Genomic DNA, 71,304 nt, shown 5'->3' with positions numbered 1-71,304 from the left:
ACGACTTCTTCCAGGAGAATAGCATCACTCTGTTGGACCATCCTGCGTGCTCCCCTGATCCAACTGAGAACCTTCGGGGACGGATGGCGAGGGAAGTTTACAGAAATGGACGACAGCTCCAGACAGTAGACGCCCTTCATGCAGCCCTTTTCACCATTTGGAGAAATGTTCCCATCACCTCATGGAAACGCTCGCATCGAGCATACCGCCACGCAGTGGTCAACAATAACGTGGAGCTCCTCGTTGCTGAGTTCATGTTTGGAGCTTTGATTTCTGTTTTGGTTTATTTGGAGGTGTGGTCCTAAACGTCTGATCAGCTGTAAAACAGCCTGCTTCAGTTTCTGTCTCACTCTCGTTTCTTCATGTTGCAGCTCGAGTTGGAAACTTGTTAAAATCCAAACATGCAAAACAGGATTTGTTGACATTTTTCAGATGGTCTTAAATCAGGACTGATTTTCATATAAATGAGCAAAAACTACATGAATAGATGAGACGATGTCAATGAGCAGGTGAGACGAGGAGAAAGAAAGTGTTTCTGCCGTCACTGTGAATGATCCACAGACTCACTCTGTGACCTCTGACCTCAGCGGATCCCCCCATCCTCACAAACTGTAACTTCCCTGTTAAAGTCTCACTTCCTCCTTAAATTTTTGTGTTTCTGAAAGCAAATTCATTTAAAATGAAACATAAAGCAGCGCGAGGCCCGCTGACGAGTTCTGAACATCTTATTGACATAATGCTTCCTAACCATGACCCAACTGTGACCCCGACACTAAAACCACATTGTGAGTCTCAAACATGTCTTCATACTCATGGGGACGGGCTGTTGGTCCCCACGAGTATATTAAACCTACAATTTTTGGTCCCCACAAAGACGTCTAAACAGGTCCACACACACACTGATTGTGGGCGTGGACCTTTAGCTGCAGTTTGCGGTCTTTGCCGATGAAGAGTGAACCCACAGAACCTGATTCTTAGTGTTTAAATCACATCAGTAACACAAACGATTTTCTCTTTTTTCACACAGTTTAAAGTTCTTCACTTCTTACAGTGGAGGATGTGCTGTGGTTTCATCACAGCGCTGTTAATGTGGAAAAACTGACACGTGGTTAAAATTTCCCTTTTTTGCGAAGACGCCTCAGAGATGAACGTTTCACATCAGGGCGGGTCACAGGGTGGAGGCGTGTCTGCGCTCACCTGCTCAGGTGAAGCAGCAGCAGAGCAGAGGAACAGTGGATACGAGATGTGAGAAAACATCTGAAGCAGGAAAATGATAAAGAACTGAGAGAATGTGAAACATGCGGAGCAACAGGAAGCTTCCTCCAGCGTTGCCACAATAAAAGCTCTGCAGTTTAACCTCACAGAGGATTCATCTGCACACAGACGTGTCAGGATCAGCTGACTCTGAGCGGTCCACAGGCCACGCCCCCAAAATAAGAATCATTTTTTATTCACTAACAAAAACCAAATATATAAAATAAATGTAAATATTTGATCCTTTACATCAATGTTGTGTTAGATTTTCACCCTCAGCACTTCCTGTTTCCTGTTTGAAAAATGTGTCTGGACTCGGGGTGATGTCATCACTGAGAGGACGTGGACCTCAGCTCAGTGAGAGACACCTGGACCGCGCACCATGACCCATGGGCGGGGCTTCAGATACCACACGTGGCCTTGTCCCTTACAGGTGACCAGAGATGGGCAGTAACGCGTTACGCGTTACTGTAATCCGATTACTTTTTTCAAGTAATGAGTAAAGTAAGAGATTACTATTGCACAAAAAGGTAATTAGATTACTGTTACTTTCCCATGAGCACGCTGCGTTACTGCGTTACTAAACCGTGATATCGTTTGAGAGAGTGTCTCATGACGTGAGCGAGTGCGACGTTTGTGACAACAGCTGTGTGCAGATCAACAATGGATAATATATCGAGTGTGGGAGAGAGTATGAGCATGCAGCATTTAAAGCGTGGAAGTAATCACATTACTTTGAGTTTGATTCTGTAAAAAGTGACAAAAACAGTAGCGTCCTTCTGCGTGGGAAGAAAACTTGTTTTTACAGCGAAAAACCCCGAAACCTCCGAGCGAGCACCGAGTGCGCTGCCACGGGAATGTGACAGTCACAGAGAAACTCCCGGACCCTCCCACTGACGGCTGCGGCTCACCTGCACCAGGGCACACCTCCACCTGTCCAGTCAGAGAATGTTGCATATAGTTTAACTTTTGCTTGATGCAGAAAGTTAAAAGATTCAAACTAATAAAACTGGTTTTAAAAAGAGACTTTTTCATTTGATTACATTTATATGATGGATTATGCAGAAAAAGTAGAATTGGGCTGAAAGATCTATTTCTTTATCACCTGTTCAGGTTGTAAATCATGTTTTAAAAAAGTAACTAAGTAACTAAATAACTAACTGATTACTTTTGAATATAAGTAATTAGTTACTGATTACTTTTTTCAAGTAACTTGACCAACACTGCAGGTGACCTCCATCAGTGGCTGTCTGAGACTCGGGTGGTGTTCAGGTGTGTCGGTCTACCTGCTCTTCCTGGTCCGCCTCCCTCTGATGGGCCTCGGCGCTCATATGAAACGCATCGATTGATTGGATGTCTGAGTGTGTCTTTGTTGCCTGGCAACATCGTGACGTTCCACACTTCCCTTGTTAATCTGTGTGTTTCCATCCAATCACAGCCTGAGTTAAAGCGTTCTAACCTCGTGTCGTGGCCGATAAACAAACTGAGCCCGTCTGTCAGGCGGAGCTTGTCAACATCAGAGTTTGGCTGAGAAACATCGACGTCACTCTGAGGACGGAGCTCACAGCTGTTTCCAATCAGAGCTCCTCTGAGGTCGGAGCCCGCCGCCGCCGCCGCCGCTCTCCGTCTCTGGGTTTGCTGGTCAGCACTTTGTTTCTGGCTGGAGACCAAGTGAAACCCACAGAGACGCTGTTTCATTCTCTGCATTCACTTTCCTTTGAAGGACAAACTGCTGAGACGTGCAGCCAGGCAGCGGGGTCCTCAGAGACCTCCACTCAGTCATTCCTGAAACCACAGTCGGCCCGAACGCTCACAGCTTTGATTCGATGCAAGTTTGAAGAACAACAAACACAAGTTTCTGTCTGAGGCTCACTTCCTTCCACTTCCCAGCATTCATCCCGGTCCTGGTGCGACGTTCACAGTCGGACTCTGTCGGCACGGTCGGCTTTTTCATTTGTTTTACCTTAAACAATAAAACCTCATTTCAACACTGCTGACATTCCTGACATCAGTTTTGTCCCATTTACAGTTTTTCATTCAGTTCCCAGACTTCCATGGAAGCAGACGAAGGACCACGGGTGGTGTAAGACACGGGCGTAGTTACTATGTGACCTGTTTTAAAGCCTCAAGATGATGTTTTTTGGTGTTTTCAAACTAATTGTGACGAGTGACAAAGTGCATGTTTATTGGCTGTCAGCCATATGTCGAGAGCCAATGAGTGACAGAGGTCGAAGTGGGCGGAGGTCTCAGCTGTCAGCCTGCAGGGCGGCTCATAACCATGCAGCCCCCCCCCCACGATGTCACTTCCAGGTTAATGTAACTTTGGAAAATTTGCACAACTAAACTGACTGATGCTCACGACCAACAGGAGGCGCTAAGCGTCTCTGACACGCTGAACAAACTGTGGGCTCATTTTTTAAAGAACAGGAGATAATTCGGTGATGTCACGTTTAAAGGCAGCGGGGGCGGGGCTTGTTTTTAAGAAGGAGCGGTTTGAGATGATTTACAGAGCAGTGATAAGGAGGGCACGCTGCTGTAAAGTTCTCAAACGTCTCAGCAGGGATTAAAAATAGTCTGCAGAGGCCATAAACACAGAGTGTGTGTGTGCGCTCGCATGACTGTCTTTATGAGGACCTGGTACACTGTCAGACGTTGTGAGGACAAAGAGCGGACAGCGATGACGCTTCACTGGGTCCTGACTGTGAGATAAACCCTCAGCGACCTGTTTGATGGCTCAGGGCTTCTGTAAGACCCAGCTCCAGGTTTGGGTCTGGGAATGCTGGGAATGCTGGGAATGCCATGATGGTCCTCACAGACAGAAAGGCAGAAATCTGTGTCTGCAAAGAATCAAGAGAAAAAAGAGAGATTGCTGTCAGACTCCAGCTGCACCTCATCTTCATCATCACCATGCTCACCCTCCGCCTCTTCATCTGAACTCCACCTGCTGCTCACCACCATCTTCATCTTCCTCACTAAATCTGTTCTCTGTTTCTCTGCTGAATCACCCGGTTATGTAACGACAGTCTGCTCAACTTTGAGAGGAACAAAACTCAGAACAAAACTCTCACATACACCCATCCCTCCATCCATAGCTGAAAAAGGAAGAACATGTGCAAGAAGGGTGTAGCTGTTGCAGTAAACAGCGTGTTAGGTGGATGAGTTGTACAGGGAGCCACAGGCAGGAATGATTTCCTGTGTCGTTCAGTGGTGCTTTTCGGTACTCTCAGTCTTTCACTAAACGTGCTCCTGTGACTGACCAGCATGTCATGGAGAGGGTGGGAGGTGTTATCCAACATTGTCTTTATTCTGGACAACATCCGCCTCTCCGACACCACCTTGAGGGAGTCCAGCTCCATCCCCACAACATTACTGGCCTTACGAATCAGTTTACCGAGTCTGTTGGCATCTGCGACCCTCAGCCTGCTCCCCCAGCATGCAACAGCATAGAGGATCGCACTGGCCACAACAGACTCGTAGAAAATCCTCAGCATTTTCTGGCAGATGTTGAAGGACCTCAGTCGCCTCAAAGAATAGAGACGACTCTGGCCCTTCCTGTAAAGTGCTGTGGTGTTTGTAGCCCAGTCCAGTTTATTGTCAATGTATTTATAGTCCTCCACAATGTCAGCACTGCCCCCATGGATTGAAACAGGGGTCAAGTGTTTCCTGGTCTTCCTGAAGTCCACTATCAATTCCTTGGTCTTTGCCAAGGAATTGATCCATCCCTCTATCCCTCCATCCACCCATCCATCCATCCATCCATCCATCCATCCATCAGTTCTTCGCTCCATCCATCCATCCATCCATCCACCCATCCATCCATCAGTTCTTCGCTCCATCCATCCATCCATTAATCCATCCATCCACCCATCCCTTCATCCACCCATCCATCCATCCATCGCTCCATCCATCCAACCATCCATCCATCCATCAGTTCTTCGCTCCATCCATCCATCCATCCCTCCATCCACCCATCCATCCATCCATCCCTCCATCCCTGCATCCATCCATCCATCCATCAGTTCTTCGCTCCATCCATCCATCCATTAATCCATCCACCCATCCCTCCATCCATCCATCGCTCCATCCATCCAACCATCCATCTATCCATCCATCCATCGCTCCATCCATCCATTAATCCCTCCATCAGTTCATCGCTCCATCCATCCATCCACCCATCCCTCCATCCACCCATCCATCCATCCATCGCTCCATCCATCCAACCATCCATCTATCCATCCATCCATCGCTCCATCCATCCATTAATCCCTCCATCAGTTCATCGCTCCATCCATCCATCCACCCATCCCTCCATCCACCCATCCATCCATCGCTCCATCCATCCATGGATGAATGGAGCGATGGATGGATGGTCCTTCTAAAAGCTGAGCCTTTAGAAGGACGGACAACTTTTACTTTGAAGGCGAAAGGTCTTGTTTCCAGTTTGTGACGCACTTTTTCAACTTTAGCGTTACTCACTGGTTATTTATTTCTGTTTGCAGAAAAGTTGGCATCTCGTGTGCAAACTACAGACGACTGAAACAGACCAATGAAATCACAGCAAGGTTTCAGACGCCTCGTTTCAACCGACTTCACCGCGAGACAGCCAGCGACCTCCAACAACCTGCGGTCGTCTCGTGTCCACTGTGTCCGAAAACTCTGACAGGAAGCTGTCAGAGTTCTGTGAGCATGTTAACGATGAGTTTATGGCCTCAGTCATCATTTCATATCGAATAAGGAATGGCGTCTGTTTTCTAAACGTTGGATTAGCCGTGTTATATGTTGCTAACGACTTTCACTTTAACAAGGTGTCATTGAGCTTTGATTAGCATACAATAGCCACTGTATAATTATTATAACACTATAATAACAGCTGTGATCAAGCTGCTTGTGTGTGTTACTGTGAGTAAATGAAAGCTGTGCCCTGCTGATGTTACTGTTTGCAGTAACACTGTGTGTGTGACAGGAGGGGTGATGTTTGCAGGCCTCCTTCAGCCTGTTGGCTCCTCTCAGACAGAAACAGGGCTGATGGGTTTAAATCTCAGACTTCATGTTCCTGCTGCTGATGAGTGTAATGGTTGTTTTGCTGCTGTTCGCATGAGCAGAATTTCAATCAGAGCGTCTGGAACAACATAATTACCGTCTGTGTTCATGTCATCATCAAACCGCTGCTCCGAGTCTCTGCAGGACTCACAGCGTGAAACACAGACTGTATATAAGTGATGGGTGCTGTGATGTCACCACAGATCACACTCCTTCCTTTTACAGTCACAGTGACAGTTAGGACAGATGAAATGCATCATGGGTAAAAACACCACAGATGTTATTTTGATAAAATATGAATATTTGTCAATTATAGGAATGATTATTTATGTTTTTATCGAGAGGAAACGCGGCTAAAGAACTTCCTGCGGGTGTAGTCGGGTCAGGATGGTCACATGGGATTAACAGCACCACTCTCAATCTGACTGAGCTCCACGCCGTGACACTTCCTCGGTCTGTGTCAGTCGCGCTGTAGGAAACATGAACGCTGTTTGTAGATTGTGCTCATGCTGCAGCGGCGTCCAAACAGGAAGTGACAACGACGACCAGCGACCGCAGAAAGTTAATGACGTGCTCTGAGCTCAGTTTGTGGTGAACAACTGAAGCGACCGTCAATAAGGGAAGCACGCCTCTGATTCATTAGAGGGTTGCCGAGGCAACAAAATGTCAACACAGTGTGCAATGAGTGAATCACTTCCTGTGTGGACACGAAGGACAGGGCTGGTTTCCTCCCGTGATGACGGTGACATGCTCATGTTCATGGTTGTGGTGTCACACTATTGTCATGACAACGCGTGAAACACAGCTGCCTGTGTCGGGGGCTGGGGCGTGTCACCTTCATGCACAGGTGTTCTGATCAGCTGTTTGTCCTTCCAAACCAAACTTCCTGCTTCCTGTTTGATTTAACATGCAGCAGCACTCCGGGTCTCTGCTGATGTCACCTGTGATGTCACCTGTGATGTGAAGGTCAGGGTCCCATCAGGTTAAGTCGGCTGACTGAGCTCTGCGAGTAAACTCAGAGCGTTGGTCAGGGTTCCTCTCGGGAGCGATTTGTCCTCCTCCGCTCCAGCTGGAGCTGAGTTATGGCGGTGAGCGGCGTCCGCTTGTACAGCTGGTGCGAGTTTCAGCTGATGGATAGAGCAGAGGGAGGAGGAGGAGGAGGAAGGAGTCTTCCATCTAGAGGCCTGACTGCTGTGCAGCTCAGCGTTTAACCCCGTGCTAACCTGTGTTTCCGCTCAGGCAGAGGTGATCACGCCGTTACCCAGCATGCCTCTGACCCTGACTGCATCAGGAGTGAGTGCGAGGTCGTCTGCAGCTGCTGACGGTTCTCGCTGTAATCTCAGGAATGTGAAACTTAAAGGGACGCGCTGCCATTTTTAGCCGGGCAGTTAATAACTCGGGGTCACGGCGTGGACGGGGGGCGTGGCGCTGACATGCTAACGTTCACATGCTTTACTCTCAGAGCAGCTCAGAGACAGCTCCTGAGTCAGCAGGAGGTCAAAGGTCACAGGATTCTCCTGGAGAGACATCCACACAGCTGCATTAAAGCAGGGAGCCCGAGTTTCACATCGACCATCATGTGGGCGATCGTGGCTCAAGAGTTGGGAGTTCGCCTTGTAATCGGAAGGTTGCCGGTTCGAGCCCCGGCTTGGACAGTCTCGGTCGTTGTGTCCTTGGGCAAGACACTTCACCCGTTGCCTACTGGTGGTGGTCAGAGGGCCCGGTGGCGCCAGTGTCAGGCAGCCTCGCCTCTGTCAGTGCGCCCCAGGGTGGCTGTGGCTACAATGTAGCTTGCCATCACCAGTGTGTGAATGTGTGTGTGAATGGGTGGATGACTGGATATGTAAAGCGCTTTGGGGTCCTTAGGGACTAGTAAAGCGCTATATAAAATACAGGCCATTTACCATTTACCATTATCATTCAGTCACGCCGGGGGCGGGGTGATGATGTCATTTCCACATAGATCAGAGCTCCTGGGGAATTACGGCTGTTCAGACGATCACATGACATCCGCAGACACATATAGTCTGCCGTGGTGACGCTGTGAGACCGGCTGAAGCTTCCTGATCTGAACGATGAAGACAAACAGGCTGAAAACACAACGCAGCACGACTCAGTGGCGGCTGTCCAACACTTTAATCTGTCCTTGAACTTATTTCTAAAAGTCTGACAGATGTGAACATCACACCTGGGAGAGAGAGCGCTGATGACCTCAGAGCGTCTCTTTGAACCTGCTCGGATGAAACGCTCGCTGCCTCTGAGAGGAAGCGTGTCCGTGTTCCTCACACGGAAACAGACAGTCGGAGTGAAGACGTCTCACGAAATAAACCTAAAGAATGAACTAATCACACTCGACTGAAACGCCGGAGTAAAATAAAATAAATGAGCTAAAAATACTGTGTTATGCTAATGCTATGCTAATGCTATGCTAATGCTAATTGTTATAAAGCGTGCTGGTTAAATATAAAAAGCAGACGAAAATGAGCAATTTGAAAAATAAAGTGACGGAGCTCCTAACAGGAAACACTCGGCAGCAGCTTCCTGTTTGAGGGCCTCAGGCTGTTTCTTGGTTCAGAAACAGCAGTTATTTATTTTGGAGTACCTGCTGTGTATAAAGGCTTTAAAGAGGCAGCTCATCACTGAAACCACTGCTTTAATGACTCTGTGTGACCATGACAGCTGTGATTATTGATTCATTGAATGTTAGATGATGACAATAATCCATCACAGAGGGAACAAACATGTGAATGTGACTGTGACTGTTGTATTCATCAGACACTCTCATTGAAAACAGAAAAACAGGAAGTCCAGTTTCTCCGGTTTTATGTCTGATGACACAAAAAGTCTTAAAAACGGGTTTTGTTTGTTTTATTTTAGTGACTGAGATGATGACGATCGATCGGAGCTCCAGCCGCCATGATCTTCCTGCGGAAGTCAAACTTCATCCTTCAGACTCCCAAAAACCGCCACGGAGAGAAGAACGCGCCCTCGCTCAGTCAGTGGAAACGCTGCTCTGTGATTGGACATGAGAGACGGCGCCGTCTGAACAGTTTCACATTCACGATGAGATTTTATCTAAAGACTGACGGACGTACAGAAGTTTGTTCATGCCAGGAAAGAAAAACGCAGATTTTATTTTCTCTGATTTATTTTTCATCACAAACAAAAATCTGTTTTTTTATATTTGTAATTTCTACATTCTTATATTTACAAGCAGCCACAGAGCTGCATCACACACACACACACACACACACACACACACACACACACACACACACACACGCACGCAGACACACACAGACAGACACACACACGCACAGACACACACACACACACACACACAGACACACACACAGACACACACACACACACACACACACACGCAGACACACACACACACACACACACGCACACACACACAGACAGACACACACACACACAGACACACACACAGACACACACACACACACACACACGCAGACACACACACACAGACAGACACAGACACACACACGCACGTAGACACACACAGACAGTATCGTCATTGGTCAGATAAAATCAGTAACAGCAATCCTCAGTGGGCGGAGTCAGGAAAACTCCTGAAGCTGAAACGAGCGTCCTCACTGTGGCGCCGCTGCGCTGTGATTGGCTGCAGGGACGATAACAGCTGACTGAAGCTTCCTGCAGACATGAAGCAAACTGCACAGAGCTGCACTGATGGTCATCATGTCCTCTGGGACGAGTCTGTGGAGCTGCTTCAAAAAAAGAAAAGAGGAGAAATCTGATGCAGAAAAATGCAAACGAAGCATTTCTGTAACAAACAGTTTGTTTATGGAAGTTCATCTGTGCCCAGAAAACAGATGAAACCATCATCCAGAGGACGCCGGCCACAGAGCCCAGATTTGAACCCACCCTTCACACGTGAAGCTTCTGAAACTGGAGGTTTAATTGTTTTATTACTTCCTGTAAGGGTCATGTGACTAGCTTGTTCCAGTCACATGATCGTCCTCTGGTCCCCAGACCACACGTTTCACACCCTCGCCCTGTTTCGCTGTGTTTCAGCACGCCATGGCGTCTGAGGACGGACTCGGTGGGGTCACAAACGTCCTGACGCGCGGCACATTCGGGTCATGTGGGGAACCCTCCGCCCCCGCCTCCTGCCCCGGTGCATCGTGGGTGTTTCATTTCTCTGCAACAACAAACGAGCGTTTGAAGCTGCTGCGAGCTCACGTGTTTACTTCGTGCTTCGCTAATGTAAGCGGCAAAGCAGCCAAATAAACTCTCAGGGTCAAAGGTCACGGGAGGAGGCGAGGAGCCTAAGGAGCCATGTTTTATTACCACAGAGAAAAAAAGCAAACTGTTTACTGTCCCCAGTATGGCGGCCCAGTTTAACATGCTGGTGATGGAGTTCATACAGTCAGAACCACAGCTGAGCTTTTATTATATATGATATTAAATAAATAAACAACTTATGTACGGACGAGCAGCTGGTCAAACAAACAAGTCAATAATTACATAAATAAATAAATAAAAAGAACAAAACAAATATGTCAGGTATGGAAGTTCAGGTGTGGGAAAAAAAACCCTTTTTATGTATTCATATTTTAAACACACGAGCCACGTAAGCTACAAATAAAAGAAAAACAGACTTTAAATCATTTTATTAATTCCTGTTTGTTTTATGGTAAATTAACAAAACTAAAAACCTGTTGATGTTCGTTTACTGAGATTATTCGTCAGTTATTGTTTCATATGATAAACAGTAAAACCTGGGTCACGCGACTCTGTAAACCTGGGTCACGCGACTCTGTAAACCTGGGTCACGCGACTCTGTAAACCTGGGTCACGCGACTCTGTAAACCTGGGTCACGCGACTCTGTAAACCTGGGTCACGCGACTCTGTAAGGCTGACAGTCAGAGAAAATCAGACTCGGGGAAGATGAAGATGAGGCCGTGGTTTTTCTTTGCTGGTTTTGGCCGAGCCGAGCTGGAGGGTCTTCCTCCCTCGCTGATGATGATGATGATGATCTTCAGCGTTTCGGATCCAGGAAATAACGTGAAACCTTAAACCACATAAACACAGTGAGGTTTAAGCTGCAGCAGCTCAAACATCCTCAAACACCAACACTGAAATGAGTTTCTGAGTCCCTAATCCTCCACCCCCCCCCCCCCCCCCCCCATGTCAGCACCATTAGAGGCAGTTTTCCTCTCTGTGAAGATCAGTTTATCATCAGCTCAGAGCTTTCAGTATCGTTGTTTGTCCGGCGCTGCTGCTCAGCTGCTCGTCTGAAACGAGCTGTTTTAGCTCCGCCCTCTTTCACCTCCTGACACCTGAGCACATCTCATTTCTCCAAACTGCTTGTGATTGGGTGGCTTCATCCCCGACCACCTGAACTCTGGGAGGAAGCGGCGTTCACCTCGTCAGCCCTCAGAGTCTACGCTGTGCCCGAGCGTGACGCTTTCCTCCACGCCGCCCTCCACCTCCATCACTCACACAGCTCCTGACCTCACTGCTCAGACCAGCTGCAAAGCTTCAGCGTCGCGTCCTCGGGCCGAGGATGGAGGCTCCTCCAGCTGGCTGAGCCGCAGATCCGGGGCTGTTTGTTTGGGCCGGCAGCCGTGGAGCCGTTAGCGGGCTCGGATATTTTTAGAGGTGAAATCTCAACAAATAGCTGGAAGCTTAAAGGGTTAAAGCACGAGAACACGAGCCTTATTTTAACAGACGTTCCTGTTTTATGAGCCGGCTTCACTCAGCTGAGCGCCGTCCACAGTTTCTGACTCCTTTTATTTCACTTTGGTTTCAGAGCGGCGGTAACACGAGCCGAGCACGTTTACTTTAGCCGCAGATCTTTGAATCTAAAGCAAACGCAGCTTCAGGAGGGTCCAGCTGTTCATCCAGCTGTTCACACAGCAGCTCACAGACGCTCTGTTTCCTGCAGCACTTTAATAATCACAGTTATTCTTTATAATGTCGCTGTGATCTGACTTCAGATCGTCCGATCAGTCCTCACTGATCGTCGATGTTACGACTAAAGCTTTGTCCCGAAGTATTCCATGTGAAAAACACGCTATGAACATACATCTTAATGAATGCTCATGCATGCACATACAAACATGTATGTATGTGCACATACATACATGTTTGTAGTTTTAAGGATGCTTTCATGTATCAACACAGAAAGTGTCCTAAAAATGAAATATAAATAATTTATTTCAGTTAAAGCAGAACTGCAACAAAAGCACAGAAGGCTGAGCTGAAGATGGTCAGGAGTCCATCAGACGGTCTGAGCATGTGCAGAGGAGGGAGGGTGGAGGATGAAGATGGAGCTGCCAGGAAGGAGGAGAAGAGGAGGATGCTGGGATACGGCCCCTTCTGATGACCTCTAAGGCCAAAGAAGACGAATTATAACAGACACATGAGATAACAGCAGATACACGTGTAATAAACGTGTAATAAATGTGTGTGCATGCACGGAGCAAGTGGAGATCAGATTGTGTAATCCTGCTTTAATGAACGATGGAGCCGTGTGTGCTAACTGTTCAACAGCAGCAGGATCCATACGAGCGTCTGCAGACCAACACGATCAGTGAGTCCTCACGGAGACCACAGCAGGTCTGCTTCACCCACAGCAGGTCTGCTTCACCCACAGCAGGTCTGCTTCACCCACAGCAGGTCTGCTTCACCCACGCCTCACAGTCACAGCTCGAACTTTAAAGGTTGGAGGCTGTGCTGGAGTCACAGCAGTGCTGAGCATGAACTCATGCTAAGCTGCTGTAGCAGAGAAATAAGCAGAGCTGGAGCGCTGATGAAATTTTCGGGTATTTTTAATCTGACGTGACCTTCATTCACTCAGAGCCTCCTCTTCTCATTTTAGGAGCTATTTAAAGGGACATCTCACTCGTGTTTCTCACGGACGCTGCGGCGGTTGGGGGGGGGGGGGGGGGGGGGGGGGTCTGTGTCATTGAATAGACACAGAGTTTCTCGAGCTCTGACACTGATGTTAGTGTGTCGTCTTTGTTAAAATCCTACAGAGAGCAGAGAGGATTCTGGGTAAAGAGACTGACATGTATAATGGGGTCAGTGGGGGCCCAACAACAAACCAGTGCCCGGGGCCCCTCAGGGGGTCAGCGCTGATGGTTATGAGACTGTATCCGAACGCGGCGGCGGCGGCGTGAGACGTTTCGTGACATTCTTTAGAAACACGAAGGCCTCTGGGTCATGGGAAGGGCTCGGCGCTCCGTCCCCCTCAAACTGGGATAATCGCATGTATTTGTGCTTCGGATTAAAGGATCGAGAGACGTTTGAGAAAGAACGAGTCGACCCCAAGAAGCTGCTCGTTTTCCATCGCTGCAGTTACAGCACGCACCTCCCTCTGCTGCAGTGCTGTCCACCGCACTGCGTGGACTCTGTGTGTGTGTGTGTGTGTGTGCGCGTGTGTGTGTGTGTGTGTGTGTGTGTGTGTGCGTGTGAGGTCGCCCTGCAGCTGAGAGATGAGCTGCGTCCAAACCTTTATTAATGCAGTGTTTGCTGACAGAGCGCTGGCTCACACTCAGAGCGGCCTGCAGCTACCAGTGAGCACACACACACACACACACACACACACACACACACACACACACACACACACACACACACACACACACACACAGTGAGTCACATGGTGCATCAGAGCGAGCAGGTCGTGGAGCTGCAGGTGGAGCATACACCTGAGAACACCTGTACCAGTCAGGACTGAGACACCACAGAAGAAGACATCAACAAATGAAAGCTTTTAATTTGAAAAACTATACTTTATTTTTAAAAGGCTTCCATACTTCAATAAAACTGTTCTGCTTCTGACTTTAAGAGCTTCTCTGAGGCTCAGAATACAAACATACTTTAAACATATAATAAACTGTGAGTGTCGTGTAAACACAGACGGGGACAGCACGTCCTCGCCGCCGCTCGCCAGCTTCAGCTGTAAACTCTTCCTGTTCCACGAACACTCGGTGCTAGCTGCTCTTCACAGGCTCTGGCCTTCATGGCGTCGGCTTCCCTGAAGACTTCACGTGGAAATCTCCGATACTTTGGAAGTTGTGAGGGATCAGAAATACTGGAACAGATCGTTAAACAGCCAAATTTCCACCCGGAGCTCCGAGGGAAACTCTGAGTATTTATGGCTTCAATGTGCCGACATGAGTATCAGCATGATCTTTAACCTTTGACCCTCTGAAGATCTTTAGCTCTGCTGCATGGGCTTCTTATCAGAGCTAACCGCTAACACAGCTAGCATCAAGCCAGTTGCAGCCCACGCCGTGTTTCCAGTGATGTCACAAACACAACAGGACTTGAACCCTCATCATCACGCTGTCACATCCTCCTCCACCCTCGTCAGCAGCACACAGACTGAAGGTGGAGTCACCGTGCGATTAAAGAGCGAGCGTGGTCATTGGTCGCACCGCGCGCTGACAACAGCTGGAACAGCTGCCGCCTTCTCTGGGCGTGGAAAAACTGACTGATGGGACACCAGCGTGCGAGGCGCCGCTGGCTCTGGTTTCACTGCTCTGAGATCAGCCAGCACAGCCGTCATGTTTTCAGAAAGCCTGGATGATGGAGGGTGGATGAGCTCCAGCAGCTCCAACCAGCTGCAGCGTGTTTAATGCGTCGTGCACTGAGTATGCAGAGAGCTGCAGGCGCTCGCTGCGTCGCTCTTCATCGATGACCTGTGAATAAATAAAAACGCTCCTGAACTGTAAATCAGCCCCGATTGGCCGCAGACTCGCCTCCTTTCAAATGATGTCATCAAAGATACGAGAGCAGAGGATCAATAACCGTCTGATGGATCAGGAAGTAAAATGAAGACGATCTGAATGTGACGCACGGACGGCCTGTAAATCTGTTTCCCATCATGCCCCTGTGCTCCCTCGGTTTCCAGGCGCCGCCTCACCGAGCACGCCGACAGCACAAACAGCAGCGCCGACTTTGGCCTTGAATAACTCCCATCAGGCCTCGCGTTAGAAAAACACTCGTGAACTTTGACCTGTCACGTTTATGTTCTCCACACGGAGACGCTTTATTAGGAACGCTAAGAGATGCTGCACAGACAGGAGCAGCACTCAGTCTAACCTGCTGTGTTAACACTGAGGTGAGTGACGGCGAGGGGGCGGTGCTTAAAACACGAAGCTTCTCCTGTCGGCGAGCTGCTCCGCGTCCTCCTGCACGGGCTGAGCTGTGAGGCGGGGCCAGAGTCGACCCCAGAACACGGAGCGGATACTTCATTAATAAAGCTGCGTGCGGTGACAGCTGCTCGGTGGAGTCCAGGAAATCATTCCTGAGCCGTCGGGAACGCTGCCCCCCAACAGGTCGGCTCCATCAGCTCCAACCAGTTTGACCTCTGACCTCTGGGATCAGCAGGTGATTCCCTCTGACTGCCGACCCGAGGACACGCCGTCCTGCAGGGGGATTTATTTCAGACGAGGACTCAAAGAGACGTCAGCCGGGAGTCGCTGCCCGCCCACCCCGGCCTCTGATTGGCTGCTGCGCTGTGCACGCAGCAGCACCTCTGCAGGAGGTTATTGTTGTTGCGCTGCCAACGGCATGGTGCACATTTCTGGCCGCCCTGAAAATAGACGGCAGCCTCCCCGCTGGATACTTATACCACCTGAAACGGGCCGACCTTGAATGGCTTAATACCGTCCTCGCGCTCCGGCGAGTCACTGTGGAGGCGGGGTTTCGATTTTCTGCAGCTCACTCGTTCCTCTCTGCAGCGAGGCTCCGGGAACATCTGACATCATTTATTCCTGCGCTCCTCTTCCAGCTCGTCCACATTTAGTTTCGATTAACGGAGTGGCCCCGCCTCTTTAACCTCCCGAGGGGCAGAGGTTTAATGTGGGCCCCTCGCCGCACGTATCGCTTTCATGGCGTCCTGAGACGAGCGCAGACACAACAACACACCTGCTGATCGACTCAGTGGAAAGTGTTAATAATAAAGGTTATTTCATCACCTGAGGACGAGTCATAGATCACGTCAGCTGATCAAACAGGAGGCGTGTCCCTCAGAGCCAAGGGTCAAAGGTCAGGAACATGAAGGTGGAAATAAAAACGATTCATGGGTGGATGTTTGGAGCTGCAGAAGGAAGAAGACGAAGTTCACACTGAACGTTTCATCACTTTGATCATCCTGAGCTGCTGTCAGGAGGATGATGTCACTCAGGTGTGATGTCAGTCTCACCTGTGCTGCACAGACGTGACCATCACGGCTGTGTGAGGCTCAGCGACACACAGGTGTGAAGCACATGCTTCCACACTCCCTGCACCCGTGGAGTGACTCTGAAATAATATTTCATGATCGTCAGTCCGGCCTCACGAGCGGAGGATCACCCTGTCCACATATCCCGCTCACGCCTCAGACACACGGACTCACACGTGGAAATATAAAACAGTTTCCACGGTGAAACAAAGATGTTTAGTTTGAAGCTTTAGTTCAGTACAAACTTATTAAAGTGTACTTAATAAAACGTCTCTCAGCGTTTCTTCTACGTGTCGTTCCCTCTCTGGATCCTCCACATCGTCTCACTCTGAAGACGTTTGCGGGTTTATAAACTCCGATGATAATTCCTCATGTGAGGAAACACGAGCTCGGCTCCTGTGACGCTCCAATGGATCTGTATTTTGTAATGTATTCCATTAAGTTACTCAAGTAACGTACTCTGAATACTTTGGATTACTTAATATATTATCATGCATTTTACAACTACATGAATGTACTATTGCTGTGTGATTTATTACTATTACTGAAGGTTACTCTCCATACCAAAACCAGCTAGACGTTTAAATCTGAATATAAATGAGTAACAGTAGGTGGACGTTAGCTAAAGCTGCACTTTTTGCAGCGATCTCGTATAGAAAACGATTCCAGTATCAGTCATGTGTTTACTTTCTGTCTGCTTTCAGAACCAAACATGATTATGTGCAGCGAGCAGGTTGTAATGCAGCCTGCAGTAACACGCGCTGCAGTGTCACATGACCCGGTAGCTACCACAGCTCAAACAAGCTAGCTGCAGTTGGCTAATGTTAGCTTTTAAAAGAACTTCCAGATGTTTCTGTCGGTTGGAGTCTTTGACACTGAGAGCAGCTCGGCTGCTGCAAACACAGTTTGTATTGCACAGTCAGATTTCATCTCTTTCTTCTGTAAATGTGCAGTGATGTTGAAGTTTCCAAGTCAGAAATGCATCCCTGCCCATGCACTGCTGCCCATGCACTGCTGCCTCTGCTGTGCTGGCTCCGGTCCGCTGTGTGACAGGACGCTCACATCAGAGCCTCTTATTGTGTGTTTAAATGAGCAAAGAGGACAGTTAAGAGGAAAATACTGCTGTGTAATCCGTTTATTTCAACAACGTAAAAATTCTAATTATCACATATTTAACAGTCTTTTATATTTTAAATATTTTATTTTTAAGTAACGCGGTACATGTACTCCGTTACTCCCCAACACCGGCTGCACTGCAGGGCTGTGTTTCAGTGCAGACGCGTGAATATGAGCCTCAGCAACGCTGAGATAAACACACGTGATTCATTCGTCTCTGTGTTTACAGCAGAAATATTTCATACAAAATTATCATCAACTCAAAATGAACGAATCATCAAAAAATCCCTGAATTTAACTTTTTATCAATTTTTCCTTCAGATCTCGTCTTAAGCGCATCAGCGAGTGTGTGTGTGTGTGTGTGTGTGTGTGTGTGTGTGTGTGTGTGTGTGCGTGTGCGTGTGTGTGTGTGCGTGTGTGTGTCTCGGCCGGTGAGAGTGGGATGCGGTCCTGCGTGTCCTTCACTCAGACTTTCCCACATCATCACTTGGACCATAAAAGGACACAGAGCCGCTCCCGCTCCGCAGCTCAGCCCGAGGAGGAGCTCCGCGAGCCGGCGGGAGTCAGTCACACCGCCCGGAGAGCCGAGCCGAGCCTCCACCTGCGGGGATTCAACAGCAACGTGGAAACTTTTTAAAATCAGATTTGAGAAAGTCTCGGATCCTCTGCGGGTCTGCGCCACGGTCAGCCATGAGTCTGTGGACCAACGGCTCCTCCGTGGATCTGTTCCCCGGGACAAAGACCCCTCCGCCGGACTCCAACTCCTCCAACCGCACCGTCGGGCCCCCCGGAGCCGCCCCGCTGGACCTGAGCCGGGCTGTGCCGGTGGGCATGGTGCTGGCATCCTTCATCATGTTCGCCATCGTCGGGAACATCCTCGTCATCCTGTCCGTGGTCTGCAACCGACACCTGCGGATCCCCACCAACTACTTCATCATCAACCTGGCCATCGCCGACCTGCTGCTGGGCACCACCGTGCTGCCTGTGTCCGCCACCCTGGAGGTTATTATCGATTACTCATCAATCACTTATCGATCACTTATCAACGGGTTTCTGTTTTCACATCAGCGAAGTTCAAACAGCGAGGAAGAGGAGCAGCGAGGAGATTGTTTCACTGCATTTATCAGGAAAACACGTGAAATATTCCCAGAGTGTGCTCGGAGCCGGGATCCTGCAAAGCGCGCAGAGATTTATGAGGATTTATCAGAAAAAAGAATCCAAAAACACCAAAATCATAAAAATCAGAGTCTGAGGTGAAAATAAGGAAAGGAAACTAGAAAAGGACAGAGTGAAGGTGAAGATTTAAGGATGGAAGGAAGCAGATCTAGAAATGGAAGAAAGTCCTCGTCCAGTTGGCTCAGATATATAATATATATTTATTTATATATATTATATATTTGTATTGATTAGATAGATAAAAGCCTGTAAAGAAAGGATGGCTGTCTCACCAGACAAAAGACTAAGCGTGGAGCAGTTTTCCTCGTGTTTGCAGTAATCTGAGTATTTCATGTGTTGATTCTGTCTGAGTGACTTAAACATGAAACATGCAGGCGTGCACTCGGACTGGGATTTGTTTCACTGCCAAATATTAATGTATTGATCCAAACCCTGCCTTCGACCTGTGAACGATCAGAGGTGAAGCAGAGCGATGATGCTCGGACGTGGAACATGTGTGAGCGCGCTCAAAATAAACTGGCTCAATCAGAGCGTTGCATAAGGCAGAGACGATAAGAGAGAGAGACGTCCTGATCCTAATCTATGGGAGAATTCAGAAATACTGGAAGAACAACGTTCCCAGGGAAAAGAGCAATGTTGGAGCAAAGTCAGAGGTTTTAGTTTAAAGTCAGATTTAACTTCGGTACATGCAGAGTTTACACTGCAGGTTTTAGGTGATATTAAAACATAACAGCTCAGATAAATGTGCAGGTTTATTGGGAACTCGCTTTAAAGATGCTGAATTTCTCCGATCTTTGATGACCTCTGAAGGTTTCCTCACACTCTGACCTCTGGATTGGGTTAAATTGAATTTGCATTGATTTATTAGGAAGTTTGTGGCTAAACACCTTCGTCTGCAGGTCGGTGCTGGAGGCCTCACTGATGCTCGAGTTTGAATCGTCGCCTCTTTAGTCTCAGTTTTATTCCAGTGAACTTTGCTGTTGTACTGAACAGTTTACTGGTCATATTTTCTTAAACTGGCCATTTCTCACAGCTCGCTGAGCTCAGCCGGTCTCCTCCACATGCTGCCCCCTGCAGGTGGCCTCAAGCACTGCATGATGATAGTAAAAGTGTCTGTGTTGAAGAGAACGAAGCGTGTGCAGTTATCAAAGTATCGGGGACAGCGCCCAGACAGGCTGACCATACACAGGGATTTAAATCAAGATGCAGGTTATCACTATAACCTCTGACCTCTGAGTTTGGCTGTAAAATGCTGATTTTAAGGTAATCACATCGATTAAACGCTGACCTGAATTGGACTTCCTGTCTGCAGGTTTTGGATTATTGGGTGTTTGGTCGGATCTTCTGCGATATCTGGGCGGCGGTGGACGTCCTGTGCTGCACGGCGTCCATCATGTCCCTCTGCGTCATTTCCATTGACCGCTACATCGGCGTTCGCTACCCACTGCAGTACCCGACTATCGTCACAGAGCGGCGGGCGCTGCTCGCCATGCTGGGCGTCTGGATCCTCGCCATCATCATCTCCATTGGCCCGCTCCTCGGCTGGAAGCAGCCGCCGTCACAGGTAATAATAATAATAATAATACATTTTATTTGAAAGCGCCTTTCAAAACACTCAAGGTCGCTGTACACAGTAGAGTAAAAAACAACATAAAAGCAAAGAGTTTATACAATCATAATACATAAGCAAATTTAAAATAGCCGAATGGAGAGGTTATGTGGGATAAGCTATTTTGAACAGGTGGGTTTTGAGTTGGGACTTAAAGAGAGAGAAGGTAGAGATATTTCTTAAATCAGGAGGTAGGGAATTCCAGAGTCGAGGAGCAGAGCAGCTGAAAGCCCTGCTCCCCATGGTGACAAGGCGGGGGGAGGGGACGGAGAGTGAAAGGGAAGAAGAAGACCTGAGACAACGAGATGGGGCGGTGATGTTAACCAGATCAGAGAGATATGGTGGAGAGAGATGATGAATAGCTTTAAATGCGTGCAAGAGTATTTTGAAATTAATACGATACTTGACCGGGAGCCAGTGAAGCTGCTGCAGAACAGGAGTGATGTGGTGGATAGAAGGGTTCCTGGTGATGATACGGGCAGCAGAATTCTGGACGCGTTGAAGCTTGTGGATGGATTTTTGAGTAAGACCAAAAAGAAGTGAATTACAATAATCAATCCGGGAAGTAACAAGGCTATGGACAAGAATGGCAGTGGCATGTGAGGTGAGAAAAGGACGGAGACGATTAATGTTGCGTAATTGAAAATATGCAGACCGAGTGATATTATTAATGTGTGAATTGAAAGATAGAGTACTGTCAAGGATGACACCCAAACTTTTCACAGAGGAAGAAATGGAGACCGGCGAGTTATTGATAGTAATAGAGAAACTGTTGGTTCTGGATAATGTTGATTTAGTGCCTACTAAGAGGAGCTCGGATTTATTACTATTGAGTTTAAGAAAATTAGAAGAGAACCATGAATTTAGTTCAGCTAAGCAGAGGGTGAGGGAGGATGGGGGAAGAGCAGAATCGGGTTTAGTGGACAGATAAAGCTGGGTGTCATCGGCATAACAGTGAAAATGGATATTGTATTTACGGAAAATATGTCCAAGCGGTAGAAGGTAGATAATGAAAAGAAGGGGCCCCAGGACAGATCCCTGGGGCACGCCAGTGGTCAGAGGAAAGGGCTGAGAAGTGAAGGATTTGAGTTGAATGAACTGAGTGCGATCAGACAGGTATGATTTAAACCAAGCTAGTGGAGTATGGGAGAGACCGATGGAGGCTAGCCTACTGAGAAGAATGGAGTGAGAAATAGTGTCGAAGGCAGCGCTCAGATCGAGGAGGATAAGAATGGAAAGTAAACCGGAGTCAGCTGCCATAAGATCATTGGTTATTTTTATAAGTGCTGTTTCAGTGCTATGGGAGGGGCGAAAACCAGACTGGAACTGTTCATACAGATTATTATTAGTTAAATGTGAGTGGAGTTGTGTGGCAACTATTTTCTCAAGAATTTTTGAAAGGAATGGCAGATTGGAAATAGGCCGAATATTCTCAAAATTATTGGGATCTAGACCAGTTTTTTTTAATATTGGGGTGATGGCGGCAATTTTGAGGGAAGCAGGAACAGTTCCAGTGGTAAGTGAAGAGCAGATGATAGCAGATATGAGGGGAAGCAAAGAAGGTAGACATGCCTTAACCAAAACTGTAGGAATGGGGTCTAGCTGACAAGTAGAAGGTTTTGACTTACAGATGAAATCTGAAATATCAGTAACCGAGGGGAGCTGGAAAGCAGAAAAACAGTGTGATGGGAGAGGAATTACACAGGAAGAGCTAAATCGAACATCGGAAACCAGGTCTTGGTGTATTTTGTGAATTTTCTTGATGAAAAATAACATTAAAGAATCACAGAAGGAAGACGAGTAAAGGTGAGCAGGTAAAAAAAATCTGGTGACCTGAAAGAAGAGTTGAACAGTGAAAACAGTATCTTGGTTGAGTCATCTTTTGAACAGATAATGGTGGAGTAGTAAGCAGATTTTGTTTGATAAATACACTCCTTATAATACATAATATGATTATTAAACATTTCCTTGTGGATATTCAGACCAGTTTTCTTCTAAAGGCGCTCAAGTCGTCGTCCTTTTGCTTTCAGGAGCCTGAGTTCAGCTGTAAACCAGGGTGCTGACTGAGAAAATGATACAGATTTGGTTTTGAGTGGGGCGACAGAGTTTAGGATACTATTGAGACTAGAGTTATAATAGGAAACTAAGTCCTCTTGGGTGAGCAGGTTATGAAAATGTAAATGACTAGAGAAAGCAAAAGAAAGAGTATCAGGATGGATTTTCTTAATATTCCGAAAAGAAATGGTACGAAGGTTCTTGGTTATAGAAAAGGTCATTTTGACATTGAAAGACAGAAGCAAGTGGTCAGAAATTAGCAGTTCGTCAGCTTTGCAGTTAGAAGGAGTAAGTCCAGAGCAACAAACTAGGTCCAAAGTATGGCCCTTAGTATGAGTAGGAAAGTTTATGTGTTGTTTAAAGCCAAAACTATCAAGGCAGGATGAGAAGTCTTTGGTGAGAGGATGATCACTGTTATCCATATGAATATTAAAGTCTCCCAGGAGTATTATATTAAGGGAAACAGTAGCTATGTGAGTCAGCAGATCAACAAAGTCATTTATGAAGACAGAATTAGACTTTGGAGGGCGGTATATAACAGTTATGACAGTTGGAACAGGTCCTGACAGTTGACAAACAATGGATTCAAAGGAACTGTAGACAGGTACAGACAACGGCGTGACTTTCCAGTTCTCGCGATAGATTACCGCGAGACCTCCGCCACGGCCGGACTTACGAGGTTGGCAGGTGTAAACAAACCCCGGGGGGGTGGAGTCGTTGAGCGGCGAAAAGTCATTGGGTTGTTGCCACGTCTCGGTCAAACAGAAAAAGTCAAACTTACGATCTGTGAGTAGATCCCGAATTAGATGACCCTTGCTCGTAAGCGAGCGGATGTTAAGGAGGCCGAAGTTGACAACGGTGTTGTCAGACTGGTCAGAGGTGTTAGCCGACCTGGGCAGGCTGGCTAAAACACTGTGGTCAGCAGCCCTGTCGGAGTTCCGTGGAGGACGACGAGAAGTGGACCAGAGGGTCTGTATTGGCTTAGAGTCGTCCTGATGAAAATTCCGACGAGAGCCTCGGTGAATGTACTTTCGACGAGGGAGGAAGGCGATGTCTGTGTGAAGATGAAGCGCAGCCGGCGATGGAGAAGCCAGGTGAAAGCGGAGACGGAGAAGCTCATCAGCTGAGTAGTGGTGAAATCCAGCACTAGGTCGATAAGCCAATGACATAAAAATCCAGACCCACACGAGCAAGACGCAGAACCTGCCAGACCACATCATGCACAGTCAGGTAGGCCAAACAGTCAGGTGTACGGAAATTTCGCTGGATCGCCAGTAGTATCAGCAGGAGACAAGGTTTAAAATTTGTTAAGATGTATCAAAGAATATATAAATAAAAAATAAAAGATAAAAAGATACCGGTGAGCAGCGGCAGCAAGTCGCGCCAGCGTTCACTCAACCGGAAGAAGTATGTACACCTTCCTCTCTCAAATTACCCAGCATGCACCACAGACATGAACCCACAGACTGAAAGCGTGTCTTAAAAACGTGTTCTGTCTCACGTCCAGCAGGGGGCGACTCGCCTGATGTAGAAGGAAATGAGCAGCTTTTATTTTGCCAGTGTTATTGATGAGAAACATTAAAAACAACAAATCTGAACAACGAGGGTCACATGATCACATCTCAGTATTCATTTATTTATTTTTCTCAGTATTTATATAAAAATATACATCATTCTGTCAAAGCAGCAGCGGAGCCGTCAGAACCAGTTCATATTTATCTGATTAAAATCACTCAAAAGCATAATGTGTTCATCATGTTTCATCTAAAAGCATGAAGCATGTTTAACGTAGCTTCACTCTGTTCAGTCAGCGACGAAAGTCCAGGTTATGAAACTGAGTTCACGGATCATCAAATACTTCAGAGAAAAGAAGTAACGCAGAGTCGGAGCAGATTCACAATGTAAATCATTTTGTTTCACTGAGATTCATTTATCGAGATAACCTGTAAACATGTGTGACTAACAGCAGCTAACAGAAGCTAACAAAAGCTAACAGCAGCTAACAGCAGCTAACAGCAGTTAACAGCGTGACTGCTGTAGCTAGCTCTTCCCCTGTAATGCTCATTTCCCACATTTCTTGTCTCTAATGCTAAACTGTGTTTGGTCGTTGTGCACATGCCCACAAACTACACACGCCATCAAGGCTCATCATCTATTCTCATCTCAAAACCATTTTCAGCTGCGAGCGTCACGAGCGCAGCAGAAAGAGAGTCTGAGGGTGTTTGGCGTCGTCATAGATCTGTGTATGAAAAACATGGCTGTGTCCATGATGGCCACTGTTCTGTGGATGGGTGAGTTTAAGGGTTGTGGCGTCGCTGTTCAGACGGTGGATTTTTACTCAGTTTGTTTCAGTGGCAGGTTTGCTTTCATGAGGACACGTGAAATGTCCGTTTAACCTCAGCGGCCATGTCCACGTTTAAGAACGACTTGTGGCTGTAGATGATCGTCCTCGCTGAGCTCGGGGCGTAGACTGACTGGACTGTAAAAGTCCTCCGCCTGAATAAAGCACAGGACACATCAGGCTGACAAGAACACAGGAAGCACTACAAGGTAAAGTAACCCATAAAGTCAGAGCGCCCGGGTTTCAAACACATCAACATAAAAGGATGTTAAATGTTTAAACAGGTTTTTATTATTGCTGTTCATTATTCAGAAAATATCATTTTTAATATTTAAAGATTCAAAGTTCACACTAACATCAGCTGTGAGTCTCTGAAGGCTGTGAAGATGAAAGAAACGTCCTTCACTTTGTCGGTCAGACGCAACTTTTAGAAAATTCAATTCAATTCAATTTTATTTATATAGCGCCAAATCACAACAAAAGTCGCCTCAAGGCGCTTAAAAGAAAAACAGATCCAGAGACCTGAGGAGGCGGAGCCTGGGCTCTGTTTCCTGTTACACATCTAGGAAGTGAAACCAGTCCAGGACTCCTTCACAGAAACAGGAAGTTTGTCTTTCTAGCAGAGTTGAATGAGCACAGGTAAACAGATGTTTTCATAAAGAGCGCAGCGTTTATTCCATAGAAACGTTTAAATGTTTCTGTTTGTGGAAAAATGATCATTTTACTGGAATCCTGTTCATTTTAAAACCAACGCCATCAGTGAGAATACATAATGACTGAAGGGATTATTAATCAGGAAAAATCTCGCCCTGTATCAGCTGGGATAGGCTCCGCCCCCGTGACCCTGACTAACCTGTGATATTTGATATTTTTAAACTTTTTTCTTTGATTTCTGGATGATTTCGCTGACATTTCTTTTAAAAACACGTGTCTGATGACGTTCTGCTGCCCGTCTCAGAGGCCTCACAGGTGGAGCTCGTGGTGCAGGTGTAGTGTTCAGGTGTGATGTCACGGTTACACGTCTGACCTGTGCTTCCTCCCGCAGGACGACACCGTGTGCCTCATCACCGAGGAGCCGTTCTACGCCCTCTTCTCGTCCCTCGGCTCCTTCTACATCCCGCTCGCCGTCATCCTCGCCATGTACTGCCGCGTCTACATCGTTGCCAAGCGCACCACCAAGAACCTGGAGGCCGGCATGATGAAGGAGCGTGCGGAGGACTCCAGCGAGCTCACGCTGAGGATCCACTGCCGGAACCAGCAGATCCAGGAGCTGTGCCCCGCCTCCAAGGCCAGCGGGGGCGGGGCCTCGACCGGACGCAGCTCACTCACCGTCAAACTGCTCAAGTTCTCCCGAGAAAAGAAAGCAGCCAAGACGCTGGGTGTGGTGGTGGGCATGTTCATCCTGTGCTGGCTGCCCTTCTTCCTTGCTCTGCCTATCGGTACGTCTGCACTTCCTGTTCACTCATGCCATCGCAACAACACACGCTCACAGGTGACCTTTTACCCCGTTGGCACCATTATCAAAACGCAGCGTTCAAACACTCGAACCTTCAGGGTCAGAAGTCAAACCCTGTTAAAACCAACGAAGAAGAAACAAAAACGCGTTTGTGCTTCTGGCTTTGACCCGGTTTACGGCCTCTGACAGGTTGCAGCTCCAACAGCGCCACCTCCAGTCTGTTTCAACCTCCCGTCACACTTCCTGTTTACAGTTTCAGTTTGTTAGAACAATCAGCCAATGAGGCTTCAGTCTGTTTGTGATTGGTGGAAAGATTACTGAACTGAGCTGGCCAATCAAATCATTACTTCCTGTTTGAAATCCAGAGGAGGTGAGCTCTGATTCACCTTCATCATGATCACAGAACAGGAAGTGCTCTTTCATGCTTCTGCTTCCTGTGCTGCTGTTAGCTGGAAACAGGGTCAGGGGTCAAACCTTTATGACCTCAGGTGAACAGCTCGCCCTGATCATGTGATCGTTCTTAAAGGTTCAGACTCAAATATGAGACACGAAGAAGAAATCAGAGTTTGGAGCGAGTGCTGAGCTCACATCTGGAGGTGATCCGGTGTGAACGCCTCAGATTCAAACTTCAGATAAAACTTTAAAGCCGCGCTCCGGCCGGCTCAGGATGAAGAGGAGCAGAATCCAGCAGAAAATCGGACTCGGTCACGGTGAGGATGTAAAGAGCTGCGACGGCGCAGCAGAAATCCTCCAACAACATCATTAGAGGAGAAAAACGGGTCCTCTGTTGGCTTTGGCAGCGCGGCGGCAGCGGCTGATTATTTTGGGTTTCTTCATAGTTTAAATATTTGAAGCTCCGGCTCTGCTTCAGCGGCCAATCGGAGGCCGGAGATAATGGGACCGGTCCCAGGAATGACTCGGGGCATCCGCAGTGACGGAGCGCGCAGGAAGTGAAACACGCTCGCTGTTTGTAAACAAAGAGCTCTGAGCCAATGAGAGCAGTGATCTGAGGTTGATGTGAGGTCGGAGCTCCTTTAACCTCCTAAGACCCGAACTCTTCCACGACATGCATTTTCAATTTCCCTTGGATATTTGGGCATATTGGGGCCCGATGAATGTAAAAACAAAGAATTCCCAGATTTTTTTTTTACCTTATTTTTGTTTTTAAGAAAAATGAGAGCCACAAATGAGGATATTCATTTAAAAATTTGATAGAACAGTAGCAGTATAATGTCCTCGTAAGTGGATTTCAGGCCCATGTAGAGCAAAATTGAGTATTTTGGTCTAAATAACGCAAAATGTGATGTCCACATATGTGGACGGCAGGTCCTAGGAGGTTAAACACCCGGAAAGATCCAGAAAGAGCAAAACTGCACCTGAGCAGGAGGAAGAGTAATGATGTTTAACATCTGCAGCTCTCTAAACATTAGTCCAGATGTGTCTGCTCTGTGGACTTATTCAAACTCATCAATCTGAAGATTTAAAAACAGGAAGTGATGTAAACAGAACATGTGACACTGCGTCAGACTCACCTGCTGGTTTACACATTTTTAAGCCTCCATGTTGGGCTCTCGTTTCAGGAAGTGACCACAGTGAAGTTATCAGCTAATGCTAGCTAGCTCAGTCTACAGCAGGGGTGGGCAACTCCGGGCCTCGAGGGCCGGTGTCCTGCAGGTTTTAGATGTGTCCTTGATCCAACACAGCTGATTCAAATGGCTAAATGACCTCCACAACTTGTCTTGTAGTTGTCCAGAGGCCTGGGAATGAACTAATTATTTGATTCAGGGGTGTAGACCAGGGGTCTACACACACACAAACACAGATACCTGCTAATTTTACCACAACCCTGGCTCCGCCTCCTCAGACGCTCTGTTACTACAGTAACGTCACAGCAGCCATGTTATTGGTCACATGATGTCATTAAAAAGGCTCCAACAGCACAAACACTTCCAGAGCTCCAGCTCAGGTGAAGCTAGCAGACAGCTAACAGCTAACAGCCACCTGTCAGTCACAGGTGGCCACACCCCTAATCATACAAACTTTAAACAGGTGAGTAATGAAGCATCCTCTCTGAGAGTGCAGCTCTGAGATGTCACGCGTTCACGGCGGCGGTGCATATAAGGAGGTCGTCGGGCCTCCGAGCGCCGTGGAGTGGAAGGACTCAGACCTCCTAAAAAGGCTGCTGGAGGAATCCCCGTTGATCTTCCTCAGCTCGGCTGTAACTCTCTCAATAACACTGACTTATCTCAAAGAGCCCGCCGATCACACTGAGCCTTACCCACAATCCCGCTGGCTTCAGGTGACCTCTGGACCGCCGCGGGTTTCATTAGAGACAGACAGCGGTGGCTTACTTTGGGCCGCGAGCCTCTGATCCTCTGAGTCTCAGAGAAACAGTCGCAGGATTGGACGAGCCCACTTTAACCCGCCGCTGTTTTCCCGAGACACACGAGCCGTCCACGACTTTGCGCTTTTCTACATCCGTTGAACCTCGTCAGGTTAAATATAGCTCAGTGATGTCATCATACCTGAGGCACAGCAGAACTTCCTGCTCCTCCTCAGAGCTCAGACCCCTGAGGAGGAGCAGGGAGCTGCTCCTGCAGATGAAGTCAGTGAATGAATGTGAGCTCTGCTCATAATAATCCTTCTTTGTCTGACATCATGTCTGTGTGACATCATGAGTGTTTGGAGCTGTGGGCTGATTATTAGAAACTTCATGTTTAACCTGAATGCCTGCTGCGAGCGCTCCCTCGCTCCGAGCTGCTGACCTTCGTCACACTGCATCAGCTCCACGCTGAGTCATCATCTGCACTAAATCAGCAGAGGGGGCAGCCCCGCCCCTCACAGACGCTGCTGAGCGCGCTCAGAGAGGCTCACAGCACAGGAGGATGATGCTTCAGCTGGAGCACAGAGACACGTTTATAAACACAGCAGAAACGTGAGATCCTCTGGTTCCTCCTCAGCGCACTCGCCTCCGCAACAGGAAACAGCAAAAAGACGCTAAGCTTTAATGTGGGCAGTGATCAGAAACCAAAGAAGAAGAGTGTCTGAAACTTGAACCATCACCAAACCAGGAGCTTTGCTTCCTGCAGCACAGAGGTGCATCATGGGAAACTGTGACATGTTCTAAACTTCAGTCAGACGGCTGCAGGATCGCCTTACAAGTCCATGTTCAGGGCAAAATAATGCTGCTGCTCAGGAGGCCGCCTCAGCAGCAACAATCTGATCCTCCAGAATCCTCCGACACCAGCAGATCACCTCCACCTGAGAGAGGAGGAGTCAGGAAGGCTTTAATGTGTGATCATAAAATAATAAAAACAGACGTGATGTCTGTGCTCTCACTGAACCTCAAACCTGATTCATCCACAGCCGCCAAGTTTTTACTGGTGTCGGTTTTAAATGGTTCCTAGCTCACACCTGGAGCTCACACCTGGAGCTCTCACCTGGAGCTCACACCTGGAGCTCACACCTGGAGCTCTCACCTGGAGCTCACATCTGGAGCTCCTCTGCACACAGACCGATGATCATATCATTTATAATGAAGCTGATTTAGTTCTCTGACTTTATGAGACGCCAGCATGAACTCAGCCTGTTGTTGAGGTGCAGGTGGAGACGGAGGTGGAGGTGTGGGGGTCGAGAGCTCCTCATCACTTTTTGGTTTGTTTGCAGCCCCAGTTTCACTCGAGTGTTTAGTTTGTGAGGGCTTTGATTGGTCTGCAGCTTCAGCCTTCCTCCTCCTCTGATGAAGCTCTGCAGGGCTGTGTTGTGGGGAACGCTGCCCTCTGCTGGTCATAATTCTGTCCTGCAGCTGTTTCTCTACATCATGTTCACCAGGAAAAAAAGTCAATGTCCTTTCAAAGAAAAACGAGCAGAAGTTAAAATAAAAATAATTTTTATTTAAGAAATAAGAAAATTCCTGCTTCGGTCCGTCCTCCTTTCACACAGCTTCAGGTTCTTCATCAGAGTCCATCTTCCTCCTGACGTCTGTCTGAGGGTCTGAACTCTGAACTGATTTTTTAACACCTGAGTGGATTTTTGTCTGTCCACCTGAATCTGGAATAACACGTTTGAACAGCTGACTCTGATCGATTACTGAATTTGGATGGGAAACAAATATCTGCATCCATCTGTACGAATGGTCACACTAACAAAAAAAAGTCTTTAAAATGAGACTTTGTTACCAAATAAGACTGATTAGTGAGACTTTCCTGTTTGAGTGCAGCTAACTAAACAGTGAACAGCCACGTCCTGCTACAGTGGAGTGGACGGTATGTCCTGGTTTAACATGAACTCACTGCTGCAGCACTACAGAGATCCTCCCACACTGATGTTTAGTTTCTGTGTCGTTAGCTAACATGAAGTAATGTTAGCCACAACCAACCAATCACATGACGTCACGTTTGCACTGACAGATGTTTTTAAAACTTGAACTTTAAACATTTATTTGTTAAACCCAGCGTCACACACAGACCTGCATCTGTGTGAGTGTCTGAGAGCAGGGCTCATCATGTCCCCTGTAAAGCAAGACAGAAGTGCAGCAGTCTCACCTGAAGCTTTGTGTTTGTTTGTTTGTTTGTTTGTTTGTTTGTGCTCAGGCTCGTTCAACAGCAGCCTGCGTCCTCCTGAAACCTTCTTCAAAGTCATCTTCTGGTTGGGATACTTCAACAGCTGCTTGAACCCGATCATCTACCCGTGCTACAGCCGCGAGTTTAAACAGGTAACAGTTTAAGCTCCGCCTCCTTGTCCTCCTGCAGGTCCAGCTGACTCCTCCCCTCTGCTTCCTGTCCTCAGGCCTTCATCCGAATCCTGCGCTGCCGCTGGAAGAGGAAGCGTCAGGGTTGGCAGGCGTACTACAACTACCGCGGCCATCAGGGTTCCAACAACTCGTCCTTCATGAACGGCAGCCAACAGACGTTGTCCTCCGTCAGCCCAAGTCCGCTCTGCGTCAACTCCAGGCTCCACCCACTGCCGTGGCCGTCTTCCTCCTCCTCAGACAGAGACCTCCTCCCTGGATCGGTGGCGGAGCGAGGACGGCTGAACCCGCGGCCTACATTCGCTAAAAAAGCCGGGACGGGGCGGAGCGTGGGAACGGGACAAGGGACGTCAATGAGCGGGGACGCTGCTGTCTGAGCCGCACAGGAATCTGGAACGCTAGCTGCAGCCCCAGATGGCCACGCCCCTCCCTGCTGTTAACAGGAAGTGGCTTTAAAAACACTGAATGCACAAAATGCTCTTTCTGTCCAGGTGTGACGACCGGACCTGAACATGGGGTGGAGCTCCTCACCTGCTACAAACACGATGTTGCGACATGCGTGGGTTTCCGGCAGTTCACGGCTGTCCACAACCCTAAGACTTCAGCACGAAACCTTTAATGTGAAAATCCAAGCATCCTGCTTCTTTTTTCATATCAAAACATTAAGAGAAGAAATCCAAATTTCTCCTAAAACAAAAACTTTGTTTTAATGGAAAAAATTTAAAAAGAAAGAGCACAGAAGTTAAAAAAGTAAACATTTTATTTATTCACTTATCGACGAGGTAATTATTTTATTCAAATAAATCAAAGTTAAAAACATTTAATGCTTATCTGTAACCCTACTACTACTTCTTCCTGCTCACAGACCAGCTTAAATGTTCGTTACGCCCCCTGCTGGACTGGACCGAGAATCAAAAGTTTTTCAGGAAAATTACAAAATAAAATACAAACATGAATATTTTGGTTTCTTAAGGAAATTCTAAAACTTCTTAAGAAAATCTTCTTAAAGCTCTTAACGTAATTTTGTTTCAACAATTTATCTTTTGTTTGTTTTAATTTCTTTGTTAAAGTGTTTTTTAAAGACTTTGATTCTGAAGGTCTCTTAACTCAAAGTCTCCGTGTTAGTCATAAAGGGCTCTTATTGTGAAGGTGTGACATCACTGATTAGTTAGAGACTTTAAAGCTGCGCCTGGTGGTCGTCTGAGGAACTGCAGCTAAAAACTAATACTGAAATATTTATTTTAGAACAAAAAATGTGAAAAGAAAAAAATCCAAACTTCTTAATTAAAAACAACTTGATTTTTAATCAAAACGTTGTATCTACAATCTTAACACGTTTATTTATGATTATTTGTACTTTATTTATGTTTCCACACTTCTGTTGTTGTAATAAGTGACCTCACTGTAAATTAAACTCATTCATCTAATAAATAAAATACTTTTATGGCTTAATTATTATCAATTATTATGTGTTTATTTAACTGCTGATTGATTATTTTTGATGTGTTTATTTCAAATGGTTTTACATCAAAACAAAACGTGGTTCGGGCCATTTCATAAAATGCATACGCAATCTGTGTCAGTACAACTCGGACAAAAGCTTGCGGGGAACAGCACAGTGATATTTGCATGAGGTGTCGTCATCAGGAAAGACTGCCTGAAGGAAAGGCGATGCTGATTGGTTAGACCACAACGAACGAACGTGACTTTTCCAGGAAGCTCCGGAAAAAGAACAGCATCGATGAAAGGATAAAAAATGAGCCTGAAATGGAGAAAAGAGGCGTTTATACTCCTGATGAAACCACAGCGAACTGAAACGGCCAAAGACGTTACTGCGCATGCTCTGTCGGACTTGGAAAGGTCCAGCCAATCGCACGTGAGAGGCAGCGGAGTGATATTAGCATGCAGCAGGATGACGACAGTAACGCTTCAAAGTAAAAGAAGAGAAAAGAGCTCAGATATGAAGGTTATTTTACTGTTTTATTAAAATAAAAATTCACTGGTAAGCTGACAAAATATGACACTTCTGTTATTTTAAAGGAAGAAATGCTGCTAGGATAAAATCAACATTGATGATCGTTGTGGAATATTTAGGCTCACAAACAACTTTATAATTCCAAATTAATTATATTTGTGCATTTTTGTGATTTGTGCTTTAACATGAACTTCTTACTGTTCATCACTGATGGGAGAAAAAACAAACCACCCTGGGTTTCTCCTCAGAGCTGTGGCCAGGCTCACAGACTCAGAGTACTGCTGTAACGACTCTTCACTGTCCTCCAACAGCACAGTGAGCTGTTTGCTGTGTCCTGTGGGCTTTGTCCGTTTACACCCTGCTGTTCGCCTTTTGTGGGGTTTTTGTTATTATATATTTTTGTGTTTTTATGTGCGATTGATTTTCTCTGTTTGGATGAACATGGTAAAGTACCTTAGGCCGTAAATACTGATGTGTTTGACGTGGTTCGCATTAAAATTGTCATCCATATCAAAATAAAATACTTTATTTTTATTTTGAAAATCACACAACGCAAAAACCAAAGAAACCGCAGTGCTGCTCGTTCCTGATTGGACGATTAGACTTACTCTCAGCCTGACCAATGAGCGAGCAGCAGGTGATTATATAAACGCGTAGTCTCTGCCTGAGTCCGTGTTCTCGCGGGAATAGCACGAAGTGAGTTAGAAAGATGTCTGGACGCGGAAAGAGCGGAAAAACCAGAGCGAAGGCGAAGTCCCGGTCCTCCCGGGCCGGGCTGCAGTTTCCGGTGGGCCGTGTCCACAGGCTGCTGAGGAAGGGTAACTATGCTGAGCGTGTTGGTGCCGGCGCCCCGGTGTACCTCGCGGCTGTGCTGGAGTATCTGACGGCTGAGATCCTGGAGCTGGCCGGGAACGCCGCCCGTGACAACAAGAAGACCAGGATCATCCCCCGCCACCTGCAGCTGGCCGTCCGCAACGACGAGGAGCTGAACAAGCTGCTGGGCCGAGTGACGATCGCTCAGGGCGGCGTGCTGCCCAACATCCAGGCCGTGCTGCTGCCCAAGAAGACGGAGAAGGCGAAATGAAGCTCCGGGAGAAGCGCGCTGATAATAACGGCTCTTTTAAGGGCCACACACAGCATCTGAGAGCAGTACGACCTTAAATGAACTAACTCCTCTGACATGGCGGGTCACACAGAGCACACTCACTGGTCTGACCCGCTCTGGGTTAAAGTTGATTTACTTTAATCAACAAAAAGCAGCTGTGACGCAAACCTGTGTGAAAGTAAAGTGTTTAATTACAGACGCTCTGCTGGCTCACTGTGTGGTTTAACTATAAACTCGTAGAACAGTCTCGTTTAAATGTTAATAACTGCAGTATGACAGGTCATCCTATCGGTCAAAAGTCTAGAGTGAAAGAAGAGGCTTGTGATTGGTGGAAAATGTGCAATGAAGAAGCCTTCTTTCTTTCATTCAGTCTGTCTGTTTTTTCTTTATCAGGTGATGTTTCCAGCTCCTTTATCCCACCTGACGCCTGGGCTGCTGTCTGTGGTCTTCAGCATGATCACAATGTGTTATTTATGTATTTTGACTGGTTTACAATGACAGGACTGTAAGCATTATTAGTGTATATTCCAATAAAAGCATCTAGTTTTAACTCCAACATTGATGAGGATTTTCTTTTGGCTCTTTTGAACCAACAGGTTGGAAAGTCCCCTGAAATTAAGTGCAATTGAAAATCAATTCCTTTCTTTTCTTCTGTGATTATTATGTGCAAAGCCGAGCCATAAGAGGAGTCTTTTAGGTTCTCCTGATGAGATGATGTAATTGTTTTACTTTTCTACTGGTAAAATCTGAAGGATTATTCATGCCATGACACTGTCATTTACAGACAGGCAAGAAATTAAAGGCATGTCCTGAACTCTTGACCCCTACACAGGGAGACATTGTTGCACTTTGCTGCCATGTTAGGGTTCACCTGTCAAAGGTAAAAGAGTTGTAAAATCATTACAAACTTGCTATGAGAGATTATGTTTGTCCCGTGACAAATAGACTGAATAGTTGATTATGAAAAAGGCGTGATCACACACCATGGCTTTCACAGTCACCTGATGTCAACCAAGACTATTCTGGGGAAATTTGACTCACATAACAGATAATAGCTCTGTTAGTGTTTCCTAATCAATTCCAGGAAACACTGAAGTTGTTGTGGAGGCATGTGTTGTACAAATACTTCCAAAACTTGTCTTTGCCTGCTTGTACACATTGCTTCTTTGGTTCAGGTCTGTTATGTGTTTCTACAGAGTTGTGTCTACATGTCCAAGGCAGATTAAAGCCCAACTTAGGCATTGATTAAGTAAATCCACAACTCACTGTTACTGTAACACAGGACACTTTATTAAAGTGGATGAAACAGGAATACATGAAAACAGCACTGCAGGATAGTCAATCAGTGAACTGAACTACAAAAAGTCAAAAGTACCTATCAGGTAGGCTGGAATCATACACGTTACCATCAACAATATCATTGTGAATGTTACACATACTTACAGAAAGTTTACAACGAGCGAGATGTACTGACAATGGCCAAACACGGGTAAATGTGTAGTAAATGGCAGTGCAGTAAATCTGCCTAGTATGATATTAAATACAATTACTACTTCATATATCTCAGATCGTTTGTAACGAGCCACGGAAAGCACCATGTTGACTTGAAGGCGCGTGGATACCCTCCGTGCGTGAGTGAAGGCAGCGGCTCGGCTGAGCAGCTGCTGTGTGCAGGTTTGGTGAAGACCACACTTCTCACCAGGCCTGCTGACGAGGTGCACGGGCATCTGGATTTACAACATGAATTACTAATGTCGCGATCATCAGTTGTAGCCACTGAAAAGACTAGAAATGGGCGTAATACATTAGATGTCGGCTAGCGCGCGGCTAACATTTACCACAAAGAAAAAGGCTTAAATGCGCCATTCAGCGTCGTGTAATTTCCGCTAAATCCAGATTCTGTAACTTCACGTAAACATAGAAGAAATGCCAGTTTCCATTTAAAAACATAGCGGACTTGCCGGCTTCTTCGCTGTGTGTTGTTTTTGTTTTGGTGACGCAACTTCCGTCGACCAGACGATTGGTCGTCTACAGTGGGTTTCGGCGCTCCTATTGGCCCGAGTCTACAGTGTCTACGCTCAGCGTAGACTCCGGGCCAATGAAAAGACGTAACGGTCTACAGACAGCGTAGACGTTGCACTACCGTAGACTCGACTTCTTAATGTTAACACACACCTGTCTCAATGTTCACCCTCAAAATAGACGTTTGTTTCAATCCTGTGCGGCTCATTTTTACTCAGTTATGCTCTGAACATTTGCTTTAAGATGAGCTCATGTTTATTAATCTGTTAGGGTCATTCATCTTACTCAAGTATAGACTCCATACAAGAGAAGGAAGACAGGATAAAGACATGCTGTGGAAGAGAGACAGATTAATAACAGATATGATTCAATGCAGAGAGGTCTATTAACACAGTGAGTGAAGAAGAAACACCCAGTGCATCATGGGAATGCCCCAGCAGCCTACACCTATTGCACCTGTCTGTGACCTGTGTGGAATATTCAGGCTCACAGTTAACAGCTACTATACAGGTGTGTTTCCTGTATTCCTGCTCTCTGTTCTTTAGTTTGGGTAAAGGTGCTTTTTCTCCTCGCTCAGGTTCCTTCCACACATCGCTGCATGCACGTGCGCCTCTCCCCATCTCTGTGTGGGGCTTTGTTCCACCGCTTGTATCCCATGACTAAGTGAACACTGACAGTATGCAGGGTCGTGGCTCAGTGAGCTTCACCACAAGGCTGAAGGTTTGTCTTCCTGTCCCCTGCAGTGTGAAGGAGCTCAGGTGTGGCTGACCAGCCCTCTGCTCTAGTTTTGGAGGCGTTTGTTTAAAAGAGAAGAAAAATAAAATGATTTGATTACAGCAGAATTTACACTGAAGATCAGATGTGTTTGTACAGCTGATGGATGGTCCAGGCCCTCTAATGTGCTGTGAATCAGACATGATCTCACTGTTAGCATCATTGCTGTCTCATGTTGAGTTTCCTACACCTGGAGACCCAGCTGGGACTCCACCCCTCACTGACTCAGGTGTCCTCACCTGTCTGTCATTCTGTCTTCTTGCCAACTTCCTGACTTAAGGAGGAAGCGATGTCTGCTGTCTCTGTCCTCATCTGTGGCATGAATTATGTTTACTCCTTATTTTCCACGAGGAAAACTGATTAGCGTTGGTGTGGTATGTCATATAATACCATCCAGCCATTTCACGGAGGGGGTGGGGCCTATTCCAACTACCATAAGGCGAGGGGCACAGCTGGAGAGATCACCAGCCTGTGCTGAATGTGACATAATACAAAGCAGATGAACTACACCCACAGAACTAATAAAGCTCTGCAAAGTGTTTTTGCAGGTGCGATATAAGTTAGCTACCATTAGCTTCCTGCCCTTTAAGTTAGGCTCAGACTTCTAAAGCACCAAAGAGACAGTCACGGGTGGGACAATCTGTGAGACTCTCCTCATAGCTTACCTGTAATGATGCGTTGTTCATCCACGTCTGGAGATGAAAACTGGTCGTTTCCGCAGCTGAAGTATCCGGAAATGCGGTCCGCACGAGGGTGTTTGTATAAATGATCATAGAGATCGGAGCCGTTATTGCTTTCATATTCAGTGCTGTTCGGTTTATTAAAACTGTTGTACACGTGCCTCACTTCACGTGTTAAACATGTTTCTGTTTATAGGAGGACCAGTGAGTGTAACAGTGGGACATGTGCTCTTCAGAAGAGTTGGGGGGCTCTGAAAAGAGCCTTTGGGTGGGTGCAGTAGAGCTGCAGTTTACTTGGAGCTGGTGTACTTGGTCACGGCCTTGGTGCCCTCGGACACGGCGTGCTTGGCCAGCTCACCGGGCAGCAGGAGGCGCACGGCGGTCTGGATCTCCCTGGAGGTGATGGTGGAGCGCTTGTTGTAGTGAGCCAGGCGGGAGGCCTCAGCGGCGATGCGCTCGAAGATGTCGTTGACGAACGAGTTCATGATGCTCATGGCCTTGGAGGAGATGCCGGTGTCGGGGTGCACCTGCTTCAGCACCTTGTAAACGTAGATGGCGTAGCTCTCCTTCCTGGTCTTTCTCTTCTTCTTGCCGCCCTTGCCGGCGGTTTTAGTCACGGCTTTCTTGGAGCCCTTCTTGGGCGCGGACTTGGCGGGTTCAGGCATTTTCCTTCTTCGCTACCTCACAGCAGAGAATGAGCTCAGCAGCGCAGAGCAGCGCTTTTTATTTCCGCTGTATGCAAATTAGGCTGTGCCGATCCGCGCCTGCTATTGGTCGAGCTGTTGCTCCGCGTCTTTATTGGATAAGTCGCAAGAAAAAGAGCAATGCTTTATTTCACCTGCTGACGGGGCTGTGAGACATTTATCCGGAGTACAGAGGAGCAGATTTAAATGTGTTACTGCAGGAAGTGTGCAGACAAACATTTATCCATCTGTGTGAGTTACAACATCACACAAAGACCGAGACGGCCGAGGGAAGCTCCGGGAGAGGCTCGGCCGATAATAACGGTCCTTCTAGAGCCACACAGCGGCCTGCAGAGCCCAGAACACCGCAGCTGTCAGAATCAGAGACTTTATTTATCCCCAAAGGGCCAATTAAGATACACCAGAGCAGCATGACGCTGAAGACAAGGACGGGGCGTAAACAGGCAACAAGAGCGAGATAATAAATACACAGAATATACAGTATACACAGTTTTAGAATCATAGTGACCGGAAGGTGAATAAATAACTGTGAGTGATTAAAAGTGAGTAAAGTGTCGGCAGTATGAAAAGAGTGTAGTTTATGTTTCTGGTTGTGGGAAATGGTCCAATCAGCTGGAGTTAAAAAGCTCTCCTGTAGCTGTGAGCTGCAGTTTGATCGTATATGAACAGACTGTGTAAACGGTTTACACAGTTATCACTGAAACGACAGAAAGTTCTGGTAGCTCTTTGCCCGGCCTGCTTCTATTTAACAGTAGTTTACGCAGTTTAATGCTTAATGAACATGGAGCAAAACGTCCGAGCAGATCAAACAGGTCACAATGATCATTTCAATTATAAATGACTTGAAGTGCACGTTCAGGCTGTGAGACCCGACACTGAGCCATGGCTCTGTTATTATTGCACATCTCTGCCATTCAGGACAGTTTATTTTATATTGAACTGGAGCTTTAGTTTTTCTCCCCCTCCCCAAATTTCATTCAGTGTTTATATGAAAACACTTTTTAGGGAGATCATGAGGTTTAAGGCCTGCTCAGTGAAACTTTGTCCTCCACACTGAAAACTGCCTGAGAAGGCCTCCATCCAGCTGCTAGCTTATGAACTCTGCACTGTCCTGTAACCACTAAAACGCAGCTCTGCGCTTGTGTTGACGCTCTGTGTGTGTGTGTGCGCCTGCACCGCTATACTTCATGCCTCTGATATAATCGTACTATTGCCCCCCCACCCCCACATACCTGTGTACTAATACAATCATTAAAAGTAACCCACACTGCATGCTCTGTGTTAGTGAGCAGTAGACTGCAAACAGCACTGAGCTGAGGCCCAGGCAGTATCGAGTCTGTGCTGTAAACCGCTGCTCTGAGTGCGTGTATGTGGCTCTTAAAAGAGCCGTTGTGTTTGGTGTAAACTGGTCTCGGATCAGCTTAAGCCCTCTCTCCGCGAATGCGGCGGGCCAGCTGGATGTCTTTGGGCATGATGGTGACCCTCTTGGCGTGGATAGCGCACAGGTTGGTGTCCTCGAACAGACCGACCAGGTAAGCCTCGCTAGCCTCCTGCAGAGCCATGACGGCGGAGCTCTGGAAGCGCAGATCGGTCTTAAAGTCCTGAGCGATCTCTCTGACCAGGCGCTGGAAGGGCAGCTTACGGATCAGCAGCTCGGTGGATTTCTGGTAGCGGCGGATCTCCCTGAGAGCCACAGTCCCGGGCCTGTAACGGTGGGGCTTCTTCACGCCTCCGGTAGCCGGGGCGCTCTTACGGGCAGCCTTAGTGGCGAGCTGCTTCCTGGGAGCTTTTCCTCCGGTGGATTTTCGGGCAGTCTGCTTGGTCCTGGCCATCTTACAGCGTCGGTCTCCTCTGTGTGAACAGCGAAAGAGAGAATGCAGTCTGAGCGCGAGCAGCGGCTTTATACAGGGGCTGCAGGCGGGAGCTCAGCGCTGATTGGTCCAGATCTGGTAGCGCGCGCACCGCAGCTGTTCAGCTATTGGACGAAAATGTTCAAAAGTTCAAAATGAAGCGCGCGAGAGAGAACAGAACGCCTTTATTGTTACTATACAGATGTTCACTGAGACAGCGCCTCATACTACTGCAAACATGCGGGGGGTGCACAGCTTCAGCAGCACGATATACATACGAACAGCATTCAAAAATATAAGATGTACAAACACAAATCTGGAAAAAGAAAAAGTACATACATAGTGTTACATACATGTACAGTGTGGGTTATTGCATAGTGCTTATAGTCGTTGTGAAGTCTACAAGTCTTTGAGATGGGGGCGGGGCTAATTCAAATTTAACTTTAAACACACAACATACAATAATTTCAATTATCAATAGTGAACTCCCCATATCGTACACCTTCAACAACAGCAGGTAATAAACCAAGAAAACAAAGTCATCCACAGCTTCAGTGCATGCATCAGCTCCTGGAGAATAAACTGGAAATATTTGCAGCACTGACTCAATAATTCAGGTTTCATATCTGAAAGTATCATTGATCAATCACTGTCTAGTCAATTATCGGATTTACTGACGTAAGGCTGAAACTCATACAAATGTTTCTAATGCTCTGACAATTGTACTTGTATTTTCCCCTTCAGTGGGCTGAACTGGGAGACCAGTATTTTCTACCTGAACCAGCTCAGTCTCCATCACATTTACTCTGCATGTGGAGACACAGGTGAGCATGAGTGTAAAGCTGAGTGTGCAGCCTGTGGCTCCCTGGCGTGGTGACACACACACACACACACACACACACACACACACACAATGAGGAGCTCGTAGCGGAGGCTGTGGTGGCTCTGAAAAGAGCCTTTGATGCACTCAGTGCGGGAGGAGTTTCTACTTCTTGGCCTTCTTTGGCGCAGTTTTCTTTGCGGGCTTCTTTGCGGCTTTGGCCTTTTTCGGAGCGGCCTTCTTAGCGGGGGATTTGGGCTTCTTGGCTGTAGTCTTGGGCTTCTTGGGAGCAGCCTTCTTGGGACTCTTCTTCACCACTTTCTTCGCAGCCTTCTTGGCCGGAGACTTCTTCGGGGTGGCCACTTTCTTCACCGCGGGCTTCTTGGCTTTGGCGGGAGCCTTCTTCGCGGGCTTGGCAGCCTTCTTCTTCGCTGGTTTCGCGACCTTAGGTTCTTTCTTAGCAAGCTTGAAGGAACCGGAAGCCCCGGTGCCCTTCACCTGACTGAGGATGCCTTTTTCCACCAGTTTGGCGACAGCGGTGTTGATCCGCTTGTTGGCCTTGGGTACGTCCACATTTTTGGCGGTCAGGTACTTCTTTATGGCCGCCAGCGACGTCCCCTTGCGCTCCTTCGACTCTGTCACGGAGGCGACGATGAGCTTAGGGAGGCTGGGTCCCTCCTTCTTAGCCCGGGGAGCGGACTTCTTCTTGGGAGCCTTGGCCGGGGCTTTTGCCGGTGCAGCTGCGGGAGCTTCTTCTGCCATGTCTGCGCGTGAGCTTCGTACTGAGCATGTCTGAGCTCCGCGCGGGAGGCGGGACTTATCAAGCACATGAGAACCATGGAGAGTGAAGCCAGCCCGCCGCTCTGCTGCCGCTTCAATCGCGGCTCTTCTTGTGTTTTCTTCGCCGCGTTTCGGAGCTCAAACCGGCCCCAGATAAACGTTTGAAACCCCCGCGGCGAGGCAGCGGGGAGAAAACTCTCCGGTCTCCCGTCTGACCCTGTTTTTGTTCTTCGGGACTTCTTCCGTTAATTTCGGGAGGCTTCAAACCTCTCTGACACACCGCCTCTCGGAGCAGCTCGCAGCGAACTTTCTCCACATTTCTGCTCCTAAAGTGACCCAAAGCGGTTCGGATGAAATGTGATCTCGGTGCTCCGGTCAGCGAAGACCTGTGGGGACAGAGTCCCGGTGAAACAGCGGCAGTGCCGGGGATAGTTGGGTTCTAACGGAGGCAGATTTCGGTGGCGGTAAACACACGCAGGCTGCCGGTGACCGGGCGGATATAGAGTCACAGATGATCCGCTGGGAGAGACTTTCCTACATCCAGGCTGACTGCACACGCTGCGGTGATATTATACTGTTATCTATAATATCACACATCAGCTGTTTCATTCTGGTGTTCAATGTTAGACTGGAAACTGCAGGAAACTGTTTCTGTGTTTGCAGCTGAGCCCACAGCATTTAGAGACTTTAGCACCCAGGACCAGTTTATTCATTTTACATTTATGATCAGACATGTGCAAAGAGTTTGATTATTGCACAAAATTAAATGCTTTTGCAATTGAAGAAATTCTGTGGCAGAGTAGTTAGAGGCATCATCCATATGTAAATTAAAGTCACCTACCAAGATGATTTTATCAAAATGAACCATAACAGATGAGAGGACAGGAGATTAGAGAGTTCATTCAGGGAATGTTTGCAGGATTTGGGAGGTCGATAGATTCAAAGGAGTTAAAAGAACCAGGATTAAATGGACACAGTTCAGATGATCCTTATAAACCACTGCTACTCCCCCACGACAACAGTCACCTGGTGTCAAGAGATTTATTCTAAAGACACTTCTTCAGCTGAGAGTCTAAGAGGAGAAACACACACAGACGCTGCAGCATTTACTTGTATACAAGGGCGATCACAGAACGCTCACATCAGAGTGGGGGCCCTGCGATGCGCGCTCTGCTCTTGCACTTGTCTTTATTTATACACAAGAAAAATGAATACATTTGACGTGAGCATGTGCGTATGTGATTGTGTGTGTGTGAGTGTGTGTGTGTGTGTGCGTGTGTGTGTGTGTGTGTGTGTGTTCGAGGTCAGAACTGCTTGTTTGTCTTCTTACTATCGCTGTGAGAAGACTCAGATACAAATGTCAGAACACGTGTTATGAAGAAGAATCAGTCCTGAACAATGAAAAGAACAATCAGTTCTAAGCAAGGAAAAGATCATCATGCAGCATTCTATCACAAGCAAACTTATATCATTAAAAGCTTATACTGACTAAAAAATACAATTTTCTATTGACATTCCCTCCTGTTGTCAGTATAACCTTTAAGTGAGATATCAGTATGTAACATCTTGTTGTACATTTTCTGTCACATCATCATTAATCACACAAAGTCTTCACATTTCAACAGGTCGGGATCATCATCATTTGTCACAGCTATGTATGCAGCTACAGTGGAAACGATTATGCGGTCAATCATGAGTTTTAGACATGGCAGGATACATGTTACAAAAACACAAAATAAAAGTAAAAATACTCCAACTCCGATGAGTAGTCTCTTTAGCACCTGTAGCCAGGAGCCAGTGTAAAACCAAGAAAACCAGTCACTTGTATTACTCACATAGTCCTGACTTTGGGCCTGCTGGATCTGTCTCAAGGCGTTCAGGGCATCAGTCATGTTTGATGAGTGTACATTGTCTGGTATGTAAGTGCAGCAGGTGTTGTTGAAGAGGACGCAAAGTCCTCCTTTTTCAGCCAGAATCATGTCCAGTGCGACTTGGTGTTGCATCACAGTTATGCGCAGGGCATCAATCTCTTCATTTTGTTGATTGTTGATTTTGCACGAGGCATTCAGGAACAGTCCAAAGCGGTAGTCCAAAGTTTCAATTCTTAACATGTTCTTTCCGGTGCCCACCCATGGAAACAGTGAGTGGAGAACCTTTTGTCCGGTGGTCCAAAGCTTAAATTCCTCTGGCACATCACTGCCATAGATGGGGTCATGTGGTTGTAGTGTGGAGATGTCTCGTCGTCGTCTTGTAGTCTGAGAGTCATTTACAGCTGACATCCTGAAGGTGTGGTCTGAGATGAAGATTGGGGCACAGGTGCCCGTCCATCCGGGTGGCAGTATGAAGTAGGCACGTTGTCCACACAGCCAGGCCATTCCCTGCACCCAGTAGGTGCCGTTGCTGGGCGCGGACGTGTTTACAGGTGCGCCCTCTCCGTTGGCTGCAGTGTGGTTACAGTTGGTGGTGTTGCCTAGGGGTCTGTTACCGTTGTCTTGTCGGTAGCACATGGAGTGGTTCTTCCCTGGGGTTTGGTCCAAGAACACTGGGAAGTGAATGGACGTGTTCCGATTCGTCACGTTGAAGTTGATCCAGAAGAGCCGGTCACACGTTCCGTTGTCAAGTCCAGCGTTTTCGACGATGATTACCTCGTGTCGGGGTGGTCCCTGAAAGATACTAAGAAGGTTAAGCGAATAGATGATAGAGCTTGTCTCATCAATGATGATTTTCTTATGTTGATAGCCAATGCCCGCGAAGCTGGCAGCGCACTTGGCTTGTGTTTTATTCATGTAGTTTCCATAAAAAGTGGGATGTGTTGATGTGCTGGGCATATAAGAGCAGACATAACAGTCTGTATTTTCCGATTCTGCTCTGGTCCTGTCGTGGATGTAGCGGTACCAGGCATTGTTCATCCAAGGGTGTATGTGGTCTTGCGTCATATCTCTTAGGTGAGAGTTGTCGTGCGTCCATCTTCTCTGTCTGCCTTGTGGTTCAGCTGTTGTTGGCGTCAGCTGGGGTCCTGTAAGGGTGAGCGTCGTAGTCAAGGTAACCAAGAGGGTCCACATTCCCATGGTTGCACACAGGTACGTCACACCTCGCACTTGGTTGCCCTAGAGTTGATCAGAGGCTGGAGGTTGAAGTGCGAGCTTACCCGACGGGGGCCCAATCAGCACTCCCCCCTCACCACTGAAGCAACCAAGTGTGGGCGAGATTTCCCTAATGTGCTGTCTTGGGGGTGCCGGGGTTTCCTGGGACCTCAACCTTCTTGCAGTGGCTCTGATGTATCCAGGAGGGTCTCTCTGCTATTTTGCAGGCAGTTGGAGTGGTGATGAGCACTTGGTAGGGACCTCCCCAGCGGGGCGAGCTCCAATTTTTCCTTTGGAGTACTCGGACAAGGATCCAATCACCTGGCTTCAACCTGCAGGAAATAGATGAAAAAGAGTCTTGCGGCAGTTTATTGTTCAAAACGACTTCTCTGTTTGTCAACAATTGAGTCATCCAATCTGCCAGAGTGGTTTCACGGATTGATTTATCTAGTGGCTCGCTAATAACTGGCAATGGAAAGGTCACCCATGTATGATTTCAAATGGGGACAGTTTGTTATTTCCTTGTGTTATTCTCATCCACATTTTGACTAGGCCTACACATTCTGGCCATGGTCTGCCAGTTTCTTCCATTGTTTTCTGAGCCTTTGTTTTATAGTGCCATTTGTTTTCTCCACTAATCCTGCACTTTCTGGATGTTTCAAAATTAATAGTGTAAAATTGTCGGTTTCTAATAAGGACCATTCCTTGGATCACCCCTCCTGATGAGCCATGGCTCAAAACTATGACTCACTAGAGCGGCTGTTTTGTGTAATGATTTGGGAAGAATGGGCTTTCCTGCTATTTTCAATATGTCATCAGTGTCTAGTACTGCTCTGTGTTTTAGCCATTGTTTTCTGTTCTTTAGGTGGTGCTGCTTTTTGTCGAATGGTCTGATTTTCACGAGTTGTTAATAAAACTGTGTTTTGTTTTTTTTTTTGGCTGCTGCTGTTTTTTCAGCTTTGTCAGCAAAATTGTTTCCCTTTCTAATTTCAGAGTCATCCTTCTGATGTGCTGAACATCAGAAGCATATTGCTAAACGTCGTATCACATGACGAGTTTTCTCCCATGTAAACAGATGTGTGCCATGATAAAATCTTCCTCCACACACTAGAAATAAGAAACTAATTTCAACCGTTGTTACATTTTATTCATTTATTTATAATCCAGTCATTCCTTCGAATCTAGTATCAATCAACTAATTTGCATATCAGCTCATAATGCACTAAGTTGACAGGTCAACAGAAATGCACGTTCAAAATATTATCACAAAAGAGAATTTCCTTCATACAGTAAATTACTTGTTTTGCATCAATCAAACAGAAAGCATTTCACAATTTATTGTATTACCAACTAAATTTATTGTCTGATTACTGCTTGGTCATACCAGGCTCTCTCTGTCTTTATTTATGCTTCTCTGTTTTCACAAACGTTTCACCTATTGTCAAGCTGAAGAGTTAAATGTCAGTGGTGGATAAGTTCAGCATTTGATAAAAAACTCTGTTAAGTTTTTCCTGCTTTAACACCAATGAGAGATATAGAGGCGCATGTATATAGTTTGTGCTATAGTGTAAGCTGTTCTTCATTGTTCTTCATGTGTGTTAGTATGCTTGCATGCAGGGCCTCTGGGCCTGTCTCACCCAGAAGGGCATTTTCTTAACAGTTGCCTTTCTCTCATGTGTGTTACAAAAAGGCAAATGTGCTATTAGCAGCTGTGAGATTATTATGCTGCTATATATTACATTATACCTGTAATCAAAATGAGTGAATCATGACACCGCTGTAGGCCACATCAGACTTCTTGTGTAATCAGTATGTAGTTTTAGTTTGCATCATACTTCTGAGTTAAAAGAATGTGAAAATCATTAGATTAATTAGATAGGTTGGTATTATCCTATACTGCTGATTTACTGTGAGTGAGTTAGACTATTTCATGACATTTCATACTGCTGAGTTATAAAGAGAATATTGTGTTCAGAGAGTCAGGGCCTTTTTTTTTTTTTTTTTCCATTGTAGAGACGACAGAGCACATTGCACGGGAGCAGAAAAACAGTGGGCCAAGGTCATAACTCAGGCTCACTGGGAGTTAGAAAGAATGTAAATGCTTAGTTTTGTGGCTGTGGCGCATTTTGTATAGCTTCTTTTCTTTTGTTTAGTATATTTCTGCCTTCACCTGAGAGGGTGTACCCTAAGTATGTTACTTCAGGTCTCCATAATTGGAGTTTATTCAGAGACACTTTGTGGCCTTGTCCTGCTAGGTGACGTAACACAGCCATAGTATTTTGTTTACACCCTTCCTCTGTGTGGCCAGTCACTAAAATGTCATCTACGTAAAGTAGAAACTGTCCTCCTGCTGGCAGGAGGCAGGACATCATTGATTTCTTTAAAGCTTCTGCATAGAGAGTGGGGCTGTTTTGAAAACCCTGAGGTAACCTAGTGTAGGTGTATCTCCGTCCCTCAAAAGTGAAGCCAAACAGATGCTCTGGGTTAGGATGTAAAGGCACTGAGAAAAAGGCGTTTGATAAATCTATAACTGAGAACCATTGTTCTTTTGGGGTGACTTGATTTCATTTATTGCTCGTAGATCATGTACCAAAAGTATACTTTCCAGTATTAGCTTTATTCACCACTTAAACAAAACATCACTTCTTGTTTGCTCATTATTATTATTATTATTATTATTATTATTATTATTATTTTAAATTCTCCTTTCTCAAAAACAGAAAATGAAATTGTAGTTGTTCTTGGCTGAGAAACTCAAACCCCCTTTGTTTTTGTATTTTTATTGTTTTTTTCAGAACAAGAAACTAAGTTTGAACTTTTCTGCCTTATCACCTAAAACAAAGTAAACAACCCAGCTCTCAGCTGGCTCTGAACTTATCATCATCAAGGTCGCATGGTGAGAGCTACTACAGAAGTCACAGTACTCCTCACTCAAGCAACACGTCAAAACAAAAAACAAAAAACAAAATGCAGCACATTACACAGAGAACAACTGAAGATGTTGTTCTTGTTTGTTCTCCTTGGATTTTAGAATAAACTTATTACATCTGCATTAGTAAATCATATGCCTAATCATTATGTGTCACTGTGATCCCTGAGTGTGATCACAAATTTAATTAATTTTCAAACCAACAAAACAAAACAAAAAACAAAACAAAACAAAAACAAGTTGCTGATGGTATCAACGTTTTACACACGAGTCAGGATGCAAAAAGGCTGCTGCCAAAGACAAATCAGAAGTGTGAGGGAAAAAAACTGAGCCCACAGACAGCTGCATGTTTGAGCTTTAATAGCTGTTTCCCTCCCTCTGATGTGTTCTCATGTAGCTCCTGCTGTAAAAAATGTGTAACCTGCTCATTAGCTTAGCAGTGACCACATATTTAATTCAGCTTCTCAATTTTGTAGCTTTAGCTATTGTATACAGGTTTTGGCTTATTAGTTGTTAGTATAGGTGTGCTCTATATTTCAGCAATATCTCATCTAGGATGACAGGTTTTCAATCAGGTCAAGTGCCTCTATGCACTTAATTAGTTTAGATATTTTCTTTATTTTCCTCATCTCATATGTCATTGTACTGAATTTGAGCAACCTTAAGCTTGATGCAGACTACTTCTAACAATTATCCACCTCACATCATAACTGACTGAGGTGCCTCTTCATATTAATATTATTTCATTATCAATGCTATTATCTTTATATAACAGCAATAGCATATTACAATATTTTATTTATATTTTATTTTGTATCCACCATGGGCTGGGGGTGATCTGCAGTTTCACCCCCTCCCAAGCTGGAGACATTTACCTTTTCACACACTGGCTGAGCAATGACACAACCTTAATATACCTTATGCATCTCTCTATTTCATTTAATATGTGTTTGTGTGAATTATCTGCTTTCATTCATTACATTCATGAATGCTATTCATGCTGGGCATGGTCTTCGTCCTAACTATGTGTCATTGTTAATACCAGTTTACAGGTTGTTATCCTTGTTATTATCAGTTTGAATACATTACAGTTAAGTTCTAATTCAATTTAGCCTTTTGTTTATTTAACTTTATTCCTCTTGTATTTACATGTATTGAGTCGGGTCTGTTTCCAGCCCTTTTAAACTTCTACTTTGGTCTTGAATTTTTCACTTGGTGAGGGATTATTATGTTCTTCCTGATCTGAACTATTCTCTTCACCTGGGCTGCTATCCTGTTCTGAGTCACTGTCTTCTTTGTTTGTTAATGCTTTTACTCTTTTTTGCCTGTCTTCCTCTCCATTCCTCTCTCCTTCTTTTGGATTATTCCTGCTCCGGCTTGTTGTTTGTCTAACCATCCCTCATCAGGTGTTAATTTTGCTTGTTTATTCCCCATTTTTAAAGATTTTGCTGGGCCGTCACTGGCACGCTCGACTTCAGAGTGGTTACTGATACGGCCTTCGACTTGACCCTAAAGGTCAAGCGGTATCAGTGTTACAAGACGAAGCCCAACCGTTCTCCAATGTCACCAGTACGTGAGCCTCAGCAAAGAAAACAAAATAAAATAGAAGTAGTTCAGCAGCGTATTGTGCTGTAAAATCAACTTACTTCTAGACACATACAGACATAGACATTTGCGCGCTAATTTGTCACGAAGTATTTCACGGCTACCTCTAAAACCAGTCTAAACACAGTTCCTTATGGCGAACTTAAACCTATTTTAATTTCTTTGTCTCAACGTGCTTTAATTTGCCTAAACATATTTTAATTTGTCACGAGGTAATTTCGGCTACCTCTAAAACCAGTCTAAACACGGTTCCTTTTGGCGAACTTAAACCTATTTTGTGACGAAGTATTTAACGGCTACTTCTAAAACCAGTCTAAACACAGTTCTTTTGGCGAACTTAAACCTGTTTTATCACGTTTCTTTAAACCTTTGCGGCCGTTTTATATATCAAAATAGTGTTTCTCACCCTCAGATGTCTCACTGGTGGTTCGGATCGCCAGACTGAATCCCACCGCCGTGTACCAGACTAAAAACACCGGCCTGGACCCGAATTTTAGCGTTCCAGGTCTTTCGGCCTCGTCTAAGAGGGCTGTGCACAGACTTCGGTGCTGGCTTCCCACGGCGTCGGGAGTCAGTGCTGGATCCTGGAACAGAGTCACAGATAACAGTTCTGATGTTTCTGCCTCGGCTACGAAGGACCAAAATAAATGTCAAGAGATTTATTCTAAAGACACTTCTTCAGCTGAGAGTCTAAGAGGAGAAACACACACAGACGCTGCAGCATTTACTTGTATACAAGGGCGATCACAGAACGCTCACATCAGAGTGGGGGCCCTGCGATGCGCGCTCTGCTCTTGCACTTGTCTTTATTTATACACAAGAAAAATGAATACATTTGACGTGAGCATGTGCGTATGTGATTGTGTGTGTGTGAGTGTGTGTGTGTGTGTGCGTGTGTGTGTGTGTGTGTGTGTGTTCGAGGTCAGAACTGCTTGTTTGTCTTCTTACTATCGCTGTGAGAAGACTCAGATACAAATGTCAGAACACGTGTTATGAAGAAGAATCAGTCCTGAACAATGAAAAGAACAATCAGTTCTAAGCAAGGAAAAGATCATCATGCAGCATTCTATCACAAGCAAACTTATATCATTAAAAGCTTATACTGACTAAAAAATACAATTTTCTATTGACACCTGGTTTGAGTCTCAGGGAAGAAGAAAATGTCTCATTTCTGAGTGGTGATAAAATGTTATGCATGAATGATTTATTAGATTAAAAAAGGCAATAATTGCAGCAGAGATGGGCTTAAGAGGAAGAGGTTTACATCACACAGAAATTAGATTACTGAGTTTGGTTTGATTTTATGAGATTTTTTCCATCTATGCCTTATAATTACTGGAACTGGTAAAGATGAGGCAGCCGACTGGAGAACAGGTGTAGTAGTGAATAACTGGTTATGCACTTTAGCAGGTGAAATACTTTCTAGTACTGATGTTTAGAAATATCAGTACCTGTCACAGAGTCGCAGATAACGTGATTTTCCAGGACTCGTGCTGTAGGGGTCGTACACAGTGGCCCCACCAGGGGGGGATGGCCATAGGGGGGCGCTGGCCACCCCTCTAACTCGTTTTGTTTGTCACCTCTCAGCCTCGTCTTGTCAGCGCAGTTTTTCACTGCTAAAATTAATCAAATCTGCTCTAAGGCTCCGTCCACACCAGCCCGGATAGATTTGAAAACGGCGTTTGCGTCTGAAAGCGCTCCGCGTCCACACTAGCGTTTTCAGTCGTTTTCACAGAGGTGTGCATTCACATTGAAACGGGCCAAAACACTTACGTTCCAGTCCTGCGCAAAAGCCAGTGAGAATTAAAGAAGTTGAAGAAAAGCTCTCTGCAGTATGTACAGACTGATATTAATCTTTTTTATGGCTGTCAAAATTGAGAGCAATCAAAACAACTGCTGTATAATGCCCTCCGCTATCGTTGTTTAATTGGTCACATGACTGCATCACATGACTAAAATGCGTCATTGTTTTAGAAAGTCTGCATTTTCGAGTGTCCACACTGCGACGGGGCAGCTGCGTTTTGAAATGTGTTCGTTTTCGAGAGCGCTTTCAAAACGTGTCAGTGTGGACGGGAGGTCAAAACAGAGAGAAAACGATGCGTTTTCAAACGAAAACGGCTTCGTGTGGACGTAGCCTCAGGACCCCAGCGTGTGACAATCGACTCACCAGTTTGGGGTGTGAAGCAGTCAGGCCAGAAGGGCCAGAGCCATAAACCCTGATGGTTTTGTGCATGTTCTTGTCAAAAGACATGGCAGTAGATGGATAAAACAGTTTTGAATAAATGTGATGCCAGAAGATTTAGTTCCGTAGCCGTTAGGGTCAGCGTTGGTTTTGAAACACATGAAAGTCTCTGTGTGGTGTTTGACATGTAAAAGCTCTTATTTCCAATAAAGAAGTACTGACCTCGGTGTCTGACCTACGCTGCTTATCTAACATGACACACAGCATTCATACAACCCGTAACGTTGCAAAAGTTACTAAAGAGGACAAACATGTAGAGCCTGTCTCTCTCCATGCACTCGTGTGCAAGCATGTTGTTGACATACACCACAGAGAGGGCAGCGGCGCACACTAATGGCATCTGTCTGTCCTGCCCCTGGAGGGGGGGCACCACAGCAGACCACAGCACTGATGAAACTTCATAAATCAGCTGATTGAGGCACGGAGAAAGACCACAAGGCAACTGTACGCATTAAAACCCCCATGAATAACTGCCCTCCACCTGAAACTATTGGCCAAAAAAAGAAAATAACACATTTTATTTTTATTTGACAATATTCCATATAATATTTTTTTCTACTCTCTCCCAGTTTGTATTTTGTCATGTATGGCTGTGTTCTCTCTGCGACCCCTTTGTTCTCTTATCTTTCCCCTCAAACCCGACCAGATGTGGCAGAGGACCCCTCCCCTGAGCCCGGCTCGGTTGGAGGTCTCTCCCTGTTAAAATGGAGTTTTACCTCCCCGTCGCTGAAAATGATTGGCTGTACGCGATTCAGACTGTTGGGTTTTTCCTCTAATATTCAGTCTGTACTTAACTATATAATGCACCCTGATGCGACATTTATTGAAAACTATAATAAACACTAGTAAACTTTGATGAAATATATATTTAATGTAATACTGATTTGCATGTAGGTCAGAATAAGTGTTCAGGAAAGTTCGATCCTCCGTGTACTAATGAGAGGTGAATGAATTTGAAAAGGGAGAGAGGCTGGCACATGAAAACGACCACAAACAGCATGTATGTATGAGGTGTGTGTATGAGGTGTAGTCCTACTCAGGAAATTCAGATGTGTGTGTGTGTGTGCATCCAAGTTCACCTGCAAGAGTAAAAGTACACAGTGTACTTCATGTGTGTATCACAAACAGCTGAAAGTCACACTCATTTCATGTACCTTAGAGCTTAGAATTGGTGCCATCTGAGTTTCAAGTTTATTAATTTATATAGCACTTTTAAAAACAACAGCTGTTGACCAAAGTACTGCACAATAACACAGTCAAAGCAGAAGACATACCAAATAAAATAGAATATAGATTAAAAGAAAATAGAATCATGGAAATGTGACCTCTGTGTAGTGTCCTCTCTGGTCTGCATTGACAACAAAAAGGCAACAAGTTAGAATGCTTTCGTTTATTGTCGCGGGCAGTCAGCGTAAGACCTAAATGGAAAAGCAACAGCGTTAGCTAACTATGCTCCCGTGTTTTTTCCCTCTCTTCCCAATAAAGAAATCTCTCATAAACGTGCATTCAGTTCAACACAAGGACTGGAGAAATGACCCGCAACAAATGATGTTTAAACAACAAAAATAATCGTGTCAGATTGTATTACTGTTACAACCAGCGATATGAGTTTTCTTCCCCACGACATTTGTGCATTCCTTACCTCGCAGGAATCCTCCATTATTCTGAGGATTACCCAGAATCCCTTGCCCTTTGTGAATGTTGCAGGGTGACTTTTACAACAGTTGGTGGTGCCAGTGTCCCATTTAGCGGGATTTAACTTCAACCCTATTTAACTATATTACAAAAAGAACAATAGAAACAGACTCATCATGATTTAAAAGCCAGAGAGTAAAAGTAGGTTTTTAGACGGGTTTTGAAAGTCTCCAGTGTTGGAGAGGTCCTGATATGCAAGGGCGATGAGTTCCATAATTTTGGAGCAGTCACGTCAAATGCCCGGTCTCCTCTGTGTTTTAACCTCGACCTTGAGACAACCAAAAGCATTTGGTCCGCAGACCTCAAGGATCTTGGGGGAGAATACCGGGTTAGGAGATCAGCAAGATATATAGGGGCTTGGCCATGTAATGTCTTAAAAACGTGTAATATGGAGCTAAAATGTGAGGGTCCTGTGCATAATGTGCGTATGATCAATTCGGAGACTATTGCCCAGTTCTCTACGGCCCTGACTAACTCCGCGTTCTACGATGCTAACTGTAATACAGCTACACCAGTTAACGAACTCGTTAACTCTTTTATCACCACTTGTACTTCTATCTTAGACACTGTGGCCCCCTTAAAGACTAAACGCCTTAAACCGTCCCGTCAACCATGGCTGAATGACTGCACCCGTACTCTCAGACATGAATGTCACCAAGCTGAGAGGAGATGGAGGAAAGACAAACTTCAGATCTCCTTGGACATTCTCCATAATTGCCTGAAGAAATATCAGAAGGCTGTTAAAACCGCAAAAGCCTCTTTTCTATCGGAGATCATTGTGACTAATAGTCATAAGCCACAGGTTCTATTTAGCATTTTTAACTCGTTGATAAGTCCACTCTCCATCATCCAGACTGAGACCTCTCAAGCCCTATGTGAAAAATTCCTTAACTATTTTTTAGATAAAATCACAGCACTAAGATCCTCATATTTACCCATTGTAGACAAATCTTCAACTTCTGAACCCTCATCGGTCTTAGAACAGTTTGAACCTGTATCTTTTCTGACCCTTAAGGAAATAATAGGCCAATCGAAAAGCTCTAACTCCCGTCACGATGTGCTTCCCTCTCGCATTATCAAAAATGCCCTGAACAGTATAGGACCCTGCATCTCACTTCTAATGAATTCATCACTCTTATCAGGCTGCGTCCCTGCTGCTTTCAAACATGCAGTCGTTCAACCTGTTATCAAGAAAAGTAATCTTGATCCTAATGTCCTCTCAAACTATAGGCCGGTTTCTAAACTTCCTTTTATGGCTAAAATCTTAGAGAAAATAGTTCTTAAGCAATTACAATCCTTCTTAGAGGCAAATGGAATCAATGAAAAATTCCAGTCTGGTTTCAAACCTCACCACAGCACCGAGACAGCCCTACTGAGAGTTTCTAATGAGCTCCTTGTAACTGTTGATGCAGGGCGTCCTGTGGTTTTAGTTCTTTTAGACTTGTCCTCTGCCTTCGATACGGTTGATCACGACATCCTCCTTTCAAGGCTTGAACATGTGTTAGGAGGCCTGGGTCGTTGACCCAGGGTTTTTGAGTTTGTTATATTATTTATAATTTCTAGTCTTTGGTTTCTTTGAGTTCTGTCTTATGGTTTATGTCTCTGTCGTCTCTAGTTGCTCTGTCTCCCCTGTCAGCTGTATCCCCTTTTCTAGTTCGCGTCTCTGTGTATCCTTAGTTGCTATATCCCCGTGTCCAGTCAGTCTGTGTCTGTAAGTTCAGTCTGTGTTGTGTTTCCTGTTTTACTTTGAAGGTCTCTGTCTTTTCTCAGTGTGTTCAGTTTACGCTTCTTTGTCTCGTTAGTCCTGATTTGCCCCAGCTGTGTTTCCCTCCTGTTGCCCATTCCCTGATTACTCCCTCTGCGTATTTAAGCCCTGTGTTTTCCTGTGCTCTCTGTCGCGTTCTACCGTTTACTTAGCTGTGTGTTCTGTTAGTCCTCTGGTTTAAGTTTATTTTGATTTTTTTCCAGTCATGTTATGTTACCCTTTTTTGAGTTCAGTATTAAAGCTGTTTTGAGTTCACCTTTGGTCTCCGGAGTCTGCACCTTGGGTCCTATTCCTGTCTGCACACAGCCTGCACCTAACAACATGTAGTTGGTCTTAAAGGCAAAGTACTTTCATGGTTCAAATCATACTTAGCTGAGAGGACCTTCTCTGTCTCTATGGGGAATTATTCTTCCTCCTCCGCACCCCTCTGCTGTGGTGTGCCCCAGGGGTCTGTGTTAAGTCCTACGCTGTTCTCCTTGTATCTGCTACCCCTGGGACAAATTTTCAGAAATCATAATATTTCTTTCCATTGTTATGCGGATGATTTCCAAATCTATTTCCCTCTGGATTTGGATCTCCAGTCCCCGCTACTGCCGTTGTTCAACTGCCTGCGTGATATTAGAGACTGGCTACTGCACAACTCTCTCACCCTTAATGAAAATAAAACAGAAATTATCATCTTTGACAGTCACATGCCCTTGAAACAGCTATCGGATACTTTGGGATCCTATGCCAGTCATCTTTCGTTTACTGTTAGAAACCTTGGAGTAGTGCTGGATAGTTCTCTCAAATTAGATAAGCAAGTGGCTGCAGTGGTGAAAACCAGCTTCTACCAACTACGCCAAATTTCTAAGGCAGTGCCCTACTTACGACACAATGACCTTGAAAAGCTCATTCATGCTCTCGTAACTTCGAGATTGGACTACTGTAATTCTCTTTATTTAGGCCTCCAACTTTCCCTCATCCAACGCCTGCAACTAGTCCAGAATGCCGCAGCACGCCTTTTAAGCGGCACCAGAAGACATGATCATATCACACCCATCCTCGCCAACCTTCATTGGCTCCCCGTCAAATACCGTATCGTTTTTAAAATCCTTTTATACACTTTTAAAATTTTAAATAACCTGGCACCCAGCTACTTAATTGACCTCCTTGACCTATACATCCCCACGAAAGCACTCAGATCCTCTAACCAGGGGCTCTTAATGCAACCGATGTCTAGACGGAAGAGTAGGGGGGATCGAGCTTTTGCTTTTGCTGCACCAAAACTCTGGAACAGCTTGCCAACTGATGTCCGTGCGTCGGAATCCATCCAATCCTTTAAATCACGTTGAAAAACCCACCTGTTTAAGCTTGCCTTCCAAACAACTTAGTTTTTATCTTTTCCCTGGTTCATGCTTGTTGCCGCGTCACCATCTTATAACTGTATTTTCTTTTGCTGATAATTGTATTTTCCTGCTCCTTTACTGCTGTAACCCCGCAAATGCGGCTCGCCTGTGAAGCACTTTGATGTACCTGGGTCTTTTAAATGTGCTATAGAAATAAAATTGAAACTGAAACTGAAAAACAAGTGTTAAAATTTTAAAATCAATTCAAAAGCTGACTGGTAGCCAATGCAATGATGCAAGTATGGGAGATATGTGATCCTGTTTGCATGTCCCAGTTAGGAGCCGTGCTGCAGCGTTTTGGACTAGCTGCAGTTGGATAATTAATGTAGAGGTAATACCAGAATAGAGGCTATTACAGAAGTCGAGATGAGATGAGATGAAGGCATGGATCGCTTTCTCAAAATATCTGAAGCAGAGAAAAGGCTTAACTTTTGCAAAGAGGCGAAAATGAAAGAAGCTAGTCTTGATTATGTTAGTCATCTGTTTCTCAAATGTCAAATTGCTGTCAAAAATCACTCCTAAATTTCTTGCAGATGATTTATTATAGATCTGTAGAGGGCCAAGGTCAAGATGGTCACAAGCACCGAAAACAATGACCTCAGTTTTCTGCTCATTTAGGTTGAGAAAAGTTAGCGCCATCCATGCCTTAACGTCTTCCAGACAATCAAACAGACCCTTCAGAGGATTCACAGATTTTCATCTCAGGGGAACGTAAATCTGAGAGTCATCTGCGTAGCAATGGAACGAGATATCATATGTTTAAAAATTGAGCCCATCGGAAGCATGTAGATTGAAAAAAGGGCTGGGCCAAGGATAGAGCCCTGGGGGACCCCACAAGAAATCACATAATGAGTCTCTGAGTTTAACAGAGAAGGTTAGATTAGATAGGCAGGATTTAAACCATTCCAAAATAATCCCTTTTATTACAATGTGTTGTTCCAGTCTAGAGATGAGAAGGCTGTGAGATCTAATAATATTAAGATGGCAGGGTCTCCGCATATGGAATGCCAGGACTGACATAATGAATTAATTAAATACACCATTAAATAATAAATTAAATGTGGCAATAATTAATTAAAATTGGATATAATTAATTAAATAAATATTTACAACACATTTAATTAATTATTGCCATATTCAATTAATTAATAACACATTTAAACAATTATTGAGAATTTTAATTAATTATTTAATGATGTATTTATTAAATTCATTTTGACACTATTGTCCCCTTCATATCTCACCTTGAAATCATTTTATCTGTCAGCCTCACCCATCAAACTAAGGGGCGGGGTTAGTTTTAGGAAGTTTAAAATGCCCCGTTTTTCTGTCACCAGCTACACTTTTAACAGTGTTTTAGCCGCGGATGTCGTGGCGTAATCTTCACATGTCTGGTCAGGTTGTCAACATAGAACATGTTTGTGCTCAGGTGTTTTCAGAGATGTCACTCACTCTGCTAACAGTCAGCTGACAGAGTGTACCGAGCTCACAGCCCCGGTGTTCCAGCTTAACTGTTTTTTTATTTTCTTTTTTATTTTCTTTTTTAGTTAGTTAGTTTTTTTTTGTTTTTTGTTTTTTTTTTTGGGGGGGGGGGGGGGGTACATTAACTGCTTTGTTTACATATTCCACTCTCCGTGTTCCACATGTTGCATTCACAGATTCTCATTTTCACCGAACGGTCGTCTCTTTCCGCCTGGTCTTGTGTCTCTGTGCTTCTGTAACATAAAGAACGAGCTGACATTTTTCTCACGACACCAGCGATCAGCTCAACAGGCCTCAGTTCACCTGCATGCATCCTCCTCCTCACCTGTCAGCTGTTTAACACCTGCTGCTAATTCAAGAAACACGCCCACGTTACCTGGTGATAGTCACAGTTTAACTGGGCAGCCGGTGCTCGATATAACGCAATGTCGGCGCATTTTTCTGCACAAGATAAGTAAATATAGTTTGTTTCCCAAGCACAGAGCTGCTGGAGCTTGTTTCCCTACAGAGCACTTTATAGGTGAACCAGCTTTATCAGCGGCTGATGTCCAATCACCGGCACACAGCTTTGAAACATCACCTGAGTTTTAGCTCTCAGTGGTTGAACACTGGACTTAATTCACTCAGGCTCTGTCTGACGGGTCACGTTTACTTCGCTGTTTTATTTACAACTGAGAGAATCGGTTTAGCTGAGCTTAAAGTTACGTTTCAGAACTGCATAGTTAGAATAGAATAGAATAGAATAGAATAGCTTTTTATTGTCACTGTTACAAGAACAATGAAAGGCAGTTTGGCATCTCTCCATGTGTGTGAAGTACACAATAGCGTAAGTTTTTACACAATAACAGACAAATTTACATTTACACAAGAAAGATATGTACAAGTTATACATACACCTGCAAACATACATGCACATATTTCCACATACACACTTACATCTATATACATACACATACATGCCATCTAACTAGCAGGCGCATTGAGAGGTGCAGTGTGATCAGTGATATTGCACAATGAGTGGGGGGGGGGGGGGGGGGGGACTAAATAAGGTTATAATAAATACAGTTTAAAGAGGTGGGGGTGTTGGTTGCATTGCAGTACAAACAGAAAAACGTTTTTAAATAAGGTGTAATGTCCATGAGTGTTGGCAGTGCAGTTATCCTCCAGTCAGGGTGGAGGTAGGCCATGTTTGACAGCCTGCGGGTAAAATCTTCTGTTGAGTCTGTTTGTCTTTGACCTGATGGACCAGAGGGAAGGGGGGAAAGTGAGTGTCCAGGGGGCGAGTGTCATGGTCACCGCACCTCGCCAGGTGACATCAGTCAGGCACTATGTTTTGTTTTGTTTATTCTCCTCTCTCGCCTCTGCTCTCTCTTTCTCTCTCATTCTCTCCCACTCTCTCTTTCTCCTGCAGGGGCGGAGCTCAGTATGGGCTCCCGCCCCTGGCCCACGCACCTGGGGATGATCAGCACACCTGCCGCTGATTACGAGATTAGAGTCCTACTTAAGATGGCGGATCTGCTCTACTCGTCGCTGGATCGTTGAGCCATCAGCGTCAGTCGTCCTGCACTCTGCAAGGTTTTGTTCATGAGTACGCCTGAACCTGGAGACTAACTGTTTCTCTGTCTGTGTATAGATTCCCCCCGGACCCGTTCCCTGTGCACTGTAACTGAGCGTGAGCAAGAGTGGTAGTGGAAAGAAGAGGAGCTGTTTATGTTTGCGAGAGCTGTGTGGAAATCTTCCCTCCCTGGACTCCTGCCCCTTTCACTCCTGGACCCTGGAACCCCGACCCCTTTTCCCCAGATACCGTTGTGTATATATATTTCACTGTGGAGAACACTGTAAATAAATTCACTTTTGGTTTGAAGGAACTTGTGGTCTGCGCCTGAGTCCGCTTCGCTAGCCGTGACAGCCAGGGGTCCTTGATGATGATGATGATGCTGGCTTTCTGCTGAAGTCTGCCAGTATAGATGTCTCTGAGGGGGGTTAGTGAAGTGCCGATTGCCCGCTCTGCTGCCTTCACCACCCGCTGCAGTTTCCTCTTGTCCTCCGTGGTGCAGCAGTTGAACCAGAGTGTGCAGCAGTAGGTTAGAAGGCTCTCAATGGTGGAGCGGTAGAAGTTTACTAGCAGTCTCTGGGGTAACTGGGCCTGAAGTAGTTTCCTGAGGAAGTACAGCCTTTGTTGTGCTTTCCCTACCTGGTGGGAGATGTTTGTGGACCAGGTAAGGTCGACCGAGATGTGGACCCCGAGGAACTTAAAGCTTTCTACCCTTTCTACCTCCTCCACCAATGTAGAGGGTAGCGTGCTCAGATCGCCTTGTTCTTCTGAAGGCGAGTACCATCTCCTTGGTCTTGGCTGTGTTTAGCTGCAGGTTGTTGTCGTCACACCATTGCTTCAGATGCTGAACCTCCTCTCTGTAGCTGAATCATCATTTTTGTCAATCAGTCCTAATATGGCGGTGTCGTCAGCAAATTATATAATGGTGTTACTGGTGTGGATTGGAGAACAGTCTTGGGTGAAAAGTGAGTATAAGAGGGGACTGAGGACACACCCCTGTGGGACGCCCACATTCAGAATGAGGGTGGAGGAGGTGTGCTCTCCCATTCTGATGTTCTGGGGTCTGTTGCTCAGGAAGTCCTGTATCCAGCTGCACAGTGAGCTGCTGGGTCCTAAGTTGCTTAGTTTATTAACCAGTTTGTGGGATGGAACTATATTTAAGGCAGAGCTGAAGTCCACAAACAGCATTCTCACATAGGTGTTACTGCTGTCCAGGTGTGTGAGGGTTGTGTGAAGACCTGTTATTATGGCATCCTCTGTTAACCTGTTTGCCCAGTATGCAAACTGGTATGGATCGAGGTCTGCAGGGATGGCAGCTTTAATGTGTGACTTGATGAGCTGTTCAAAACATTTGGTAATTATGGGTGTTAAAGCAACTGGACGATAGTCATTCAAACGTCCCTCCAGGACACTCAGGCTCACCCGAGCCCAGGCTTCTCATTGAGAAGAGGGTGTCAATCGCATTCAGGGACCAGTTGATCAAATCCATAATTTGTCTTTTAGGTTTTAGAGAACAGACTGTGAGAGAGTGTTCCAGGGCAAGAGTAGAAAATAGACAAGACCAGACAAGGACACGAGAAGCTAAGCAGGGAAGATAAGGGAGAGGAGAAAAGTGCGACCGCCTTCGTCAAGAGCCAAAGAGAAATACATCACTTACTGCACTGATGAGTGGGAGTGGGAAGGTCTTCCTAAACGCCTGTTCCTGCACTCTGCCCAGGCTGGCAGCACCCAGCAGAAGCATTGATAGGTGTCCTGTTCCTGCAGATGAGCAGACTGACATGACGTGTGCATCATCTACAGGTTGAGACGTGTGGTCTTCAGCACTCTTGGAGGGCGGTGGATGGCCCAGATCTCCTTCCTTGTTGTGGCTTCTTACCCTCTTTACAAGTGCGTTTGCTGATAAACGCAGATACACAAAACACAAGTCCGTGTTTGTTCTTCTTTTCCTTTTTAGCTGCTTTTTGTGTTTTGTGTTTATTTCTTTCAAGCCCACTGTTTGGAGACCCATTGTGTTAATCTACTACTGCCCTGGCCTCTTATTATATTTTCTCCTCACGCTTTTTCTTCCAGCCTGTTAAATCTGCTATTGGCACATTACACATGGAAACCAAAGAAAGTAGACTGATCCGGCAGTGAGGAGACCTCCCAGTGTTTACCTCTCCTCAGCTGATGAAACACTCCTTAAGCAGCTTCCCAGGTCAAGTGTGACACGTCACTGTTAGCGGCTGCTCTCCACCATGATGCTCTGGTGATGTTGGCTTGGTTATAATTTAGTGAACCGGAAAAGACTAGACCCCCGAGGATAAGTTCATCTTGAGAGCAACATGTAAGAACTATTGGTATGATTGTAATACGTGTAATAAGTTTTCCTTTACTGGTAATTCAATTCAATTCAATTTTATTTATGTAGCGCCAAATCACAACAACAGTCACAAAGAGTTAAAAAAAGAATGTCCACAATGTAGACTCTTGAATGCAGGATGGTTTATTTAAGCAATTTAGTAATGACAGAGCAAAATCACATTTGTAAAAATCCTTTATTCCAACCACGTGAATTTGATCCTGATCTAACTGTACTGATACTGATCTGATCTCAATCCTGTGCCTGATAAAGCTGAAATGGGGGAAGCAGTGACTCGGCACAAAACGCTAATGAAACAGCAAAAATGAGCAGACTGTGAACATTTCTTCAGACGTTGGTCTTCATCATTGTGATGCTTGATAAACTTGATAAACTTCTTTTGCTGCTGGTTCAGTGAATTTTGGTCGGAGAGACAAACCTGCGGCTTCAGACTCCGTTAGCTGTCGGCTTTCAGCCCCGACGGCGTGTCCGTGTACGCGCCGTCGGGTGAACGATCCACGCTCTGTGTTTACATCATTGTGTGGAATCTGTTTCTCCGCTCTTTAATCGTCGTCGTTGTTTTAGCTGTTTGGTGGTCGGTGAAATAGTTTCGTGAGCTTTAACCTGAGATTTTGACGTTTCTGGCAAAAGTATATTTATATTTAAAAATCGATTCAGGATTTAATGAATGGATCAAAGAAACTAGAGGAAGAGCCTTGAACCTTCCTAAAGGAACTCTTTCATGTTTATTTGGCCGTGTCCTGACTTCTGCCGCCTCTCAGTGGGATCCAAGTGGAAAAGGAGGCAGACGACCAGAACTACCTGCTTTGATGGGTTGATCCTTCCATGCTCCAGTCTGCATGCAGAGTATTGTTAGCTACGAGCTGCTCTCTGTGAGCGTGAATATTAAGCATAGAAAAGGGTGCTAGTATGAATGGGTGAATGAGGCATGTTGTATAGAGTTAGGGTAGAAAGTTTCGTTTTCTACTCGCGGTGACTCACTTCCTGTTGAAATGCTGTGGGACTTTCCGCTGCTGTTGCCATATTTGGTGTTTCCTGTACCAGAGGATATCTGAGCTTGTGCTTACTACTTCTTTCAATTCAACAGACATAAATCAGGACAGCTCCCATTGCTTTTTTTTTTTTTGCTTTTTTTTTTTTTTGGTTTTTTTGTTGCCTGTCCCGTTTGGTTCTCTTGCCATCAGAATTATTGTCTAAAGGTGAAGAAAGATGCCCAACAGATTAACAGCTCCCATTGCTAACGTGATATTCTCATTCAATACATTAATTCGATCTATCGGGTGATCTCGATCTTATTAAAAACGGATATTATTTGACACCGTCATCATCATCGAGGTTTGATCGTGGCTTACGTCGTCAGTATCAATAGGAATGATTGCATCATCTTCATTAACCACAGCCATATTATTATCAATAATAGTAAAGGTGGATTCTTGTTGGTTACCGTTGCTGACGCGTCGCTGTAACTTGCTCCAAACCCACGCGCTGCCTCTAAACGCTCCACTGAGCAGCTTCTTCAGGAGGGTTTCTCCATCGATTTTAACACAGTGAAGAAGACAAAGAAGCCGAAGAGGTAAACTATACGTCTGATTATCAATGAGATAATTTACTGTTTCCCGCCATAGGACTGTGACTTCTCTTCCACAGATATTGATCCGCAGGTCTTGCAGATTGAGCGACCATGTCTGTCGTCCCGTCTCCATTCTGATGATCAGAATAATCTGAATCACTGCTACAAACTCTTCAGTGTTCGATGGTGAAATGAAGGAAGCTGCAGGATGTCTGTGCCTCTCTGTTACTGGCTGCGGTGTTATGTTCCCTCAGCTGTGCTCCCGCCTTCTTTGAGGTCTTCTTCTGCTGCTTTTATTTGTGGTTGGCAAACAAAATAATGGTTTATTACTGCCACCCGCTGGTGTGGAGTGTGGACTCAAAAAGACAAAGTCAAACCAAACAAATACAGTAAATCACAAAGCTTCATTTTCACGTCACTCACTGTAATAAAACTTGTTCTATGATCTCATTGTCTAAACTCCAAAAATCATATGACCCACCATGAGCAAGGGGAAAACCCTTTAACAGGAAAAAAACCTCCAGTATAACCAGGCTCAGGGAGGCGGGGCCATGTGCTATGACAAAAGTCATGCTGTGGAGGAGAGCCTGAAGAAAGCAGTCCAACATATTTGTTTAATATGCACATTGAAGGAGACTGCATTTCTAAGATTTTCAGGGCCGAGTACAATAACCTCAGTTTGATCTGAATTAAGAAGCAGAAAGTTAGCGGCCATCCAGGTCTTTATGTCTTTAAGACATTCCTGCAGTTTAACTAATTGGTGTGTGTTATCTGGCTTCATGGACAGATAGAGCTGGGTGTCATCTGCATAGCAGTGTAAATGTATGCTATGTGTACTGATGATAGTCAGATTAATCACTTGAATTATTCTAATCTACTCTAAGCTCATGGTGATTCTGTTCTTATCTTTGGAGAGATGTTGAGAAGAGAACAGGAACAAACAGGTCTGAAGATGCACTGTGTCCTGTGCTGAGTGGAAATCCAAGTCTCCTTCATTCTTTACTCTAACACAGCAAAAATGAGCAGATGAAGCTCCCCCTCACAAAAAAGCTCAATGAGAGCTGAAGAAAAGACTGATGTGTCGACTACATCTCGTTAACTGAACTCTCAGAAGTTTCTTAAAGTGAGGTGCAGAGCAGTTCTCTGCATCACTGCATGGTTTTGTCTTCCTGACAGTACTGTTTTAAATCACTGTCCTAGTGAACATGTGCGACTGTAAAAGCAACAAACAGCAAGAGCAGCAAACTATTGTTACACAATTTTGAGTTGATTCAATGATTCAATGATTCAGTGCTGCAACAAACCATTTAGGAATCCTGTGCTGTTTAGGCTGCTGCTGCCCATCAGCTCTAATCAGCAGCATCTGATCATCTGATCAGTTTGCCACAAGCCATGTGGGGGACACAGCAAACATGTGGAAGAAGGTGCTCTGGTCAGATGAGACCAAAATGCAAAACGCTATGTGTGGCGGAAAACTAACACTGCACATCACTCTGAACACACCATCCCCACTGTCAAATATGGTGGTGGCAGCATCATGCTCTGGGGGTGCTTCTCTTCAGCAGGGACAGGGAAGCTGGTCAGAGTTGATGGGAAGATGGATGGAGCCAAATACAGGGCAATCTTGGAAGAAAACCTCTTGGAGTCTGCAAAAGACTTGAGACTGGGACGGAGGTTCACCTTCCAGCAGGACAACGACCCTAAACATAAAGCCAGGGCAACAATGGAATGGTTTAAAACAAAACATATCCATGTGTTAGAATGGCCCAGTCAAAGTCCAGATCTAAATCCAATCCAGAATCTGTGGCAAGATCTGAAAACTGCTGTTCACAAACGCTGTCCATCTAATCTGACTGAGCTGGAGCTGTTTTGCAAAGAAGAATGGGCAAAGCTGGTAGAGACATACCCTAAAAGACTGGCAGCTGGAACTGCAGCAAAAGGTGGTTCTACAAAGTATTGACTCAGGGGGCTGAATAATTACGCACACCCCACTTTGCAGTTATTTATTTGTAAAAAATGTTTGGAATCATGTCTGATTTTCGTTCCACTTCTCACGTGTACACCACTTTGTGTTGGTCTTTCACGTGGAATTCCAATAACATTGATTCATGTTTGTGGCAGTAATGTGACAAAATGTGGGAAAGTTCAAGGGGGCCGAATACTTTTGCAAGCCACTCTAGGTTCCCCCCAGTTCTGCAAACTGTTTATTCTCATTTACGTGCCCCTCCCTCCCTCCTTGTTTCCAATTCTTTAACTTCACTTCTATTTAGTCCATGGGGATCTGCCAGGCCTGGGAGCCGTCACCAGTCCCCTTCGAGGCCTTCCCCAAACCGCAGCTCAGTTCATGTCCAAGCATTCACCTTTCCCTACTAAAATGCACTCAAACCTAAAATGAGGATGTGGGCACAGCTAGTGAAATGACATAAAATGTATTTTGAAGCTGTAGAAGTCTGCAGACTCACTGAATTTAATTTCTTCAATGATGGATCATAAATCAAACAGATAAACAGGATTGATTAAGGTTTTCTTGTGCTGTCAGAGAAGGAGAGGTATCACTATTCAAGTCAGTACATTTTTCACTCTTGTGTTTAAAGGTCAATGCCAACTTTATCACAAACTCAGTGGATCATTCTTGTTGACCAGCCTTCAGATCTTCATCTGTTTGCATCCATCAGTTAAGGATACCATCTAAAATGAATATCTGGTTAGATACCATATTTCTAAGATTTTCAGGGCCGAGTACAATAACCTCAGTTTGATCTGAATTAAGAAGCAGAAAGTTAGCGGCCATCCAGGTCTTTATGTCTTTAAGACATTCCTGCAGTTTAACTAATTGGTGTGTGTTATCTGGCTTCATGGACAGATAGAGCTGGGTGTCATCTGCATAGCAGTGAAAATGTAAGGGTTAGGTAAAGGTTAGGGTTAGGCTAACTCTAACCCTATACGTGCAGACCCAACCCTTACGGTGACTCCTGTGGTGGGCCTACAGGAAGGGGTGTCCATGCCCCTTTCTCAGCTTATGCCTGGAAATCAGACAGGCTTTAGAAGAACTTTGGGCGACAGTGGGAAGGAAAAACTCCCTTTTAACAGGAAGACATCTCCAACAGAACCAGGCTCAGGGAGGGGTCATCTGGGCCAACTGTTGGTGAGGAGAAGAAGACAGGAAAACGACATGGTGTGGAAGAGAGCCAGAGACTAACAATAAGTGAGTCTGTGTATGTATTTGAGCCTGTGTGTATCCTTTTAATTCTGTGTCAATTAGAGAAAATCCAAAATTAACATGTTTTTTAAAGTCATTAAATATGTGTGCTGTACAGTCATTCCAGCCTGGAAAACAATCAGTTCAAAAAAAATAATTGAATATCATCATGACATTCATGCCCATGATGAGTGGATGGGAACGTCTGAACACAACTGTAACTATTCAGCAGCACCAAAGAGCAAAACTATCATTTTTATTTGAACGATTTTACCACCATGCTGATTAATCACTGTTAACAGCAGAATGAACACATGCAACATTTGAAGCAGAAGCAGATGCAAACACAGGAAATGATCTGCAGTCAGATTCACTGCAAACGCTGAGATCAAAATACTCTGTAAACAGGAGGGGGGTTGTTTCCTCGGCTGTAAGACCACCGAGTTCAACCAGCAGCTCAACACTGGAAACTTTTGGAAGGTTCCAACAATGTTGTTATGAAATGTAGGTTAACAGCATAAATACAACTTTAAAATAAGTCTCGGAGTTGTTATTTTCCTTCACAGCTCTGAGTTAATAGCAGCATGTGTTGCAGGTAGCTTCTCCAAAGCTTTACCGCTCAGGCTCCATGAAAACCTTTCCACCATCCAGTTAATGGTTGTTGGTACTGAACTGTCATTTGCTCCTATAAATTCTGTTCATCTTTGGATTTGCATCTGTTTCACTGAGAGAAGCTGAACAAGAATCAGATTTAACCTGAGGTTAAATTAAAGTGAGGTTAAAGACCCTGAACTTTAAAGTCTCTGTTAGTACATGACTTAATAATTGATCAACAAATCGATTTCCTCTGCCTTACAGAAACCTGGTTACAGCAGGATGGTTTAAATGAATCAACACCCCCGAGTTATTCTAATCATCAGAAACCTCGAAGGGGGTGGCAGCAATATTCATGTCAAGCTCATCAATCAACCATAAATCCAAAGTTTTTAATTCATTTGAAAGAACTGATGTTCAGCCTTCTTCTCTCTAACTGGGAAACAAGAAAACAGGCTTAGCAGTTTCTAGTTTTAAAGCTGATAACAGCAGACACATATTGATGCACACAGATGTAAGGGAAAGTCATCAGAACAGGAAACAGTGTGAGGTTTGATGTAGAAGCAGCTGAACCACAGGAAATGATCTGCACCCAGCAGCTACTGTCATGAACAGAACTCAGACTCCTTCCTGTCTGTGCAGATTCTCAGTCAGACTTACCAACTTAATAATAACACACAGGGCTCTAGAGTGCAACCAATTTGGTCGCAAATGCGACCAAATTTTTCAGTGGTGCAACTAAAAAAAAAAAATTGGTTGCACCGCTGCGACCAAATATTTTCGGGTAACAAAAAAAAAAATCTCTGCAACTCTCCGTGTGGTCAACAACAGACACACATTATGCCCTATCGTGGACTAAACCAATCAGAGATAGTCAGGGGCGGGACCTCTCTGATTGGCCGTGGTCCAGTTGAAAGTGCAGGTAGAAGAGAGAGGTGAGTAACTTGAATAAAGCGATATCAATTGATTAACGGATTCCACACAAAGACGTAAACACAGCGCGGACCCGACGCATCAGAATCAGCTTTGTTTTTCTCGGCTTTCTCACCCGACGGCCCGTAGACGGACACGCTGTCGGAGCTCACCGAGCCCACCGTCCGCGCTGTGTTTCCGTCTTTTTTGCGCTAGATTCAGAGCTGCAGGTTTTGTCTCTCCAACCAAAATTCACCGAGCCAGCAGCAGAAGAAGCAGCAAACTACGCTTCACATTTGATCAATGTCGTCATGAATTCCCTCTGACTTTTGCTGTTTTGCTTCCTCCACGATAAAAATCACACTTCATGCACAGCTCTCTCTCTCTGTACTTCAAGAACAGTTTCCCGTCTCAAATCTCTGTTTTCTGCATTATTCATTCGCTTATTACCCACCAGTCTGCCGTTGTTTACAGCGCTGTCTTTTTCTTTTCTTTTTTTCACTTAAATGACCTCGGACAAGAAAGCCTAGTTTCTGCTGTTCAATACTGAAGAAATGTAAACTTTTTAAAATTGTGCAAAATTACAGAATATTGCAGAATATTTTTAAGGTCATCTGCTATAAAAATCCAGGCCAGAAAAATCTCCTTCATGTTTTTCTGTGTTTTATTCTGTTACTTTGACATAAAGGCATCTGCTGTGATGTTCACAATTCTGATGAAGTCTCACATGTATCAGTGCTGATAAATGATCAGAATTATAATATTTCTGACTGTCTGAGGCTAAATTGAATCGAATCAGGTCTTTGAGAACCTGAATCGAATGGATTATAGAAATCAGTGATGATACTCAGCCCTAGTGAGCAGCCTAGGCCTGACAGAAGTGGATGTAGCTGTGGGTAATAAGAAAAGATGAAAAGAACTATTGATAACTTTTTTTGTTAAGTTAAGGCCTGATCCGTCTGAAATTCATAGCCAGCTCTGACACAAAGCCGTCAATCTTTGAATGCTGAAAAAGCAGCAGTGTATCCAGGAAACACATTATATGCTGTGATAAATGTACTGCCCAAGTGTCCCCTCTCCCCACTGCCTTTCAGCAGCAGGCAGCAGCAAACAGGTCGTCAGGCCAAGATGATGATTAAGTTTAACATTTTCTACAATACTGACAAAGCACTTTAAGCACAAGTTTGTTAGTTAATAATTTAGAAATGAATATTGTCTGTATGGACTTCCCCCCCAAAGAAAGTGCACATGTAAAACTGCGGTGTTAAGCGATGCGGTTGAAAAATTTGAGTGCGCCTAACTTTTGTGCCGGTACGCCTAAATTTTTAAAGTTAGGCGCACCGGTGCGCCCATGTCAAAAAGTTAGTCTAGAGCCCTGACACATTTATTTTATTTAAGAAAGCGCCTTTTAAAACACTCAAGGACAGTGTACACAGCAGAAAAGAGACAAGCAATAACAACAACAAACATAACAATTTACAAATAATAAGGATAAAACATAGAGCAAATAAATAAAATAAATTAAAATAGCAGGATGGAAAAGCTTATGTGGAATAGACTAATGTGAACAGGGGAGTTTTGAGTCTGGCCTTAAAAAGAGGGAGGGAAGTGATGTTTCTTATCTCAGGAGGAAGCAGCCCTGCGCCCCACGGTGGCTAACCGGGGGGAAGGGACGGAAAGAGAAAGAGAGGAAGAGGATCTGAGACACCGAGAAGGAACGGTGATCTGAACCAGGTCAGAGAGGTATGAAGGCGAGAGATGATGGATAGCCTTAAACATATACAAAAGTATCTTGAAATTGATGCGGTATTTAACCAGACGCCAGTGAAGCTGCTGCAGAGCAGGGGTGATGTGGTGCATAAAAGGGTCCTGGTGATACTACAGGCAGCAGAGTTCTGGACATGCTGACGCTGATGGATAGATTTTTGACTAAGACCAAAAAGAAGAGCGTTGCAGTAATCGATCCGGGAACAATGAACAAGAATGGCAGTGGAGAGAAAAGGACGGAGACAATTAATGTTACGGAGTTGGAAATATGCAGACCGAGAGATGTTATTGATGTGGGAGTTAAAAGATCGAGTACTATCAAGGATCACACCCAGACTTTTCACACATGGAGAAACAGAGACCGGTGAGTTATTGATTGTAATAGAAAAGCTGTTAGTTCTGGATCGTGTTTGTTTAGTGCCGACCAGGAGGAGCTCAGATTTGTTACTGTTGAGTTTGAGAAAATTGGAAGAGAACCATGAATTTAGTTTGGCTAATCAGAGGGTGAGAGAGGACGGGGGGAGAGCAGAATCAGGTTTAGTGGACAGATAAAGCTGGGTGTCATCAGCATAACAGTGAAACTGAATATTGTATTTACGAAAAATGTGTCCAAGCGGAAGAAGGTAGATAATGAAAAGAAGAGGCCCCAGGACAGATCCCTGGGGCACGCCTGCAACCAGAGGAAAGGACTGAGAAGTGAAGGATTTAAGTCGAATAAACTGAGTCAGACAAGTGTGATTTAAACCAGGCTAGTGGAGTATGGGAGAGACCGATGGAGGCTAGCCTACTGAGGAGAATAGACTGAGAGATAGTGTCAAAAGCAACAGTCAGATCGAGGAGAACAAGAATGGAGAGTAAACCGGAGTCAGCTGCTACGAGAAGATCATTAGTTATTTTTATAAGTGCTGTTTCAGTGCTGTGGGAGGGGCGAAACCCAGACTGGAACTGTTCATACAGATTATTATTAGTTAAGTATGAGCGGAGTTGTGTGGCGACTGTCTTTTTGAGAATTGTTGATAGAAATGGTAAATTGGAGATAGGATGGAAATTATCAAAATTATTGGGATCTAACCGTGTTTTTTTTTTTCAGTATTGGGGTGATGACAGCGACTTTGAAGGAAGCAGGAACAGATCCAGTGGTAAGTGAGGAGTAGATGATAGCAGATATGAGGGGAAGCAGAGAGGGTCGACAGGCTTTGACCCAAACTGTAGGAATGGAGTCTAGCTGACAGGTAGAAGATTTAGACTTACAGATGAGATCTGAGATATCAGTGACAGAAAAACAGTGTGATGGGAGAGGAATTACAGAGGGAGAACTCCGGGCAACTTCAGAGGCCAGGACTTGGTGGATTTTATGGATTTTCTCAGAGAATAATAACATTAGAGAGTCGCAAAAGGAAGATGAGTAAAGGTGAGCAGG

At 45.3% G+C, this 71,304-nt stretch overlaps 5 protein-coding genes across 5 annotated transcripts; 2 read left to right on the top strand and 3 right to left on the bottom strand.

Annotated features, from left to right (window-relative positions):
* Nucleotides 1-18,329: 18,329 nt before the first annotated feature.
* LOC134637426 (alpha-1A adrenergic receptor-like) lies at nt 18,330-31,403 on the top strand. Its single transcript, XM_063487843.1, has 5 exons — nt 18,330-18,641; nt 20,128-20,379; nt 25,866-26,259; nt 30,869-30,990; nt 31,065-31,403. The coding sequence occupies exons 1-5, from the start codon at nt 18,330-18,332 to the stop codon at nt 31,401-31,403; spliced, it is 1,419 nt and encodes a 472-aa protein (XP_063343913.1).
* Nucleotides 31,404-33,680: 2,277 nt separating this feature from the next.
* On the top strand, nt 33,681-34,651 carry LOC134635830 (histone H2A.J). Its single transcript, XM_063485413.1, has 2 exons — nt 33,681-34,150; nt 34,500-34,651. Exon 1 carries the CDS (start codon nt 33,711-33,713, stop codon nt 34,083-34,085), a length of 375 nt encoding a protein of 124 aa, XP_063341483.1. The 5' UTR covers nt 33,681-33,710; the 3' UTR covers nt 34,086-34,150; nt 34,500-34,651.
* Nucleotides 34,652-35,393: 742 nt separating this feature from the next.
* LOC134635834 (histone H2B 1/2) lies at nt 35,394-38,279 on the bottom strand. Its single transcript, XM_063485416.2, has 2 exons — nt 37,568-38,279; nt 35,394-36,909 (listed from the first exon to the last, which is right to left on the bottom strand). The coding sequence occupies exon 1, from the start codon at nt 38,245-38,247 to the stop codon at nt 37,873-37,875; it is 375 nt and encodes a 124-aa protein (XP_063341486.1). The 5' UTR covers nt 38,248-38,279; the 3' UTR covers nt 35,394-36,909; nt 37,568-37,872.
* Nucleotides 38,280-39,707: 1,428 nt separating this feature from the next.
* On the bottom strand, nt 39,708-40,118 carry LOC134635829 (histone H3). The gene has a single exon (XM_063485412.1). It carries the CDS (start codon nt 40,116-40,118, stop codon nt 39,708-39,710), a length of 411 nt encoding a protein of 136 aa, XP_063341482.1.
* Nucleotides 40,119-40,322: 204 nt separating this feature from the next.
* LOC134635833 (histone H1-like) lies at nt 40,323-41,751 on the bottom strand. Its single transcript, XM_063485415.1, has one exon. The coding sequence runs from the start codon at nt 41,716-41,718 to the stop codon at nt 41,122-41,124; it is 597 nt and encodes a 198-aa protein (XP_063341485.1). The 5' UTR covers nt 41,719-41,751; the 3' UTR covers nt 40,323-41,121.
* Between the last annotated feature and the right edge of the window lie 29,553 nt (nt 41,752-71,304).

This window comes from Pelmatolapia mariae, linkage group LG10_11 (genome assembly GCF_036321145.2).
Source record: "Pelmatolapia mariae isolate MD_Pm_ZW linkage group LG10_11, Pm_UMD_F_2, whole genome shotgun sequence".
NCBI classification, from domain to species: domain Eukaryota; kingdom Metazoa; phylum Chordata; class Actinopteri; order Cichliformes; family Cichlidae; genus Pelmatolapia; species Pelmatolapia mariae.
The sequence above is the reverse complement of the archived record's forward strand: the minus strand, read 5'-3'. Positions and strand labels throughout refer to the sequence as shown.

Coding starts and splice junctions, on each gene's coding strand:
- LOC134637426 (XM_063487843.1), top strand. CDS start 18,330: ATGAGTCTGTGGACCAACGGCTCCTCCGTGGATCTGTTCCCCGGGACA. Junction 26,260..30,868: donor CTTCCTTGCTCTGCCTATCG/GTACGTCTGCAC, acceptor GTTTGTGCTCAG/GCTCGTTCAACAGCAGCCTG. Junction 30,991..31,064: donor ACAGCCGCGAGTTTAAACAG/GTAACAGTTTAA, acceptor TCCTGTCCTCAG/GCCTTCATCCGAATCCTGCG.
- LOC134635830 (XM_063485413.1), top strand. CDS start 33,711: ATGTCTGGACGCGGAAAGAGCGGAAAAACCAGAGCGAAGGCGAAGTCC.
- LOC134635834 (XM_063485416.2), bottom strand. CDS start 38,247: ATGCCTGAACCCGCCAAGTCCGCGCCCAAGAAGGGCTCCAAGAAAGCC.
- LOC134635829 (XM_063485412.1), bottom strand. CDS start 40,118: ATGGCCAGGACCAAGCAGACTGCCCGAAAATCCACCGGAGGAAAAGCT.
- LOC134635833 (XM_063485415.1), bottom strand. CDS start 41,718: ATGGCAGAAGAAGCTCCCGCAGCTGCACCGGCAAAAGCCCCGGCCAAG.